This window comes from Carassius gibelio, chromosome A14 (assembly GCF_023724105.1).
Source record: "Carassius gibelio isolate Cgi1373 ecotype wild population from Czech Republic chromosome A14, carGib1.2-hapl.c, whole genome shotgun sequence".
NCBI classification, from domain to species: Eukaryota; Metazoa; Chordata; class Actinopteri; order Cypriniformes; family Cyprinidae; genus Carassius; species Carassius gibelio.
Window position 1 is genome coordinate 13961095 of NC_068384.1, and position 67510 is coordinate 14028604.

The 67510-nt window shown below is 36.5% G+C and overlaps 3 protein-coding genes across 3 annotated transcripts; 2 read left to right on the forward strand and 1 right to left on the reverse strand.

The window, feature by feature from the left end:
- Positions 1-255: 255 nt before the first annotated feature.
- LOC128027588 (synaptopodin) lies at positions 256-19522 on the forward strand. Its single transcript, XM_052615332.1, has 6 exons — positions 256-537; positions 956-1196; positions 2624-2761; positions 5557-6830; positions 12184-14105; positions 16580-19522. Exons 4-6 carry the CDS (start codon positions 6620-6622, stop codon positions 17315-17317), a joined length of 2871 nt encoding a protein of 956 aa, XP_052471292.1. The 5' UTR covers positions 256-537; positions 956-1196; positions 2624-2761; positions 5557-6619; the 3' UTR covers positions 17318-19522.
- Positions 19523-21140: 1618 nt separating this feature from the next.
- Positions 21141-36649, forward strand: LOC128027589 (tetraspanin-17). The gene is made up of 8 exons (XM_052615333.1): positions 21141-21603; positions 27866-27916; positions 28849-28995; positions 29232-29402; positions 29609-29734; positions 30837-30884; positions 31779-31895; positions 32888-36649. Exons 1-8 carry the CDS (start codon positions 21517-21519, stop codon positions 32951-32953), a joined length of 813 nt encoding a protein of 270 aa, XP_052471293.1. The 5' UTR covers positions 21141-21516; the 3' UTR covers positions 32954-36649.
- Positions 36650-53690: 17041 nt separating this feature from the next.
- LOC128027288 (melanin-concentrating hormone receptor 2-like) lies at positions 53691-59188 on the reverse strand. The gene is made up of 2 exons (XM_052614745.1): positions 58396-59188; positions 53691-55439 (listed from the first exon to the last, which is right to left on the reverse strand). The coding sequence occupies exons 1-2, from the start codon at positions 58794-58796 to the stop codon at positions 54812-54814; spliced, it is 1029 nt and encodes a 342-aa protein (XP_052470705.1). The 5' UTR covers positions 58797-59188; the 3' UTR covers positions 53691-54811.
- Positions 59189-67510: the final 8322 nt, after the last annotated feature.

Consider the following 67510-nt stretch of genomic DNA (forward strand, 5'->3'; position numbering starts at 1 on the left):
TGTTTGCGTTGGCCTGTGTAAAATCATATCTTGTGTGTTGACGGATTACACAGCGGAGCCAGTATGTGTCATATTATACAGTCTATCGAAACAGCACTAGGTAAGAAACCAAATAGCAGTGATCGTTTCCAAGTGTGTCTTATGATTAATTCAGACTTGTAATGCTGATTCATATCTTTTAGAAGTTTCTCTCACTTCTCTGGCAGATCCAATGCCAAGTGCTCTCACCTCCGGGTTTGTTTGCGGTCTGGATGGATACTCATCAGCGCAGGAGCCCTGTAGACTAAAGAGGGAATGGGCTTGATTTGTACTTCCCTCCTGACAAATGACATAAATACACATTAAGCAGTGAAAGCATTTGCTTTACGAACTCTTTAAAACACCTCCAGAGGCCAAGAAATGCTCCATAAAACAAAGACATTGCAGTGCTTCTTAAGATGGGATGGGGAGTGGGCTGCAGAGGCATGGTGTTGAGGTTTTGGATGGGAGTAGAGGAACTCTGGCCACATGAAGACACCCAGTTGCATGCTCTCAAAGGTTTTTACTCAACCTCAGATGTCATACACTTGGAGTTTGTTTGATAACCTTCTGATTATTTTTTTTTTGCTGTTGAGAATGAAAAATGACCATATTTCTCAATGTTATATTTTCACTTTTTTAGGTGTAATCTATATCAGAATCTTAAATGCCAAAAAACAAAAAAACAAAAAAAAAAACAATTGCATCATTAAGATGGTTTCTTCCTGTTTAAATTTGGCCATAACTTGGAATGTAGACTAGAACTTTTGCTGTTAAGTCACGTAGACTGGCTACGGGAGTCTAGGATATCTGGATAACATTGTTGTCATTGACCTCCTTGAAGTTTTGGACACCCATGGGGCTTTTGCAATTGCCAGTGGAGCATAATCAAACATTTTTTTTTTACTCAGTTGGATTCAGTTTCATCTCTCAACAGGGTTTTGGTGGTCTACAGGAAGAGGGGGACGGAAAGGTTCACTTACAGGCTATGTATGACTCCAATCAAATAACTACTCTGCTATGGCCTTCTCTCAGTGACAGACAACAGGCTCAAAAGAGGAGAATGTAAACCAGAACACTTAAGAAATTCTACACACTCTTCAGAAGAAAAGCCCAGATTTGGTGGAATGTGTTTCCTCCACTGGTCCAATCAGCCACACAAGGATACAGATGCTACAGTGAGACATGCATACACACTTCTAGACATACACAGACACAGCTGCCCTTTAAGAAAGTAACGCTAGACTGCTGAAAGAACAAATGTAATGACAGGCTGACTAGCTGTAAAGAGTGCAAAAAAAACCCTAATATGTTAGCAGTGGCAGGAGGGATAGAATGAAGGAGTCAAAGAGAGAGAAAAGAAGAGAAATGGCCTGGCATTCATACTGGTGTGCATAATTTGAAAATCACTGGCAAACTATTTTAATGAACTATGATTTTAGAAATATTGCAATGGTATGCAAATTTTCATTCTTCCTAGGATTTACAGGAAATAAAACACAGAATTAAAAAAAAAGATTACAATTAGCATTCCACTAGTTAAATAAGGTAGCACACTGACAAAATTATTCGTTTTCCCCCTATAAACAGTACAGCTTAATGGTTCACTTCAAAGGTCAACTAGTCATTTTAAAGATTTGTCAACTTTGAAACTTTGATGCTGCATGATTAATTGCACTGATTTTAATCATTTTAATAGTTTAAATATTTGTAATATTATTCATTTATTAATTGTTATTACTTAATTGCATTGTTTTTTGATACTTCTCATCATAGGTATGAACCAGTTTTTGCCGTCAAAGCCTTTATTTTGGGTACGATCGAGATGGTGGTCTGAATATGGCTGACGGCCCAAAATATCACCCAGATATTACATTTCAAAACAGAAGTAAATATTTGATGGGTTTGCATAGGAGCTCCATGTTTCAGACAAGAACGATTTCCTGTGAGTGTTATTTCAGTTGTGAGAAAGCACTTAGAGATGAAATAGATCAGAGCTCAGTTTACACAATTGCATACAACACTGACCTATCATAAATATCATTTTCCCTAAAATTACCTTTGAACACGCTCTGAAGTCTGTAATCTGGCCAAAGTATTTGTCCTGCCACAGATACCTTGTTTTCCATCTCGCATGTGTGTTCTCAGACAGACATCTCTGTCAGGAGATCAGTGGACTTCAGATCCCATTCCACTGAGACTTTAAGTTTCTTACTTTGCTTCATCATGCAGTTCAAGAATCATTGGGGGGGGGGGGGGGGGGGGGGGGGGGGGGGGGGGCTCTCCATGTCTGTGAAACCAATCTGCGAGGCCCTTTTGTGTTACACTTTACTCCTCTCAAGAGAAAACACTTTTTATAACTCATAGCAATCAGAAACATTCACATATTGGCAGTTTTATACCATGCGGGACAAAGAGGAATTGGAGCGGGACAAAGAGCAAAATGCACACCGATCACTAAACACCCCTACTTTAAATATGAAAATATATAATGCTATAATGTGTTTAGTATGCATGCTTAAAGGAAACCATATGAAGAAGGCAGACAAAGAACTCTCTGTGTTCCAACTCCTGCTCGTCCACACCCCCTTTTCCCTTCTTTCAGGCTGCTGGAGAGAAAGAGAAAGGGAGAGCGATAGCATAACTCCATGTGAGACAGGGGGAGGAGAACGCAAGGAGGACCTGAAAAGGGGCTGTACAAACTAGCCATAACATACACACACCGAAGCACTTTGGAGTACAGGTGAGTCTACCATCAGCTCCAGACTTTCACTGAGTTTCTCTCAGCGTTCTGTTATCATTGAACAGCTTTATCACCTGTTGAATCGCAAACTGCATCCTAGAAGAACCTACTGCATGAGGTAGCCAGCTGCAACCCGGAGGAATGTTTTTGAAGTTGATCTTTCTAAATATTTGGGTTGAATAATTGAGGATGTTAACTTCATTCTCCTCCCGGTGGAGGGATAATCTAACTGGTGATGGGCTTCATGTGTTCCCTGTTTGGCTCGCCTTTTATCTTGCCTGCGTGTGGTTCTTGTGATGATAAATTTGAGCTGCATGCAGTAACAGTAGAATGAATATCTGGTGCTGGAGTTTCTTAGCGACAGTAATGACTAATACATTAGGCAGGGGTTCTGTTTAGCAGAGACGTCATGCTGAGCATCTGTCACTGATCTTTGGTGGCATAATTTGCAGGACTTCTTAAGGCGCAGCATTTTAATGGTACTGAAGTTTTATCTGCTATTTGGATATGCTAGATAAGCTTTTAGTGTTGGAGTAATTGCTCTGTCAGAGTCCAAAAAGACTAGTTTTTCTATTTTATATGTGCTTATGGCTCTTTAATGAGCCATTTAAAATTAAAATAAACATTTACAGTATTTGCACTTTATCCCAAAGCACCTGGTTTTGTTATTTTTGTCTTCTCACTGATTCTCTGTAGACTTTGTCAAGTCACCGTTAATTAGCATTTTATTACAATACATAGACCTATATCAGAAAATAACAGAATCAGTGGACTTCAAATATTACACAAATTTTGCTGTAAAGAGTCCAACCTCCAAATAATTTTTAGGCCACTTACAGGTGCTTTATCAAGGATCTTGCAGGGCTGTAATGGGTCTGGAAGATTAGAGAGACCTGTAGGACCCTGGAGGTTTATCAAAATGCTGTGTCTGTTACGCGCACTATTACTGCTCATATTATGCACTGTAAAGGATACAGCCCAAAACACACACAAATACTATCTCCCAGTACCTGTATACGGTGCCTCGGGACTGATAACGTATGGAATGTGATCGGTAGAGCTCAGTCCAGCTCATTAGATTGGTGTATGAGCTCAAGAACGCTCTCATTGGATTGGAATGACTCATAAATCAAATAATGGCAAATCGTTAGTTATGTGAAAGAGCCATGAAGGTAGGCTGGAAAGTTAATGTTGTAATATAAATACCAGGAAAGTGAAATCAGATAAGATAAGCATACTTTGACACTTTAAGACTCATAAAGATTTATAATTATACAAACCCCCCCCCCCCCCCCCCCCCCCCCCAAGGAAATCCAAAAAATATGCCCTGTAGCTCAAAATGCTCTGTGATGCATGAGCTTTCAACCTTCTTTCAACCTTCAAGATGTTTTGGCGTGCCCAAGAATTAGTTGATTGCTATTTAGCTGGTAATTTTATAACAACATTCAAGAATGCATGTACAAAAAAAAAAAAAACTAACAAAAAAATGATAGTCTAAGCTTTCCTGATGTACGGTTGAGTGAGATGTGACATGCTTAATGTAAGAAACTAAATCGAAGATTCTTTACATGAAACAACTTACAAAAGTCTGAGGAACAAAATCTAAATATATCCAGAACAATGTATAAAATGATCTTTATTGCCTAGTATGAAATATTGAAATATTTAATATTTATCTGCCAGTGTTGCAAAAACGAAAATGTATTCGTGAGAGCATCATCAGAGGTCACATTACTCAAAAGCATTACAAAACAAAGCAACTTCTATTTATGTTTCGTCCAAAGCAGAGAAAGGCAGAGAGCTTGTGAGAGGCTTTTGTGGACAAGAGTGTTTGTTTTGTTGAGTTGATTGTCTTTATTTGTGGAGGAGGGCATGGAGGGCATGGACAGTGGGTGTTGTTTTTGTGGCCACTCTGAGTCAACTGTTGGAGTGGTCGGGACGTTAACTCCCAAACATAAACGCACAGGGGCAAACTTATCGCTGGAAAAGTGAAACAGGCCGCTCATTTGTCATAGGTGTTGTTAGTTAAAACAGTGTTTGAAAGTGGGTGATGAAGACTAATGGGGTCTTATTACCTCATGTGACCCGTGCCCTTGTTGTAGCCTAAAGGATGTGAGAGAGACGGCAGTCAGCTGACAGGGTGATTCAATGTTACTGAGACTAGACTATGCTATTTGTACAACTGCCAATTAACACACTGTCCTGTTTCAGCATGCAACTTCTTTACAAGTCATCCGTGAGCATGCATAAACTCACATTTGAGTCAAAGCCTTTCCTATAACAGAAGATTCCTTAATTGACGAGACTGACAGATATTTAGATATTACAGATATTTTACACACACACACACGCACGCACGTACACACACACACTTCCTACTTTGTTCTTTTGGCATATGCTTCACATGTTCTAACTTTGAAAAATATTGACCTTCCTTTTATAGTGCGTTTTATAAAATAAAAATTACTAATTGGGCGAAACCTGTTCCTTTCATTATCATGTCTCCTTGATATTAGGAGGAAAATGAGATATGCATTGTTTCAACTTCACATAGGAAATGCAGTTCATCATTGATTTGACTGATTTGACAATGGGTGGGGTGTCATTTTCACAAATGATATCAAGTGCACAGAGGAAATACCCCTCCTTCAAAACAGAGGAATATTTCCTTCATGTGGTTTCCCAATTCAATTAGTTCAGATTGAAAATGTTTTGTAGGATATTATTTATTTATTATAAGTGCATTTAAGTATATATTTTGAATGACAGTCTACTCTACACCTTATATGTTTCAGGAAGCAGCAGTTGAGAGGAAGACCACTGACTCATTGTACCCTGGCAGCAGTGGAGGTTCATCCAGTGTCCTTTCATTTCAACTACACAACTAGAGGTTAAGACATTACGCCTTGTCTGGATATGCCATATACTTGCCCGAGGAGTCTTTTTGGATCTAATCTGAAACAAGCAAATTAACTATGCCACTGTGATGGTGGGTTTGAGATCATTTCCCTGGGCTTAAGCCACCCAGAGACAGACTCGATCAGTAATACAGTGATAAAGAATGAAAACTATAGAAACTATTTGTTTAAAATCCAAACATATGTATCGAGCACAATAAAGCCTTGCTTGAAAGTTCAGTGATTACAATAGCCGCAGTCAGAACATTTGGACAACCTTTCAGCTGAATGTGTTTTTTCATGTGCTAATGAAACGACAGGAAAGCACCAAACACTCCCCTTCATGTTAACATTGTTGAAACATTTTAAGAGCAAGGCCCACGCGTGCCTTTAAAGAAACAGCCAGCCTCGGGGAGATTGCAATAAACTCGAGGGACATGTTTTGGTGGCTTTGACTCAAAAAAACAACAACAACAACAACAAAAAAGAATATCTGGATATGACATCGAAAACGGACACAAATAGAACCGAGGATAGACTTCCAGCCTTTGCCGCATTGCCAAGGAGTATATCCCAGTTGTTGGCACTTTTCCATGGGAAGTGATCCAGAGTGCATTGAGAAGTATCTCCAGGGAGGTCTTGTTAGAGTTTGAAAAATATTGTGTGGATTGAAAGCAAAAGTAAATTTTTCAGCTCATCCCTGGGCGGTAGCGTGTCTACTCCGAAGGATTACTGTGAAGAAAATGTCCAGCAAAATGTAGAGCTTTAGTTTAACTTTGATCCTGATTGTTTCTTCACAATTCGGGAAAAATAAAACAGTCAGTGGATCCTGAAACCACCTCTTACAAGCCAAACTTACAGCTCAGCTGAGAAAAAGAACGCTTTTGTCATACCCAGGCAAGCGTGCCGGCAAACAGGGTGCTCGGCGAAAGAAGAGCATATCTTAGGCAAGGACGAAGTGATGCAGGCTGGGATGGAGTGCAAGCATGAGCCTGCTAGAAGAAGAGGGGACTGCTGCGGTGGGCCTACCACTACAACACCCTCCACCCTCAACAAGACAGGAGCAAACACATCCCTACAGAGGCACAGTACTAACATCTTGGAGGAGGATGACCACTGCGGGGTCAAAGCAATGCCAGGCTTGACGTCCTGCCAGATGGAGCGGAAAACAAGTAAATATCTTCTTCCATATCTTGTTTAAAGCTTTGAATCTGAAGAACATGACATAGTATATTACAGGCTGCTTTATAATACAGAATGCTAAAATATTTTTGCTATTATATAAGGGTTTCCCATACTGGGGTTTGTGATTCGATTGAAAAGCTAATAATTAAAATATTTCATAATTGCACAAGTATATAATTTAAATGGATAAGTGAGTCAGTTCAAATTTCTAGTTTTTAAAAGTAAAGTTAAAGTTAAAAAGCTAATAATTAAACTTATAAAAATAACATTAAAGCAACTAAACTAAAACACTTGGAGTTGTATTAGTTTCCCTGGACATGATGTGATCATAAACCAACGTCAGAGAACTTGTTATTGTTGTTCAATTATTTGAATATTTATAAAGTAAATATTTTAGATCAAAGGGTTGGGATTGCCTGTATTATATTATTAAAAATAGAGAAGATAAGGTGCGATGACAGATGTGAAACTAGCAAACAATGTAGGAAATTGGTTGCAAATTGGGACCATGGTTAATTATACAGTTTAGTTTCATTATACAGTGTCTAATTACTGCCAAGATTGCAGAATGTTGTGATTGACCAATCAGAGTTAAGTATTCAGTAGTGTCATGTAACACATTAAATCGATACACGAGTCAAGACAAATGGATTCTTTAAAAGCTGAATGCTTTTACAGACAGAGAGACATAAGAACCATCAGATTGATAGACTGATGTAGCTGCTATACCCAGACATCAGTTCTTAATAAACCCTCAGTGACACATTTGTTTCCTCACAGACACCGATGAGCCGTACAGAAATAGCTCTTTAGTTCTTACCCACTGACCGTAATGCTCAAGTTGTGGGTAATGTTATCTGGAAAAAATGTATAATAAGGTTTGCAGATGACTAGGCACCCATTACAAGTGCAGTAAGTGACAGTTCACACCAGTGACTGTAAGACTGATAGGTTTTTAAGCCCTGCTGATGAGAATCCAGACCCATTTCAGATGGTCCAAAACTGCTTTTGCAGAATTTAAGAGGTTGCTGTGGTGTTCTTACATCTTTGGAGTGTGTAAAATGGGGAGAGAGGAGGATGTGGAAAGGCTGAGATGGAACAGCTAATTCAGTCATGGTTTCATACCGTTCCTAGGAAGAGATGCTGAATAAATGTCAGCATTTTCTCTCTTTTTTTCGTTCTCTCTCTCCTTGTATGGGATTGATGTCTCCACACAGCAGCATGATTTGAGGAGATGCAGAATGTTATCCTTTTCTTTCTTGCATTTCCAGATGCTGATAGCATGAAATTGGAAAATGATACAATGTGGTCCAAAAAGTCTGAGAGCAGTTTTTTCTTCTTCCAAGAATGTTTTATGATTAGTACAATTTAAAATAATAATAAAAGCAATAAGAAATGTTACAGTTTTTAGGTTGTTAATCAAATTTTGACATTTTTTTTTTTTTAGATTGTCAGCACCAGATTGCATTGTGGATCTTTTCAAATCATGCTGGACATCCTCAGGTTTTAGACATACTTGTAATGAGGTAGCAGAGTAAGAAGTGTCTCCTCGTACAGGTTTTGTGGACAGTGATGTGCACATTCATGGTTTGAAAGTTCTTAAAACCTCTCGGATCTCATCACTCCACACTTGCACCCATTTCCCAGAGGAAAACTGTCATTTTATCCCATCCTCCCAGTTAACCACAATATCCAACAGGGGAATCTTACCTTTGATATACAATCCTAGGCATGCTAGGAGTTTCCCTCATCTGTCCAAACTGAGAGCCTACATGTCTTACACAGCTCAGTGCCAAGAACATGGGAATGTTATTTATTTCCCTGAATTCCTTGGTTTGACAAAGTTCTCATCTTTCCCTTTATGTTGATGATAAGTTAAGCATGAGGGTTATGATTCAGGTAGGATGGATCAGCTAAGCAAGCAAACTCTGCGGTCTAAACTGAACTCCACCCTTGCGGCTCAGGTGTCCATCCAACCAAGTGAGCGTGTTCGCTGGACGACTCTCTCCCCTGACATCCAATCCTCTGAAAGAGCTGACACACTGATTCCATACATGACACTAATGAAATGTGGCCACTTAATTTGGTGTGAAACAGAATGTGCGAACTTACAGATTCTGTACGTGATTATTTAAGTTCATCCGAGGACGTAGAAGTCATACATTTGAATCGTTCCTAAATCCATGTTCTCTGGTAATAAAAACTAGTTACTACTTTATTGAAAAATGTTTCATTATTTGCTCACCCTCATGTAGTTTGAAACCCACGTGATTTTTTTCTTCTTCTGTAGAACACAAATAAAGATGTTTCTACTGCAGTGTTCCACATCAGAAAGAAAAGGGTTTCAGGATCATAAAGTTGTGGAACGTGAGGGTGATATATAATATAATATATAGCCTACTTAAGAGTGTTGAACTACAGCTTTAAAATAACACTGCTGGGGAAAATATTTATCAAATTTGACTTTTGGCTCAAAACATAGTTTCAGACTAGCCCTTGTGACAACCTCCCCGCGTGACAGCTATAACCCGCTCTCCAGATCTAATCTGTGTCCCAGTTCTTCGCTGTTGAATATGGAGTGTACCAAACGTCTGCCATGAACACTGTACAGCATAGCCATCCTTTAAAAAAAGCAAAAAGGAAGCGCAAACCTTGTCCAGTGCCCCAGCCTGCCCGCCTCATACTCGATGCGCATTTGGAGAGCGCGAGAGATCATCATTCGCAACGACACGAAATCCGATCCAGGCTCGCGCTGCTAAAGGGGGAGTGGAGCAAACACATGAAGTTAAATTAGAAAAGCTCGAGAAGCAGCAACAAAAGAGACTGTATGCAGAGTTAATTAAGGTAAGAGAAGTTTAATTTGACACGGTCCTTCTGAAACTAAAAAAAAACAAACAAAAAAAAAAACGCTTAGATTTGTGGAAAGCATGTGCTGAAGTCATGGTTAAGTTTCGAGGTTTGATGACATAGATCGTTTAAATTATATAATGTAATGTATCTTCTCTAAAGCGAGAAGAGAGCAATATTTTACAGTGAATGCATGCTGTTTTAAAAGTACCATACTGGTTGCCAGCCACTTGCCAGCCAGTTGTCTTTAGGCATAGACAGACAATAGGCAGAAAGTTTTTGAATGAAGGAATGAACTTTGTTTTGAAGTTCAAGTGACAAATTGCTCTTCGTGGATTTCAGAAAGGAAGTCATTTTTTAGTTTAAACTGTAAAAAAGTAAAATAAATAAATAAATAAATAAATAATAATAACTGTATAATCTAAAATGTGATAACATCTAAATTAGGCTAACTGGTTTCATTCTAGAAAAAATAAATATTTAATGTGACCAAATTAACATATTATAATTATATATATATATTTTTTTGCACATTACCACACTTTATAGTGTATTTATTTATTTAAAAAGTAGAGAGCAGTCAGTTAGTAGAGCCATAACTGTATTAAATTAACTTGCATTCAGGTCTGTCTCTGATATGACAGGGAAATTTATAAAAAACAATAAGGAAGAAATTAAAACTGCATCAGGTAAATTTGTAATGAATTAGTGTTTTTTTATTTACTTTTTTTATAAATTTTTGTATAAATCTTCTCGAAAGTACTTTGGTTGTTTGGAAAACATGCACATTAAATAAAATTAAAAAAGGGAAAAAATTAAAATTAAAAGACAAATTTAGAGAAAAGCTGCATGTATGTTTTTATAATTATCGGATTTTGCTCCCCAAACATTTTTTAAACACTGTAAAGGTGAATGTCTGTAAAGAAGGAAAATTTAAAGCTTTTTATCACAGTGCTAGAGGTTGTGTTGCATGGCCTGACTAAATAAAGAAGTGATTTTGCTGGTGGAATGAAAGGCAGATGCACATTATTCATGCTCCATTATAATTTTATGCCATGTGATATAAAAGCTCCTTTGAGTCTGGCAAACTTGCACATAAAACAAACGGGATGGATTTAGAACTCTTGTTTTTTTTTACTACCTTTTTTTAACCCCTCTGGCAAGACAAAGACCTACCTTGGAAAGAGAAAAAACACTCAACAAATTGTTTTCAGGTTTGCTGCCAAGTCTGAGTTTCAGGATAAAAGCTAAGAACTACCTCAGGGAAACTTGGAGTGGTTAATTATTCAAAGGTCTATTAGGGAAACACATTGTGTTTATGTTTGCACAGTTTAACCACACTTATATTAAGAGAGTCAAGCCGTTCAGCCAGTGATGTAATAGTTAACAGTCTGTTCTTCAGGTTGTAAGGTTCTGATATAAGATGCTTGAGGGTTTGTGTTTTAAAAGTTATGTTCCTTTCATTTTTTTGCAGGCAGAATTTTCAAACACACTTTGATGCCACAGTATATCACTGTAGGTCAAAGTTTAAGCATTTAAATGTAGACTTTGTCTCGTAAGTGATGATGGAAAGCCTAAACCTGTCAACATATAAACCAATGGCTCCTGTGCCTCAGAGAGATCTCTCAAGGCATGCTGCAGTCTCAAGCAGGGAATTTTCTTGGCTGTTGAGGAATGCTAAGGGAGGGACTAGAGCCCATGGTGAAGGAAATACTTTCTGCAGCTCGGAATGGAGCTTTTTAGCCCAGTCAATAAACCTTTGCCATTTTCAACAAAAACATGACTGTTTTAACATCCATCTTTGCCAAACTATGGGTAGAACTGCAAATATCAGCATTAAAATTTATTTACAGGAGGTTTTTAGGACTATAAATGTGTGAAAGCATTGTACGGTCTACAAAAGTTTGCCCGCAGGCTCTGTGAATCACAGCAAACTGGGAAAAGAATAATTCTGACCACAAATCCTTGAACTTTATATGTCGTCATTTCTTTTATAAGTCTGTGCACAAAAAAAAAAAAAAAATGAATATGATTCATCTTTTTAACAGGGTGACTCATGAAAGCTAGAATTACTTGAAAGACACATAATACTCTTGACTTTTAAAATAATTATACTCCGGTTTGAGCACATTGCTACTATATCTGAAACTTAAAAAGCAACCAAATGATTGTGACAGCAATGGTGAGATCATGGAATAAAATACAAAGCAGGCTAATATTCGCCTAAACCTGTACAATTATTCTGTCTAATAAAAAGGCATGTGATATTATATGCAGCACCCTTTGTTTGTTAGGCTGAACCAATAAAGTGCATTTAAAATAACCCTCCTAAGTCTTGTGAATACTTGGTGGGTTGTGCTATATTTTACAATTATAACCTGGGTCGAGCAATGCTATGTGAACTGAAAAGCACTGCAAATGGCATAGCTGTGAATGTGTTATATAATTAAAAATTTCTCTTGCGTTGATTGTTGTGTTTTTCTACCATTGCAGACCTCAGCAGAAGTACCAGTTTGTCAGAGAAGGAGCTGAAGGAGGCACGGACCAAGAGTCAGATCATTGCTGCTCAGCTCCAGGCCAATTCCAACTCTAAAGGCGTCCAACTTTTCAACCGGCGCAGACAGAGAGTAAATGCTTTCACACTCATAAGCGTCGGAGGAGGGGGAGTGGAGGCATCCAAGAATGTAATTGACTCATCTTTTGAAAGTCCACGGCCGTGGGACAAACATCACTCGACTGAGGACCAGGACAAAGAGTTGAATCGTAGAAACCTCACGTGGATGGCTGGCAGGATCTGCAGTACAGTAGATCTGAGTGACATGGAAGATGCTTGTGAGGTTACACGGGAGGATGTAGCAGAAGAAAGCCAAGACAGACACTTTCTCCCTGTGAATGAGAAGGATGAGGAGCTCTCAGAAGACCTCACAGAGCATGTGAAGGATGAGGTTAGTCTTAGAAGTGATAATACCCCTGCTGTTATGGACAGAACTGGTCAAGATGAAGCAGTAGACAAAGGAGCACACAATAAAGAAATCCCAAATGGATACAGTGTACAATGCAATGGAAAAGCAGATAAGACAGTGACTAAACAGCCCACCATCATGAACAGAACAGCTCGCCCATTTTTCTCCCCAACAGTAGGATCCTCTGAAGTTACAAGTCCAGTCATGAACATACCCCCAGCCCCAACTTATGGCTCTACAACACAATTTGAACCTTCAACTCACCCAGTGCACCCAAGACCTGTTTTCTCTCCACCTCCACCTCCACCTTCATATCCAACTCCTCCTCTCCCCAGCTACTCCATCCCTCCTCCACCTAACACAGCCCATGCTCCCTCTCCTCATCCTTCTTCTTACTACATCCGCCCATATGCCCCCAGGCCTACATTTGTCCCTAACCTCTTGAGTGAGAAGAGATCCGTCACTCCCATCAGATCGGGCATCCTTGAGGAGGGCCATGCTCGCCGAGCGACCCGCAAGTCGATGTTCACATTTCAGGAGAAGCCAAAAGTGGCTCCGAATCCCGAACTCCTGTCCATGGTGCAGTGTGCAGATGAAAAGAAGAAAAAACCCCAGCCAGATGCAGGGCAGGAAGAGGAGTTGCTGGCTCTCGGGGCTGAAGCCTCAAACTTCTTGGCCGAGGATGAGGATATTCACGAGGAAGCTGCAGTGCCGGAGTGGGCCTCGAGTTTGAAAAGCTCCAGAACACGTTCCAGGATAGAGCACAAGCCGGAGCAAGCCCTGACCGATGCTTCAGGAAAAGGAGCTGAACTGTTTGCCAAACGCCAGTCGAGGATGGAAAGGTATGTCCATGACAGCAAGGACTCGAGATCTCTCTCTCCTACCATGTCCTTGCCTCCTTCGTGGGTGTATCCATCCAACATGCCCGGTCGAGTGAAGGCCATAGTAAACTCCTCCAATATAAGTACACAAATTTCAAAAACACTTCAAGCTCAAAAGACAACTCAGAAAAAGTTTGTCCCTGCCAAAACGCCAGTACCTGTTCCGGCTCCACCTCCGGAAATACCCTTGGAGAATGGCTGCACTAAAATCGAGATGGAGCTGTCCAAACATCAGCCATACCAGCTCAACTCCTCCCTCTTCATCTTTAACCCAATGAAAGATCCCTACAGCACTCTTCCCAGAGCCGCCCCAGCTCCTAAATCTGTTGTGACCGCTCACTCCTTCTCCAGACAATCATCCCTTCCAACAAGCCCGTTGCCATCACCGTACAGCCCATCTGCCGCCTGTCGGTCAGCCCATTGCTTTTCGCCTCCTCTTAATCCCATCACAGCAGGCAGTGTCAGTTCCCCAGTGTCATCTTTAGCTCCGGAACGTGTGGCTTCACCTCGCTCTGGCGTCCAAGCTCCACGTCCTACGTTCTCCACCAAAAAAGCTGGTATCAGCCCACAGGTGTGGAAACCCTATTCATTTTTTTAAACCTTTCAATTTCTGCTCTTCTTTACTTTATGTACTCTTCAGACTAAAGTATAGTGGAAGTAAAGTAAAAGGGACACATATCAGATTGACTGTCCACTTAGAAGTAGCAAGAGAACAGTAAAGTACAAAAAGCTCTGCAGGAAACATGAAATTTAGCACTCTTGGTCACGTCTGTTTGTTTCTTCTTTATTGATTTTTTTTGTTTTTGTTTCACAAGTGGAAGCAATAAATGTCAGATCCACCATTTGTCTATAAAACTGACTTAAAATGTAATTCATGAACTGGCCATAAATCGAACCTTACTTATTTTTTAATGAAGACATTGTAATTTAATGCAGCTTTGAGTTTAGAACTACAGTTTATTCATTTTTGTGCTGATGCCAGATGTATTTTAGGTACAAAACCAGTGTGTCATTTTCCAACGCTTGCCTCCAAGTTTTCAGGTTGGAGTTGGTACAAGCTCATAAGGAGTTGAGCAGATGGTGTTTTGCATTTTATGATGTACCAAATGCAATTTAATATGAGTAGGATGATATGAGAGCCTCTTCCTATTATGACACATGTACTGTTTTTTATCTTAATTAGTTCTGTGTGCCTTTCTTTGATTTATAGTTACAGTTCACGACTTGTGTACTGCACAACAGTATGTTAATGTAGTTAATGTAGTGTGTGTACACTCCTGTATGAGCTACTACAGGCATCTGATTAAACAAAGCCATAATTTAGTTGAATCAAGTCATTCTAGCTTATTTTATCACCACATATCCTGCCTAATTTTATGCTGATTGTTTCCAAACCAATTGTTTCATTCTGGCTTCTTCTCTTTCAAATGCTTTTGTCTACTCTGTTTCATTAAAGCAATGAAACACACAGTCTTTTCTGTCTCTGGTTTTTCTACTTTATTATCTTCTGTTGACTAATTCTCTGAATTTCCTGTTTGCATTTCTTCTTCTATTTTCAGCATCTCCTCTAATCAGTTTCAGTTTTTGTTAGTGTCTTCAGCGATAAGAATCCCAGGCTGGCTTTTCCGTTTTTATACACGTTTTTATACATGTGTACTAACAAATCAAAGATATGCATATCAGAGCCGCCCGCTGCGTTGTGCTCTGACCCAAAATGAAATTACAAACTTTTTTTAACACTGACTGAATATGTATGTGCCCTGCACATTCCTGGCTTGCCCTCTGAAAACGCACATCTGAGCCAAAACAGGCCCCTATGAGCTTGAGCTTTAGGCTCTTGGCCTGACCTCTGGCCTCCTTTATGCTTGGAAAAACACATTTTCTGGAGGTGAAAACCTACCCAGCAGTCTCAGCAGTGCAAATCTATATCTCAGTAAAGGTTAGTGGTCTTGGCAGCATGTATGCAAGCGATCTGAAGATGGCATGATATCCTGGTGTGCTGGGAAACTACTTAGACATGGGACACGAATAAACAACTCTATGTAATCACAGGGTGTATGAGAAGGCCTGATATCGATAACATCACATCTGAAGTTGCACGCAGTGCTGCAGGAAATGTTTTAGATGTTTCAGTGGCATTTAAAGGCTAATCTTAACCAAACATGTGCACAGTACCTGGCATGAACTTGGAAAGCTTGCATTTTTGAATGCTTATTGAATCTTTGGAAGAGGATTGTTCTGTTACTCTTGTACCTTAAGTGTGATGATAAATGTGTCCCCGTGCATTTAATCAGATTTTTAGCATAGTCATGATTTCCAGCATTATCTGCCTAGTAGAAGTAAAAGTGACTCTCTTGTATAATAAAGTTTAGCTGTATATATAACTACCAAATTTAGTTTGTAAAAAAAATCTTGAAATTTGATCATTTGAATTCGACCTAAAAATCACCTTTTTTTTGTAAAGACTGTTTTACAAAACAGTCTTTACAGTCTTTTAGAGCAGCTTCAGTCTTTACAGTCTTTTAGAGCAGCTTCACAGTAATAAACAAGAACAGAATCAATGATGCAAACTTTAAATGTGGGACAAATAAAAATTCTGCTGTAAAACAGTTATATAATAATACATATTATAAAATATATAAATATATAATACATGTTAAAAAAATATATTATAAAATTAAATACTTAAAAAATATAAATCTAAATATTTCTATTAAATAAAAATATATATTTTAAATAAATATTAACTTATGTCATACATTTTTAATATGAACTTTTACATTATAAATGTAAATATAAAATTATAAAAATAATACAAACTGATGAATTACAATTTATTTTTGTTAAGGTCAGTAAGAATCTTCACAAAGCTTAACGAAATCTGAACTATGGCAAACAGAAAAGAAAAATCCTTACTGTTGAGCCCTGTTAATATTCAGTGTGTGCATTTGCGAGTGTATTTAGTGATTATAGAGACACTAAATTAAAGTGATGGATCATCTCTAAAAGTAATCTTTTCTTATCTTTTGTCTTATTAAAAATTAGGAGGAAACCCCGGCACCAATCAATAGCCCTGACTCCACCACCCCAACCTCCAGGACGACCAACTGCACTAGACGCATCACAAGCCCTGAGGTGCCGTCCAGCACTGTCTGGTCCCCCAGCAGCCCTCTAGTGACCTCTACATCATCCAGCCCAATCTACAAGCCCACACCCATCTCCCCCTCACCCCGACCCATCCACAAGCCCGTCACAACCTGCCCTTCCCCAAGCCCTCTCCGCAAGCCCATTGCAACCACTGCATCTTCGGGTACCATCTTCAAGCCGAGCGCCCCCTCTCCTGTGTCTCCACACTGGGAACCCAGGTGCCAGTCCCCAGCTGTCAGCCAGGACACCAAAGCCAACCACCGCATTTTGGCCAAAAACATCATCAATGCGGCCAAGCGGAAAAACAGCCCATCTCCCGGGGCACTGAGCAGCCGCAGTCTACCCATCTCCCCTGTGAGCGGCAGGATCGTGCCTTACGAACAAAAACCAGTCGGTCAATTTCAGCCACAGATGCTGGGGGCTCAATCGCCCACCCTTACCAGTCCCTCTCCCACCCGCATGATCCACTCTCCGGTGCAGTTGTACAACACCCGCTCGCTGACTGACTCTGATGTCTCTGTCGAGTCTGAGGATTCAGGTCTGCGCTCTCCTGGAGTGCGCAGCTACAATACCTGTCCCCGCGGCTGGACCGGCAGTCTGCAGGTGAAGAGGGGAGGCATGCCTGAAGATCTGTAGGAAGCACTTAGGGATGATTTATACTTCAGCCTGATTTCGTTGTAGACCAAAGTGTCCCTTAATTATTGAATGTAAAGCATTATGGATTTTTCAGTACATTGCATACAGTACATATGTCACTGTGTTGAGTGTGTGATGGAATCTGTTTGTGTTAAAGAAATACATTGTCGTTCAAATGTTTGGGTCAGTAAAAAATTTTTCTCAGCTAGGATGCATTAAAATGTTTAAAGTGATTAAATTCAAAATAAATGATATTATTTTTTATTTATCAAAGCATTTTTTTAATGTATCCTGGTTTCCACAAAAATGTAAAGCAGCATAATTGTTTTCAAAATTGAGAATAATAAGGAATGTTTCTTAAGCACCAAATCAGTGTCATGTGACACTGATGACTGAAGTAATAGCTGTTGAAAATTCAGCTTTGCTGTCTCAGGAATAAATTACATTTTAAAATATATGAAAATATAAACATTATTTACATTTGTAAATTGTTTAACGTATTTTTGATTAAATGCAGCTTTAGTGAGCTTCTTTCCAGAACATTAAAAATCTTACTAACCCTAAATTTTTTGAACGGTAATGTAGTTGAAAAAAAAGAAAAAGAAAATGCTCTCATCATTTACTCACCTCACATGTTTAATCAAACCAGTATGACTGACTTTCTGTCATGGAACACAAAATGAGGTGAATCTTCGCATTTTCTAACAAAAGTAAATGAGGCTGATGCTGAAATATAACTAATACGTGTCTATATGTTGTTGTTGCTGCATCTCTAAAGAAAGATTTTATCAAGGTCATATTATCTTGCAACAACATAAGGGTGACTAAATGAAGACTGCATTTTCATTTTAAAGTGAACTGTTCCTGTAAAGTTACATCTCGGTCTCATCTATGCAGATGTCTGTAATCTGCTGAAGAAGGCATTACATGGACTCTGAAAGTTTCCCAAAGAACTTTTATGTATTTTACCAAAGACAGAAAAAGTTATGTGCAAGACTTTTCAAAGAAGTATTAGTTATTAACCAATTTTTTTTTTTTTTTTATCTATGTAAATATAAAAGGGATTGTCCCTTTTACATTTTTTTTTTTTGTAAAGTATGTTCTGACAATGTGTTCGAGTATTGGAATGTCACAATATTCGTAGGTCCGACTTGAGTCAAACTTGGAAGGAACTGACTGTTTATTGCTGATTGTGAGCTCATTTAGATGTAAAGACAGAATGACACAGCAAGGTTTTATGGTATGAGAGAGAATGGTAGGAAATTCTCTACATTACATATGCTATAAATGGAAGCTGCTGGTGATTTGAAATCCAATATGGTTTCCATATTAGTTTAGTGCTGAAAAAACAAAGCATTAGGAGGTTTGTACAAGGTCATTTCACTTCAAATGTAGGAATGATTGAATTTCAGTATTCATTAATGCACCTTGCTTAGATGGCTATTAGTTATATTTCCAAAGAGGGCAAAAACAGGAGGAGAGAGACTTCTGGCTGAGCGTATATATAAGTTAAACTTCACATTGCATTTTAGCATATCACATAAAAGGGACTGAAGTAATTCTGGGTGAATAAGTTGACTGAGCTCTGCTGGTAGAGGAAGGTGAGACGTGTTGTTTGTTTTGTTTGGTTTTTTACACATTTCACACATAATTCTTGGGGCACTTGTACGTTTTATTTAAACATCACCTCTGACACTGTCAGACTGTCTACAGCATGCATTTACACTTGCCGGGGATATTTCTGACAGTACACTGTGGCAAATGGTAATTCACACTACTTAATACCGAATGTTTGTCTGTCGTAGTTCTGAAATTACATATTGAAATCTGTCTGAGCTGATCGCTAGCACTCATTTAAGGATCATGCATAGCAAGTGTACTCATGTTAGCCTGCGCTCAAATATTGGATCACCACACATGAGAAACTCATTCTCTGTGTTGGTGCATCAGCAGATTTTTGAGTATTTGCATTGGGGAATTTTGATCGACAGGGACATCAGCTGTAAAGTGACTCTGCACCTTTGGTGAGAATAATGTTATCATATTCACAGATGCTGTGCACTTGTGTGATCCTTCATTTACATTATGCATGATTCAACTTATACAAATTCTTTGACATCATGTCTGAATAACCAGCCTCAATGTTATCTCTGTCTGTTCAGATCTGTTTTAAATTAAGTGAATAAACACAAATAAACAATGGCATCTTCTTGGACAAAGGTATTCAATTCTTGATATATTTTCATGCTGAGAGCACAAAGTCTAATTGTATTAATTACAGATGTGCACAGTTTTACCTCCTTATAACTGATTTCCTCACTATTTTAGAAAAATGCACATAATTATAAACAGATACTTTAGTGTGATTATGGGAAAGGGGTGCAGTTTATATTCTGACCTCTTTTACTGATACTGTATGTATGGGAGAGATATTTTACATCAAAGAATGTAGGATATTATTATTGTTATTATTACTACTAGGCCTATTACTACTATTTTTCCCACAACTCAGAATTGAACAGTATAGACAATGTCTTCAAGTCTAGTCTGTGAATTGCATTCATACACTTTTGATTAAAATGTATGAAGAGTGTATGAATGCAATTCACAGACTAAATAGAATGATTTGAAGACATTGTCTATACTGTTCAATTCTGAGTTGTGGGGAAAATAGTATTAGTAATATTATTATTTTTTATTATTAAATAATTTGTACTTAATTTCTAAAGTTAATATTTCTTGAAGAGATGCAGGCAGCCAAGGGCAAAGATGCTTGGTCAATACCGCCACCTATAGGAACAAAATGGTAAACTGGTTTCATCACTAATGCATCGCTGCAGATGCAGGATAGTAGCTCAAAAGAATATGTCAAATATTAATTATACAAATATTAATTAGTTCGGGGGGTGGGGGGTGGTTGATTGGTCTTATCAATAACAACCACATGTGTGCAGAAAGTATACACTGTGTATTTTAGTATTCAAATTATGGAAACCTTTTTAAGGCTCTAAAGTAGTTAATTATTAGATTATTGATTTTTGATTATTTTATCAGTACAGCCAACATTGTCCCCGGTGATGTCAAGGAACATTTTGTTATTTCGGAAAAAAGCCTTTTCATGATAGAGAATAAAAATTATAAATAAAAAGGATTGTCCTTGAGCTACTATGAGCTCTCAGATGCATACTATACCGTTTAGAACAATGATTTATGTTAACTGGGTAACATGCTTCTCTTTCTCCAGAGAAACCATCAGTGCTGCATAGATGCTGCATAGAAAGAACAGCTCCACTCTGGTAACAACAAGCGACTATAAATAACAACAACCGGAAGTGACAAAATATGATTTAAAGGCATGTCCTGCATTTACCATAATGCCAAAGACCAAAGTATATACTATAAATAAAGACGATAAATGAAGACAATAAAGACGATGAAAATTATCGGCAAATTAAAAGGAAACTAAAAGTAAAAAAAAAAATGCTAAATGCAGTCTCTTGCAGGGTGCGAAAATTTTGGGGTGGAGTGGGGGGTGGTAATAATAACTAAATTTAATATTAATTATAAATAATTTGATTTTTTTTTTTTTTTTTTACAAATTTATTAGGAGTTGGTGTTTGGAAATCACTGTTTACTCAAGACGACCTTAATATATATCAAAAATACTTTAAAAGGGTGCAAATGTTGAACGTTGTATATTTGTGAAAGACACTGTTGGACTTGTTGGTGAAATAAATGATCAATTAATGGACACTGGCGCTGACAGGTCTTTTATTATGACAGCTCGTTCAGTTGACAGTGAGCTCGTGTCCTCTGATTGCAGTGTCACGCTTCTCAGTTCTTGCTGGATTGTTAGATTGCAGTGGATTGTTTTCCTCGGGACATTTACAACAAGGTTAAAATATCAAAAACATCTCATGACACCAATCCAAGCCGTTCGGGGTATATCAGGGGGGACCCGGAACATTCATTTCCCCACCCATATACATCCTCATCCGTTGTTTATATGTTTAAAACTGATGAATATATTCAGCTCAGTGGAAAAAGCGCTTGTTGGTGCATTGTTGTGGTTTGCGATGTGTAGCTGGTTCGCAGGCTCTTCGGCTAAAATATAGATACATGAATCGCTTCCAAGTCGTATTTTTGCAGATCGGTTTAGTTTTTGTATCAACACAACAGCGTTAGCTGGCCTGGACAAAATGAGCAGAAAACAGCATCATTTTAAAGGAGCAGAGGTCAGCTGCTGTGTTAAATACTTCTTGTTCGGATTCAACATCCTATTTTGGGTAAGTTTTGTGGATCTGCGGTTAATTTGCTTCTCAAACTTGTATTAATTGCCTTCATAATCTTTTTATTGTGGTGAAAATAATTGGGATTGCAAAACAAGTTCAGCAGGAAATACATTTACCTTATTTATTTCACAGCATGTGACATGAATGTATTTATGAGATATAACTTACCCTACCAGTGCTATGTATTTATTTATTTGTATGGTCTCTGATCTCTTTATTTGTATGGTTCATGATCTGATACATTCTCAAAAAGTTTATATTAAATTAATATAGTGTTTTTTTTTTTTTTTTTTTTTTTTTAATAAAGAATCTTCACTTAGATGCTTTCACATATTGACGGTCCATACTGACACAAGGCTGTCAATATTCCAGAAATCTGAAAAAGCACCATTATAGTAGTCCATAGCTTGTTACTATATAGCTATTTTATGGCTTAAGGAGACTTGGAATAGAGCAAATGAGCCATATGGCAACTGTTATTGTGCTTTTTATAGTCCTTTTCAGGGCTTTATTAGACATGTTCACTAATTGTATGGAAAATATCCAGTTCAGTTGCAGTGAATAACAACATATGGGTTCAGAACTATTTAAGAGAGTAAATTAAATAATAATAAAAATAATAATCATTTTGGTGTGAAGTCTGTCTTAAGTGACTCTTAAGCCTTAAATATAGACTTTTTTCCCCATTACATCATAATGAAGAACCAATCATGTTGCTCAATTCCACGATGGTTTTCATGTAAGAGAGTGATAAATTGTGAGATAAAAGGAAACTCTTCCATGAGTCATTTCTGGAGCGAACACATCGCCTGGAGCGTGATTCTGTGAAGTTTCTTGATGTCATAAATTCCAGCCTTCAGTGGTTAGTAGTTCTGAATGGGGTAGTGAAGATCCCTTCTGGAGGGCGTGGGGGTAATTGGTGCCCCCTCACGCTTTAATGCCGTCCTGTCTGAAATGGTAGCCTTGTATAATGGTCTGCTGTCCTCTGTAACAGCTAGCCCTCCTACTGCCATTGTTCCCACGTTATAGAGAGCCTGTTGTGTTATGTTGGAACTTAGACGCCTGTGTTTTCACCAAATCATGGCCTGAATGTCAGTCTATACTACTGGAAACTGAAATCAACCCTGTTGTAGCTAAATGAAACCCTTGACTTAATCTTTTCAAGAGCAATTCACCCAAAGTTAAATCTGATACTTAACATTCACCTATAATGAAAGTACTGTCATCATTTACTCACCCTTGTTTATGACTTCCTTCCTTCTGTGGAACGCAAAAGATATTTTGAGAAGTGTTTTTTGTACATGCAATGAGCGTCAGTGTTGTTTTTACTTTCTTTGTGTGGACAAATTTTTTTTAACTAGTAATACAATGAGTTGAAGTACCTAACATGACTTAAACTGAAATTCATAGAAATAGGAAATTTAAAATATAAAAGAAAAAGGAAATGCCGTAACTTTAAAAGTATAATAAATAATACTAAAATAACACTGCAGGTTGGAGTAAAACTTTATTTATTTTTTTACTTTACCCTTAAGAACAAAAATGGAAATAGACATTGGCTGACTTCATTTGGGAGAGAAATATTGACAGTGTCTTTGAACTTAATTTTGTACATTTTCTTAGTAAAATGTGACTGGTGTTTACTCATGCAAAAGTCACCACTTTTGTGGGTGGAGGTCAAGGTGAATGTTTTGTTGTTGTTGTTTTTTTTTTTTTTTTGGGTATTGTGGTTGCTAAGGTGGTCTGGGTGGTTGCTAAGTTGTTGCTTACTGCCAACTGCAGATATGTCTGAATTCCCTCAATCAATGTAAATCTAAGCAGTTTTTATTCTAAGCCATTTTATTCTCTGCCAGGAGAAAATTTGACATCTTACCACTTGGAAAAGTAATAGTAGACTTCTCCAGAATAATTGGCGTGATTGGAAATATCATTCATGTCCTTGAACCACTCAGGATACGATACGTACTTGTGTTATGGGTTCAAATCCCTTACCCTAATTATGAAAAATAGTATTAATAATTAAGTGTCTGATCGCTATACTTCTTCTTGTCATCTTATTGTCCCCTCGTCATGTCTGAAAGCCTTTTTTTGTCTCTCGACTCCTTTTGTCTTAGCAGACTGTTTGACCCCTGTGCGTCATACTAATGCCTGTCTGATGGGTTTAAAGTGGAGACAGTCTGATCGGACAGAAACCTACCTGATCCCTACAGGACACTCACTTTGCCAGCCTCAAACTGGGCTGAGCTGATGGCCTGTAATTACAGACGCTTCACTCTGTAAACACTGTCTGATATCTACCCAGGAAGCTTTTGAAGGAACATCTTAACATTCCCAATGTCAGACCCCCACCCCAGCCATCTTTAATTCCTCCTTTCCATTGGGGAGCCTCGCAACCCCTTTGTCTTGTATTCAAATGAAGGTGTTTGGGCGTGCGTGAGAGGGGCCCGAGTGCTAGCCACGGCCCTGTGTGTCTCAGGAACCCCATTCATCCTCTCGCTGTGGAGCTGATGGAGCCGTGCGTCTGTTATCACACACACTGCCCCTGATGCAACAAAAGCATTGACTGCTGTGTTTGTTTGCACACTGTGGCTTGTGTATTGTGTACCAGCAAGGCACATTTCTGATCCCCAAAGTGTTTATTGTGTGTTTTTGTCCTTGCTTGAGCTCTTGTGGGTTTTTCCTTTACGTATCCTCCAGGTTCATACAGCAGATGGGAACCACATGTCCGTACCCCCTTCTTCCTCTGTTGCTCTGCGAGGTAGTTTATTTCCATGCCATTTCCCAGCAGGCCCTACTCTGACTTGCACACATCGACTCATTCTCACTAAAACACAAATGAACAAAGCCAGAGTCACTCTCGCTCTTCCATCAATTATTAAAAATGACTTAAACGTGCTGATATTGAGCCACTGCTGACACACAGCAATTATGTTGAAATAACAAATGGCTGTTCTTTCTTGTTTTATGGTTTTTGTTGTTTTGAAATCGACTAAAGCTCATGTGAAGTGAGATTCGTCTCCTTGATGAGCTCTAGAAGTCACGTTTGTGTCCTTATGGAAACTTGAACTTGTATATGTTTCCATAAACTTGGCCAGAGAAATATATTTTCTAACCATTTAGAACCAAACACAGACTCCTGTTGTAAGTGTTCAACTTAAAGAAACTGAGGATGGTTTCTGAACACGGTTTCTGAAGTTTCCTAAAGAATATCTGAGTGGTGTTTGCCATTGCTAAACAATGTTGCTATGCAGCTTCTAAGGTTTTCTGAGTTTTTTTTTTTTTTTTTTTTGCTATGTGGTTGCTAGGTTTCTTAAAGGAATGGTGAAACCAAAAATGAACAATCTGTCATTAGCTGCTCCCCTTCTTGATGTTCCAAAACTGTATGACTTTATCTTTCAGTTTTCTTTGCCCATACAATGAAGGTTGTATTGGACATCCACTGCCTTTTCATAATATGGGCAAAAACAGTTCTTCAGAATATCTTTTTGTGTGTTCCACAGATGCAGTAAAGTCATACAGGTTTGAAACAATGTGAGAGTGAGAATTTTCACCCACCAGATATATTAAATATAAAAATCAAATAAAATCAAAAGTCAGATAGTTCAGAAAAATTTCAGTACACATATTTATAATAATATGGTAGACATTTGAAAAATGGTAAAAATGTCGAATAGTCATCTCTATCATGGTTATGTTTACAACACATTTTATTTATTTATTTTGAGTTTAAATAAGTTTATGAGCTTTTGTAATTATGTTTTTTTAACATTTAAATTAAGATTTAAATAAATTAATATTTCAGTTGTTTTAACAAATTTAGTACATCAAGTAGAACATCATTTTTTTTATTCTTAAATTTTTGTTGACGTATTTTCTTCTAATATTGATTTCTGAAAATAAATATATATATTTTTTATTTTATTTCAGCAATTACCAAAAACAGTTTTTAATAGTTTTAGTTGTTGAGAACAACAATAAGAACAGCACTGGGTATTGTGCATGCACGTATAATTACTAGTGTAGGATAAGGTTCAAGAGGGTTAGCAGTTTATCCAGATCCTTGAATACTGTGAGCAAAATGAATATTGATGCTTGCTTTAGCAAACAGCACTAATAAAGCCAGAAATACTACTTTACACTAAATCAGACTTTCCAAAATATAAAAAGTTGCTATTGCGATGCAGCAGTTCTTTAATCAAATAAAGATATCGGAAGATGGCTCAGGGAGAAGAAAAGCAAAAGCTGTTCATGTGGATGTAGCAGCTGGTGGAAAAAGTGGTTCTGTTCACTGTCACAGTGCTTCGAGTTTAAGCCAAGAGTTTATTTGGCTGCCGTTAGTGATGATACAGAGATACTGTAAATCTAATCATCCCACTGTGTGAGATAGCAGCTGTCCTCTGATTGGCCGGAATAACTAAATAAGTTGTTTAAGTGCTCTGTGATGCTCAAACGTTTCTAATCCCAATATCCACGTCACTGGCCTCCCTTGGATCTGGACTGAGAGGAGTGGAGGAGATAGGCTGATGTCTTCATTAGGGATGAATGGGAGTCAGTGGTATGTTTTGACAGAGAAAGTGTGTGCAGTGGATGACTGGCCCTTAGCTCTGTCCCAGCCATCCATTGGATTAGCCTAGACTGCTGGAAATGGGATTATGGGATTTGCGTCTACTGATACCCTGACTTCTAACTCTCACCTTCCCACTCATACGTTTCCCCTTACGCTGGTATTGCTTTAACCCGCCACCAAACACACACCGCTGAGAGCCCAGTGGGAGTTTGACAGGAAATCTGGAGATTTGAAAACACATTAGAGCGAGAAGGTCAGTCAGTAAATCAGACTCACCGAGAAACTTCTTTTGTTGCATGGTTTAGTCCAAGAGAAATTGGCTTCTAGTTGGTGCCATGGACTAGTTGTTGGTGCATGTGCTTAAGACATGATGGTGAGCTGTGGTGCTCTGGTTCAAATCCTCACCCCTCTCTCCCAAATGCTCATCACATCCCTCTCTCTCGAGTAATTTCCTGAACTGTCTCTTCTGTTTCTGTCTAATAAGAGTGATGGATGACTTTTTTTTTTAAGTGGGCCAAATGAAATATATGAATCACATTACAAGTTTTATGAAGCTGTACATTAACTTTGTGAAGCTGGTGTTGTTATTCATTGAGAATTGTCTTCTATTCCGTAGGTTTCAAATCACATTTGTGTTCATTCAGAAATCATTAGGACAGATCATTGTAGGCTTGATGACCAATGACATTAATGTGAAATCTGGTGGGATGTGTTTTTGTTCTATGATTTAGTAAGAGGCCTGCAGAAAAAATATGACTTTTTTTTAGAGGGAGCCATCAGGAGTTGGGCTGAAAAATCAATCCCGCGTAGACCTTTAGAAAGGAGTGAATACAAATTAGAGCAATGCAATGTTTACCAAAACATTTTTTTTTCATATATATTTTGTCAACAACATGATATTTTGCTGATTTAAAAAGGGTTTTGTGCTGGTACTTTGAGTGGTTTAGACCTGTTTTAAGCTCTTCGTATTCTTTGCTGTGTTTAGTTCACAGAAGAGACAGAAATTAACTTTTTTCATTAAGTGGTGAAATTTGCCAATTATATAAAAATGGGTGATTCATTCAGAATCGAAAGTCTTTATGAATGGGTTATTGAATCATTAAAATCATTCATTTAGTAATGAAACCCTGCTGTGTGTTTCTCGGAGACATGCAGGAGGTATGCACTGCTTTTTTACAACTATTTCTGTCGCCGTTCTAACTATATTCTAAAATCAATTCTACATCAAGCTGTGAATGCAAGGACACTCAAGATACATATTAAGATGATACATATTTCACATTCCTAATTCCTTTACAGCTTTGGTCCCTTTTCATTTGTTTTTCCGAAGAATGAAAGTCATAAAGGTTTGGAACAACATCAGGTTTTTTTGGTGCTTATTTATTAAAACTATTCCTGTAAGCAGTAGTATCCAAGTCATTGCTCTCATTCAGGTAAAAACAAGTCTTGGCTGCCTCTCAGGGAACCTTATTACAAAAATTGCAATGCATGCAGAGAAATCTCTGCTTTCCGGACCTTTGATAAAATCTCAGCCAAGACTGTTTTTTTTTTTATTCAGATGAGTTGCCTGTAGATAAAGAGAGCGGTGCTGTCTGCATATAGCACTAAACTCCTGCCATTGTGGGGCAGGAATGAATTGAGTAAGTGGCGTAAATGTGATGAATTCTGTTGTGTGCTTGTGTGTTGCAGTTGCTGGGAGCTGCATTCTTGGGTATTGGACTTTGGGCTTGGGCAGAAAAGGCAAGTTGGAAAAACAAATACAATACAATGTAATACAATGATCCGTGACATTCCTCAGATTCCTAATATATGGTTGCATTAGCAACATAATCATAGATGTAAACAGAAGACAACGGTGCACTTTAACAGCACTACCTACAAATATCATGCCCTCTCATTCCGTTTGTCAGTTAAAGTGCCCAAATTAATATTTACTTACTTTATTTTTTGTGCTCTTCTGTGAATCCCCCATGTTGCTTTTTCCTCTTTTGATGTCATGAAATTTGAGAGCATATTAAATTAAAATTTAATTAAACTAAAATTAAAGCATATGGGTGGCATCTTTTTCTTTTTTTTCATGGCATTCTGATTTCGCTCTTATATTGTAACCGTATCACACCGCTCAATAAAGCTTTGTATTTATTGTGACAATTCTCTCTCTGATTTTTCATCCCTCTCTGAAAAGGTCACCCTTGCTGTTATGTATTCATGCATGAAAGGTGAATGTAATTTCTTCACTCTAATTTGAGGCAACTTAATGAATGAAGTCAACTGGCTGATTAATAACCTGGAAATTGCTCCATTCAGCCGCTGATTGTTCTGCTAAAAGACACGTGTAGGCCATATGGCACTTTGTATTAATGTCAGCCAATTAAAGGAACTCGGATCTCGGTAACATGATGTAAATGATTAATAAGTGGTTCAGTTTAATTTGCAAAATGTTAATCACAGAAATAAAACATTAAGAATCGAACTAAGGCTGTTGAACACCGTGGTCAGAAACCTGCAGTTGGTTCTGGGGTTGAACTGAGCTTCCACCCTGATGTGGAAATCCAAACGTGGAAGGCATGAATCAATGCAATGGTTGCCCAAACACTGTCAGTTGTGGCGGCCTGGCAGGTGGTGGAGGATGTGAACTTACAGCAGCTCTGTCTGATATGTCTGGCCCACAGGGAGTGCTGTCAAACATTTCCTCCATCACAGATCTGGGCGGCTTCGACCCTGTCTGGCTCTTCATTGTTGTAGGAGGGGTGATGTTCATCCTGGGATTTGCCGGATGCATCGGTGCGCTCCGGGAGAACACATTCCTACTCAAATTTGTGAGTTCCACGCTTGCATCCGGCGTACAAGCCCTGCCTCCTGTTTTTCTCTCTTTGCTTATTTCAAGGGTCATTTGTTTCCAGATATGGTCGTTTAAATGAAATAAATTGGCCTTGACTCAAGAATACACCCAAAAAGAAGTGAACAAAATTGCAGTGTATTAGAATGTTTTTTTTTTTAAGAATGATTTGCCTTTAAAAATGTTGACTCCACTATTTATAATATTTTTTTCTAGTTTTCAGTGTTTTTGGGCCTCATCTTTTTCCTGGAGCTCACAGCTGGCATTTTAGCCTTTGTGTTTAAAGATTGGATCAAAGACCAGCTGAACTTCTTCATCAACAACAATGTTAAAGCATATCGGGATGACATTGACCTCCAGAACCTCATTGACTTTGCTCAAGAATACGTGAGTCAGCGCTTCTCCTCCCGTCTCGTTTTCTGTGTATTTTGAATGGGAAAGATATATAAGTCTGCACTTGAAAATATGAGACATCTGCTGAGTCGTTCAGCTTTCTTGAAGTGAAAAACGTCACTTTAAATTACAGCTGTGTGATGTAAAGGTGCTGGTGATAATGATAGTAATTCCTTCTCTGATGTCATATATCTCATCAGTGGTCGTGTTGTGGTGCTCATGGGCCGAATGACTGGAACCTGAACATCTATTTCAACTGCACCGACTCCAACCCCAGCCGGGAAAGGTGTGGCGTTCCCTTCTCCTGTTGTGTCAAAGACCCCGCTGTGAGTGCCAGAAACAATCATTTCATCTGTTTACCGCTTGCACTTCCCTGCTTCTGTTTCAAAAAGTCAATCGTGTTATTCCTCACAATCTGTGCAGTAGTCTTTGAGCTTTAAAGCTTGTTCATAGAGCTCATTCAAAAATCTAATGGAGGTTTAGTATAATTTGCTGGTCTGTTTTACGGGGATAACAAAAAGTGGTGCAGCACATGTGAGATTTGCTAATTTTTTTTGTGTAACTAAGGATGTGTCATGAGTCTACATTTTTTTTCCTTGTTTTTCCCCCTGTATATGTAAATGTATATGTATATGTATATATGTATATGTATATATATGTATATGTATATATATGTATATGTGTGCATATATATGTATGTATGTTTATATATATATATATATATATATATATATATATATATATATATATATATATATATATATATATATATATAGTTATATATATATAGTTATAGTTAGAAGTGGTGCTTTAATTAGCATGCTGACAATATTGTTGTTTTGATGTTAAAATGTTTGCATGATAAAACTGTCTCAGAAAAGTTAACTCTTTCTCTATTGTATTCTGTTCTGTTCTATTGTATTTTCTGTCCAAAGGATTGCATTCAATTCTCCTGAAATTATATTTTAAAATGACTATTAAATCCTGTTCTGTTATATTGTTTACAAAATCTATTGTGCCCCTAAGATTCTATTCTATTTTTAAAAATTGTTTTATTAAAAATCTTGAAGTCCTGAGTCTATCATTCTATCCTATTCTAATACTAACATTCTATTCTGCGCTAAAGCATGTTTTTTTCAATCCTAATGAAATTAAATTTTATCTTAAACATTACACCGTACTTTATCAGATAGTTTGTATTTTGTATTTTGAGGCCATGGTTTATTGGTGTGGGAATTCATATGAAACAAATGTTACTCAGAAATTGCTTGGAAATTTCACAAATTGAAAACATTAATTGAAACAACAATTTTGAAGTACTAAAATAGTGTTTTCTTGTAAGATGTAACCCAGTGATCTTTGTCTTAAATACAGCTTCATAGAAATGTTTTGAAATAAATTGAGAGTGCTATTTTGTTCTCTCTCTAGGAGGATGTCCTGAATACACAATGTGGCTATGATGTGCGGCTTCAAGGGGTGAGCGTTTTATTAATAGTTCGAAATGTTGCAGTTGTGCAGAGCCATAATGATGAAATCTGTGTCAGACCACCCTCTGAAAGGAGCACAGAAGGGTTAAACGCACAAGAGAATCTAAGAGCATTTGAGTTCCTCTTGTTCGCCTCCTTAATAACAGTTTAAACCTTAAAAGTGATAATTAGCTTCTAGTTTTAGGCACGGGAAATTGTGGAGCTCTGTAATTGGGATGACAGCTCATGCCAGCCCTGTGCCTTTCAGTTTGGGTGGAGTGAAACTGCACCCACAGTTCACCACGGTCTCTCCATGGTACAGAGTACTTGTGTACCCATGGTTACTCTTTCTCTCACAATCCACCTTTGGAAAGAATTACTCCGGTTTTATTTGCTTTTGTAGTGTTTTTTTTTATTGATTTGGTGTTGTGTGCAAGTATTGAACATATAATAAATGTTTGCTCAAAGAATCATGCTTTCAAATATTTTGCACTTCTTTGTTCAAGCTCTGGAGGAAGGCCTTGCAGAGAGAAAGAAAAAGAGAAATTGTTAACAAAGATCTGCAGTTAAAGAAGAGCCTGTATGGCTGTGCAATTCAAACTGGATCTTCCCTGTGCTAGGTTATATGTGGTGAGCTGGGTGACATTTCGTTTACTTAGTGTGGGAGTGAGTTCTTCCAGTTTTCCAGAGAGGATATTTGCTCTCAAATAGATTAAAGCGCAGGTCCACCCAGGTGAAGGCCTAATTGTTTATCCAGGACTTCAGTAAAGATTAAAGGTCAACTCGGAGGAGCGAAGACTAATATGCTACATGGTGCACTTGAATGAAGAGTTGGTTTTGGTTTCTTATTTAGATCTGACATTTCCCATTAAGTGCTGTTCTGTTTTGAATCTTTTTTTAACAGGAGTTGGATCAGCAGAAGTACATTTATACAAAGGGCTGTGTGGGGCAGTTTGAAAAGTGGCTTCAGGACAATCTGATCATCGTTGCTGGGATTTTTGTGGGGATTGCATTATTGCAGGTAAGGACACTGCTAATGCAAATGCTTTAAAGCATGCAAATATCCTTTAAAGACTGAACTGATTTGCTTGAATGAGGCCTGAATGGTAAAATGGTCCCACATGAATGGATATTATGCTGCCACCTTCTGGTTAAACCTCAAAATCTAGTTTTAAGTTCCACCATAATGGATGGCTAGGTGAATATTAAAATTTCCAGATCATAATTTACCCCAAAAAGGAAAAATCGATATCGAAGTTATTTTGCATTGTGTTATTTTCATACCCGTACTTTTTTGTTCCCAGTTTTATTATTGCTGCAAACAAATGTATACAATAATGAAAGCCACCCTGTTTTGTTTTTGAATGAAATAATGCATTTAATTTATGCTGATTTTATTTCTTATTCTGTACAAAAAATATATTACGATGTACACTAAAAAATTCAGGATAAAATTTAAATATGTCATTATTTGTCAGAAAGTGAATGAGATTGCAAAGGAAAATGTGATTAATTGTCATGAAAATGTTCTAAAAAGTCCTAAAGAAATCCTAATTATCCTGAATTCAGATTTAATTTTCTTTATTTCTTTGTCTTTATTTATTATGATTATTATTTATACATTTTTAGTTTATTTATATATATATATATATATATATATATATATATATATATATATATATATATGACCCCAATATTTATTGACTAGGGGTGCACGATAAATATCGGCTGATAATTAACGCGCATCTCATCAGATATTGATGATAATGAACGTGGATTTGCGCAGCTAGTCAGTTAACAACGGCTCTGTGTAGTAACAGCTAGAGAACCGTTTTTACTGACGAGATGCGCATTAATAATCGGCCGATATTTATCGTGCACCACTGTTATTGACTGTTTGTATTATACAACTGTAGGTTATAGGGAAATTTCAGCTTGTCAGGTAGTTTAACTAAAAGTGAAAGCATGTTGCATTTTCTCCACAATGAAGCTTTCTTTTTAAATATGTTTCAGATTTTTGGGATATGCCTGGCTCAAAACCTGGTGAGCGACATCAGAGCGGTCAAAGCCAACTGGTGACTTTTTGCATAGAGCGACAGGTGACAGTGACCTCTGATTATGGCAGAGAGCTTATTGCAAATAAACACTGTTTACACACCACTGAGCTGGTAAATTCCACCCTTTTAACCCTACAGACTTTGTATGTTCGCTGACTTTACAAAGTGGACTGTCCATCTAGGTTTTTTCTTTTTTTTTTGTGGTTCCTTATCTGAAAACAAGCTCTTAATGGAGACTATCCAGAAGGAGCTTAACACGAGATGTCACATCGATATCAAGCTATCTGCGATCTCGCAGCTGTCTCTTTATTGAATGCTATTTTCGTTTGCCCTTAATAAATGTTCACCAGACTCTCCTTCATGTTGGCGAATAAAGTGGAGGGTGTTTCCATTAACCTGTGGATGACTTTCTTATAGAAAAACACACAAATCAACCACTAGGACTTTAAACCGAGGAGCCATGAACTAAACAAAGCCTTACAGCAGTGCGTTTTACTATACACTTGATTGGATTCCGATTTTTACACAATAGTCTGTCTGTCAGTCATTTGAGCTGACTCTTACCTCTGATTGGCTCTCTGTTGCACAGGGTAGCCAATCAGAATGACATACTTGATAATGACATGTAATGCATTTATTTTTGTGAGTTCTACCACTACTGTTGGGGAGGTGGAGAATAGTCTGTTATTTGTCTGTATAGCTATGTTTTATTATTTTTCTCTTGTTTGTTTTGGTTGTCTCTGTGGCAAAGTGTATAAATCGACTTAACCGCGGTCCCAGACTTGCTTATGAATCTTTGTTTTCGCTAGTCTGCTAGATGTTGATATGCTATAGTGACATTAATAATGTATTATTATAAATAATGCTGCTTTAACTCATAGAAGATATACATCGCTATACTAACCAACTTAACTCTTTAATACATTCCTTCTGGGAAACACACTTCAGATCACGCAGAGTGTTTTGTGAATGAATCTAACGTTGAGTGCACATGAAGTGGACCGACTGAATTAGCCGTGCGTACGATCACATGCCTTATCGAGCCCTATAGAGATGGTAGCAGAAGCCAATGACAGTTACACAGCACGCGGACCTTTAGGAAGGCTTTTTTTAACTGTTCAGTCTCTCTTGCTCACGCCATATGCATGCAATCATCTATTTAAAAAATGCGTGGCAATGCAGACCTCTCTAAAAGCATGCACACATACATATGTGTGTGGATGTGTATCCATCCCATTGTGAATACCATACCAGTGCGTTTTCACCTAGCTACTCCCCTTGTGTTCAGAAGGAGTCTGCTTTGAGTCACGACTTTAACGCTGATAATGTGCAAATTAAGATAAATGATATATTGCTGACTGTGTATGTAAGAACGTGCCTGGATGGTTATAGCAGTGGAGTGTCACGTCAGCTAGACTGATCTGATACATCAAGCTTTGCTCTGTTTCAATGGTCTATATAACCTGTGTTATCAGAGTGAATAGTAAAATGTGAGATTTCTCTTCGGTGGTCTTTTTCGGTATCAGAGATTTTGGTATATTGTGTATATAAGAGGCCAATCTTTTATGCAGATATAACATTACGTGCTAAAGATGATGTTTAGTCCCCTTTTTGTGAACCCAAATTGATGACCCTCATGAAAGCTGTCAAGAACATGTCCAGGTTGTAAAAGAAAAGAGTGGGATAATATAGTTTGCTTAAAGAAAATAAAGTATATTTACTCCCAAATTCTCATTTACATTATAAAAAACAAAGCAAACAAACTATATATATATATATATATATATATATATATATATATATATATATATATATATATATATATATATATATATATATATATATAAAATTTAATTTAAGACATATTGTTTAATTTATTGATATTTATTGATGCGATATTTGGTTGTACTGCCATTGATTTTAATTTTAAAAATCTTTGTATTACTGTTATACAGGAAAAACTGTATTAAAGCAGCAAGAAATAAATGAATAAGTTTAATTAATTTAATTAATATATTATAATAAGAATTTACAATGAAAATGTGATGAAAATATTGCCACAATGCAAAAAAATAGAATAAAACAATCTATAAGCTTGATTTTCTTTATGCAGAAAAACATATTTTGGGGTGAACTGCGAACTGGGCATGTTTTTGTAAGATTTTGTTTTTGTAAGATCCAAAATTCAGAGTTTATTATATTTTTCCTCTCATTTTCTTCATCATGCAATGGCCTTTTCTGTATTTTCTCCTTAAAAATAAATAAATAAATAAAATAAATAAACAAAGAACGCTAAAATTTCCTTTTCAGGGAGCCTCTTGCATATAATGAATATAAAGATCATCTCTTACTAATGTTATGTCATATGCATCTAACCCTTCAAAAGTGCATTGCAGAAACGTGAATAAAACTAATGTTTGTCTGACTGTAGGCACACAACTGAAACGAATTGCAAATCTGTGTTCGTGTAGTGAATTAGACATTCCTTGTGCATGTGTTGGCCTAATTTTTTTCATGAAGTGCATTTTGCATTTCAGTGGTTTTTCTGTGCTGGTTCATCAGAAACGTGAATTTTGATAATTAGTATTAAAACCATTGAGCCTTTTTGCTGGCCTTTCTCTTTACCAGCTGTGATAGTTTGTACGTTACAGTCATTCAAAATGTTAGCAAATCTTTAAGCACAGTTTTATCGAGAACAGTTGTACAGAACAGTACTGCGTGGATGGAAAACATTTTGTGATTCTGATGAATGCATATCAGAATAGTTGTTCCATGATTTAAATATGTCTTGATCTTTTTTCCCAACATGAGTCTTGACATCACACTTGTCACTTTTATGTGCTTTGAAAAATGAATTAAGAAAGCCTTCAAGATTTTTTTGTTTTTGTTTTGTTTACATTCCCATACTCGTTTTCAAAGTGTCTTCATAGAAATGTTTGGATTCTACCTCATCATGGTGAAATTACTTTAAAGGTGGTTTTTTGGGGATTCATAACTCTAATTCAAGTTTAGTGAGCAGTTTTAGAAGAGTTGCAAAAAACGTTTTAAACCAAACTTTAAGAATCTTCGACACAAATAATGATAGCAGATCTTCTCTCACAGTCTCCGCTTTTCTTTAGATGCTTTTTAGGCAAATTATAATTTTGTTTATAAGTCATGGAATGCAAAGAATATAATGTGGATTAGTTATATGAATGGTGAAAGAGACACTTTTGATTTTTAAACCTATTGTTTCATACTTATCCAGTGCCATTATGTGCAGCACTATTTCAGGAGTCTGCAAACAAACAGTTCTCAGCTGTAATTAGATGTCCTTTAATTAGTTTATTGACTTAGTGTTCATTATCCGATAATGTCAAAATGCCCTTTTAAACTGGATAATGAATATTGCACTTGCGGACCTAAAGCATTTCCTGTGCCCCCATTATTTGAGTCAATGATTGTACTAACCTATAATAACACTCATACTTATGTGGCATTTTCACGTTCCTATAGAAATTTAGGATCGTACCAGTATTTGGAAACATATTGGCGATACCACTGTTTTGCAGAAGCTTTGTTTTATTTGATGTTATTTTATTTAAAATTCTTGTTCAAAGGTTCTTGTTCAAAGGTGATATCCATAAATTGACTTTTCTTGTGGGAGATGGTCTGTTACACTGTATACTATGATGTGAGATATGCATTTTCTTTTTTATAATAAAATGGATTTATGACAGTCTGAGCTCAATTTCTTTCATCTGCAAATTCTATCAAACTTTTGACTGACCTTTTATTTTGTCAGTATTACACCTAATTAAAATTAGTAGAACCAGTTACTTCACTCTCAAAGTGTCTAAATATTTAATGAAATGGTACATTATGCATGTTGATAAATGACAAATTATATGCATTATTTCAATGTGTAGTGTTTATTATAATATATATATATATAAATAACCCATATATATATATATATATATATATATATATATATATATATATATATATATATACCTGAGTATAAGTCGCATCAGTCCAAAAATACATCATGACAAGAAAAAAAACATATACAAGTCGCATTTATTTAGAACCAAGAACCAAGAGAAAACATTACCGTCTACAGCCGCGAGAGGGCGCTCCATGTCTTCAGTGTAGACTACAGGAACACTGAGCAGCATAGAGCGCCCTCTCGCGGCTGTAGACGGTAATGTTTTAACTTGATTAATTTCTCTTGGTTCATGTCAAATTAATTTTGATAAATAAGTCGCACCTGACTATAGTTCGCAGGACCAGCCAAAATATGAAAAAAAGTGTGACTTATAGTCTGGAAAATACGGTATGTATTTATGTGTGTGTGTGTGTGTATGTATACAGTTGCAATCAAAATTATTCAACCTTGACCTGCAAGACATTTTGCTGCGGAAAGCAACATTTGATGAAATTAATACAAAACAAAGGCATCAGTAAAGTATTAGAGAAAGTTTGTTAATACACTTTTGAGTGATTCTGAGAATGGAACATTGATGAATCATGATAAAATTCAAATTGGCTCTAAACATTCATGTTCAAATTTATTCAACCCCCTTTGTGCAGAATCTTTTATTCTTTAAAATCACCATTATACTGTCTATGTAGCTATGTAGCTGTCTGTAAGTGTTTAGAATCTTCTCTCTACTACAGTCTTGGCCCATTCCTCGGCTGAAAAAGCTTCCAGGTCACTGATAATCTTTGGTTTTCACATAGCCACTACTTTCTTCAAATTCAGCCAGATATTTGCAATGAGAATTAAGCCTGGAGACTGAACAGGTCACTCAAGTACATTCTATGACTGATCCCTGAAGCAACCAGAAGTAGATTTGGATGTGTACTTTGGGATGACTGGCCTGCAGGAAAGTCCATTGATCATCAGCTTCAGTTTTTGCACCAAAGGCATCACATATCTTGTCAAAATGGTCTGACACTTTAAAGAATCCATGATGTCCTTCATACAGTCATGATTTCCACTTAACCCCATAACAGGACTGATCCACCTCCAAGTTTGACGATGGAGATGGTGTTCTTCTGCTTATGAGCTTTGCCTGTTTTGCAGCAGACACACCGCTGATCCATGGGTCCAAAAAGTTCCAGTTTGGTCACATCACTCCATAAAACATTCCTCCAGAGCTCCACAGTTCTACACTAATGAATTTTATCAAGTATAAGTTGGCCTTTTGTCATTCTAGATCAAGAGTGGTATTCATTGAGATGTCTCAACATGAAGGCCATACTTGTCTAGTGTTCTTCTTATGGTTTTCCTCCTCTCATCGGGTCATCTTGCAAGTCTTTGGATGTACATTGCAGGTTTTTCTCCGTTGCTCTGATTAAACATTTTATTATTTTATTATTTTTCTTCAAAACCTTAAAGGTTTTCTGGTAAAACACAATTTAAGCTAAGGAATAAGTCTGAGAGCTGCGTCACTAGGAACTTCCAGTGTCTTGGAAATCTTCATATAGCCGTAGACTTTCTAAAGTTATACAATATTTATTCTCTTCAGATTTTATGAGATCTCTGTTGACATTTTTGCTACTCAACTTCAACACATGCATGGGCTAACTGTATGTGTAACAGCTCAAGCTAAAGTTTCTAAAGGCTTAATTGTGTTTTATTCCCCACCATACAAGTAAGTGATTTAAAAACAGCAATGCTGAATAGGGGTTGAATAATTATGTCATAGCAGTATTATAAAAAAATATTTCATTATATATTGACAATATCACTTTTAATATGCCAGTGAACTGTTATAGATGCAATTTTTATTTTATCCTGGATCTTCAGAAAAGCTTGTATTTGTAAAGTACTGCAGTCTCTGAGGGGTTGAGTAATTTTGATTGCAACTGTATATATATATACACACTAGTAAATTTTCAGCAAATATATTTTGAAACGACATATTTATTTGCACAAGCTATTTCTTTAATGTTTAAATATCTGGCATGGAAATATACATCTCACTGTTGTGACATTTTAGAAAAGAGTAGAAAATTGAAAAAGATGAAACAAATGTAAAAATGTATGTTAATACAAATGTAATAAATGTAAACTGTAATATATATATATATATATATATATATATATATATATATATATATATATATATATATATATATATATATATATATATATATATATATATATATATATATATATATATATAGCTGTTGTAAGGTAGGACGCGAAGCAGATCCACAAGTAATCCACTTGATTTCAGCTGTGTGCTTGTAAGAAAAAACTCCACCATTATCATTATTATGCATTATGAACTGATAATTTGGCCAAGGCGATGATTTAAAGTTTACAGGTTTTCACAATGGATTTGTTCCTACACTTCCAATTTTTTTCTTACTTGTGGATTATTGTGATGTTTTTATCAGCTGTTTGGACTCTTGTTCTGACGGCACCCATTCACTGCTGCAAGAGATGTAATGCTAAATTAATCCAAATCTGTTCAAAACTCATCCACATCTTGGATGGGCTGAATTGGAGGTAAGTTGTCAGCAAATTTTCATTTTTGCATCTGCAACTGCTGAATGACAACATCACAGGGTTTAAACTGACGTCATTTTCACTAGGACCACTAGATGGTGACAGATCTTCACAGTTTATAAAAGCAGCAAATCCTGTAAGTTCATGTAAAAGCGTTTTCTTCTTTATCATCTCATCTTTCTTTTGCACAATACTGTGTAAAGCTGACACAAGTAAACCAGAAACACTGCATGAGCGCCGTTTACCAGATGCTTTAATGTGCTTACATGCTCTTTGACACGGTCTCTCTGCACGTGCAGCATTAAATACGGTGGCCACCACATGCTGGGTTTCATTTAGCATATTTGTTTGTGGTTTCTTTGCTTAATTGCTACTCCTTCAATACTGAATGGTTTTCTGTAAAGAATATTTTAGTTGGGAAGCTTTCGGTAATTACTTGCTAACCCTCTTTAGAAGTGTTTTGAAGGTGCCGTCATGCTGTGATTGTCAATAAGCAGTATAGTGACATTATCAAGACCTCATCCTTAAAATGTCGCTTCCCGCAGAGAAACAGACTCAATTAGATTCCATACTGCTTTTCGAGCATGTTCCACCAATTGAAGTCAAATCAAATTATTATGAAATATAGAGCATATGACTGGAGGCCATTATTTCTGTCGATGTGCCCCTTTACAGTCCAAGGTCCTGCATTTGATATTTTCCAGAAAGCATGTTTCCGATATGTTCAGCAGATTGGAGATGCATCAAATCATTGCCTAAAGGCAGGGAGATTCTGTGGGTTTTTTTTTTTTTTTTTTCGGAAAACTTCTGATCTGTTTGTGCCCTTCAGTGTGCCCTGTGCCTTTTCAACTTATGGCTGAACCTAGACTGGATTACTCAAAACAGGAATGTTACATTTCAGTAGGACTTTAATGTCTTAGACTCAATCTATTTCTGTGGTCTAACCTTAAAGAAGCCTGGTTTGATGATAGATTACCTTCAGAAACAGGCCCGGCACCCCAGTTTCAGCATGCTACAACACTTTTTGACAGCAATTCATTTTTCATCTACTTTAATTCTCGAAGAATCACTGTATTATCAATTACTAGTTTCACTTACTGTATAGCTTTCTTAAATGTGCAGTATGTACAGTATTTACAAAAGCACAGGGAGAACAACATGAAACTGACAAAACACAAAAGATAGGAAGGGGAGCATAAGAGGCGCTGAATAAAACTCTTATGACTCTAAACAGTTAGAAGAGAGTGGCTGCAGAAATAAAAAAAAATGTGGACATGTGTGTGTAATTCAACAGAGCAGTGTTCTTTTCATTTGAAAGGAAAGAGCTATCCATTTCATCTTTGAAATGCTTTTACTTAAAGCTTGAACATTATTTCATCTATCCAATTTCCAAGCCAATAAAGGCTGCTGTATTAATACAATCCAAATCATCATGTGTTTGCCCCATTACCGCAGCTCATAAGCCGGTAAAGTGAGTCATGATGAGTTTCGATCTCAACCACGGAATCTACTGTTTATTAATGGGCTGTGTGAGCCGTGTTAGTTTGTCAGTTTCAAAGGCTTCCATTCAGCCAGTGATGCCGTCAAACCTGCGTCACTTGACTCGAACTAGGCGACCATCACATGACTCCTCTTAGCTGCTTGTCGTTTCATGTGGGTGCTATCTGAGAGACTCTTTCAGCTGCGTAACCGCCCAGAAGGGGAGATGTGCTTGGGTTTTCTCTGCTGCCCGGCAAGAGGGAATGAATGTGTCTTAAAACATAATGAGTTTTGTTTGGTGGCTTTCCTCTGCAAGCTAATAAAGAGAACAGGGTCAGCCATGTTCAGCACGCAATTGTGCAACAAAATTAAACTGTTTACTCTGATCTGGGTGAAACTTGAAGGGTTTTTGAGAGTGAGTGGATGTCCGAGGGCAAAAGGCCGTTTCATCGCTGCGTGACTCAGATAAAGCCTGACAGGGAAGGTCCCTCCTGTGGATAATTGGGAATTCTCCAAACGGTTTTTCACTTTCCCGTACCTGTGTGAAGTCCTGCAAATGACTCGAAGCTGATTCATATCTCCCACACTTTCCAAGCTATTCTGGCTTCTTACCAAATCATCCATTTGTCCATCATCTTGTCCCATGGCGAGTAGCTGTGAGATGCCTCCTTCAAGCAGAAAATTCATGTCATTTATTGCTCGTAATGGATTGATTGGGAGATTGTGTAATTGGATTGGATATCCTGTGGCTGTCAGGAAGCTTTAACCGATTGAATCGTAGAGCTGTTCAATAAATGGGAAGATTAGTTAATGCGAAAGAAAGGTTTACTGTTCTTAACGTATTCTTATTCCAGTAGGGGGATTATACTTCACGTTCAATGTACACAAGAGCCTGTTGATATTTAGGTATGTTGGCACTTCAATCCGACAACAAATTTAGGAGCTTCAAATTGTAGAAATGCCCATCTGATGTGTGCTTCTGTCCCTTTTTTGGTTTTAAATTATCTAAGAAATTGAGCATGATTATACAAAACCACATGCATAATATCTGAATTTGTAATCGGGTTGTGATTCAGTGCTCTAATAAACTTACATTAAATGTTCCCATTCGGTTAAGTGTTGCTCTCATAGCTCTAATTACCCCTCTTTTATCATGCGCTTTTATTACCTCTGAAATATTTTCACATGCAACGTTACACACATTGGCTCATTGTTCACAGTCTGCGCATTTAATGCAATGTCTGTTTTATATGGAGGCCCTAAGCATGCAATGTGATCTCACCCTCACCTATTATGTCTTTTTCTCTTTTTACAGGCTCCATGTTGAGCTTTGCTCTCTTTTTTTCTGAAAAACCTGTTTTTCATATGCTGTTCTGTTTTGTCATGCTAAATTACACACTTCTGCTTTCAATAGTTTTTGTAATCAATTAGGTACTGAGGTATTTTATGTAACATTTATGTTGTTTAATATTTATTGCATTATTTGAGTGGCATGTCACCCTGAAGGTGTTTTATCATTTTGTGGCGATAACATTATAATATTATTATAATAACATTATATTTAAAATATATATTTGTCTTAATTCTGTACGGCAGCTGGTTGGCTAATGCATTTCTGCTCTTTCCGTTTTTAAATTAGGCCCTGCACCATTCTTATGTGACAGAACCTTATGCCAAACCACTTCAATACCATGTAAAAACCTTTCTTTGTTCGTTTTAAATAAGGCAAATTGCTTTTTTCTGTGATGGAGTTGATCCATGATCTATGATTGGGGGAGAATAATGGAATACTTGGGTGGTGGGGAATACTGACTAAAACACTAAGTCGATTTTACACACAACTTGTCTTCAGAATACATTAAGCAATGTCATAATAAAGATAAATGGCATCTTGTGACAAAAATGCACACGTAAGCATGCAAATTAACTTTTATTAAAATCTGATTTACAGTTGACCCTGTAATAAAGTCATGCATCAGATTAGCACTTCAAGCTGGAAAAGAGTTTCTCCTTGACTACACAGATTTCAGCAGACCTCCATCAGCAGAGGATTCAGGCTTTCTTATCAGAAACATGCCAGAAGATGGTAAGCAAGGTTCGATTAGCTTCAGGAAGAGAGATGGGTCTTTGAACACATGATAGATTCAAGCTGTAGTGTGTTAATTCAAGATTCAGACCCATATTTAATCTGCCTTTCTCTCTGTTAGCTATTGATACACAGCGTGACTTGAATGTGGGTATTATCTGCTTGTACTTTCTGTGACAGTTTGAGTCTCTTTAAACATCCACACTCAACAGTTGTGTCAACAGAGTGCAACGATTAGCATATCAATAAATTGTTGAGACAGACATTTTTATATGGCCAGTCTAACTGATAGGCAAAAGCTTTCAGAAAGCATCTAAGTGCAGTTTAGTTTAACAAAAATTAACCAAATAGATACTAAACAAATACTTGGCTTGACTCACCAACAGCAGTTACAATGAGAACAATGAGAACGCAATGAGAACGCAGGACACATGACTAAAACAACTATTTACAACTTGACACATTAGGTGCGTTCGACCATTACCTGTAGAGCAGTGGTGGACAGGGCACACAGGGAGTTCGAGAACGGACAGGACAGGCAGAGAGTTCAGGGATGGACTTCTTGGCCATGATAGGATGTGAGCAGGCTCTGACTTGATAGATGGTGCAGGACTACATCTTCCATAATTCCCACAGTAAATGGTGATACACTCAGCATTACGGCATAGTCTATACATTCGGCAAGGGACCAGTGGTTTTTCCCCCCAGGAAGCTGGGAGCAAATGGGCTCATTAAGACCCACCTCAAATATGTAGTTTAACCCCACATCTTTAAAGTCCACCCTGTGAGAAAGGTTACAAAAATCCTCAACATAAGCTTCAGTGGCTCGGTTTCTTGTTGAAGGCGCAAGAGACAAATTGCTGGGTTCATGTTTGGTCTAGCCTTCTGTAATGAGTCCACTGAAGGTGAGCATAGAGAACCCAAGAGCAGTTTTATTTAACAAACTAAATAGATAATAGACAAATACTTGACTTTACATGGACATAAACTTACCAGCAACAGTCGCACAAACAAAGCTTGACAACAAACAACGAAACATAAGGGCTATATATGCCAAACAATAATGACTTAGCAAGACACACCTGGGAACAAGCAAGATGAAGACACAATACGTTTAGATGGATATCAGTAATCAAATTATTTACTTTATTCTAAATAAGCCAATATTATATTATATTAAGGTATTTACATGAGTTGCTTTTAGAATATTAATTTCATGTTCTCGTTTTACATGTTACAGTACATAGTTTGATTAATGGCACACATCATGTCCCATGTGACGCCATCCAGAATTTCATGTATAAACATATACTTTGTCTTTGTGATGATGCCATGTATTGTTTTGGGTGTTTCATTTTTAATTTTATGAAAGCTTCAAGTGCAGTTAATTATTTGTATGTGCATACATACGATGTCAGTGGCAAACTTTCCTTTTGGAATCTTCATTTTCAAGTCCCCATATTATTCAGTCCCAGAGATACAGGGACCTCAATGATGCTCCATATACAGATAGTTGAATATTACCTATTTTCAGAGGTCGAAAACCAATATAAAGCTGATACTTACTGTATTTAAAGTGGAATGTCTTTAGAATAAGTAATGTTGGAACTAGAAATGTATCTTGTTTCCCTCTATCAAAACAATTGTATTGGACATACCTGTTTGAATGTCATTTATCCTAATATGATTTTAGATTCTGGTTCCTAAGGAAGTTTTATTTCGGAATCCTCATTCTCTTTATGGTTTAGTCTCAGAAATATTGAGATCTTAGTGCAGCTCCATGTCCAAATTGTTGTATCCTACCCATTTTCAATGGTCAAAACCCAAAGTCATCACTGTTGACACTACAAATGCAAATAATAACAATAACTCGGGGGTTTAGGAATGTACAGTATGACACCAGGATTAATTGTTAACTATTTTAAAAAAAGGATTACACAGTATCCCATTTACCTAGCATTTAGAATTACCCAGTGTTAATTAAAATAAGTGTGAATGATCTTAAATGTTTGAGGTGCTATCAGTTATTCTGCCAAATATGTCCTTTAGCAGTAGATACTATGATCTGTGCTTCACATTTGCTTCACATCGTAATGTGCCTCAACTTGACCAATTCAGAGCATTTTTAGCACTATGCTGAAAATGTCATCAAAATCAAAATTTTGAACTGAGGACCTCTGGTTGAGTTGACACAGAATGACCCTGCTGGTATTTTTAACAGGGGTGATAAATTGGACTCAAAGAATGTCTTATGAAAGGTTGGGATATTCAAGTTCAGCAGCCTTTTATTAAAATGCTAAAGTTTGTATAAAATCATCTCACTTAAGAAGAGATATTACTCAGAAGGTTGTTGTGTCAAGCGAGGTGAGAACAGCGTCCATTATGAAGTGAAAGAAGGTATTATGTCCTAGTGCTTTGTTTGGTGCAGCAAGGCATCTTTCTAAGAGCTTTGGGTCCTTAAACTTTCTGCTCCAGATGCTTTTAATGAATCTTCTCTCTGACCATTCAATAGCTCACCTAAAAGAATTGCTGCCTTTAAGAAAACATTTTAAAGCAGCTTAGTACTGAAGGAAGAAACTTTTCTCAGGCACAGGTCGAAAGGGTCGTGTTCATTCATGTTTGACACCCCTCATCTCTGTGGGACTCTGGTTCTCAGCATGAATCTATCTTGTGAGAAAAAAAAGAAAAGAAAAGAAAAAACCCTTGAGCTTCAGTGCTCTTAGCTTGAAAGTGTTCCCTCGGACTAGAATTGAATTTTGAAGCAGTAACATTTTCTTTGAAGTGTTATATCACATTATGGCGGCTTCCTGTTGAGTGGTGTGGAGGGGTAGGGATTGACTTCATGTGAGGTCTGATCATCTCTGAGATTAGTCATTCTGAACTCCCTCAATTTAACACGTTGTCTACCAAAACACAGTATTAACAAGTTCCACAGAAAGGCCAGCATGCACACCTTTTACTCACTACTTAATTCTAATTCTGGTTTTCCTGATATTTCAGTCTCATTAAAAGACAGTTTCATGGGGAAAGTGTTGCTGTAGCAGCTGTTATCCAGTACCACAATCCAGCATTGGATAGTTGCTTAAAACCTGATGTTTTATGGTATTCATATTTAAAATACAGTGCTTAAGAGATATTTTTGAACCTCTGACTCCCTCAAACATTAATGTAAAGTCATTATAATTTAATGTAAAATAGCTGAAAAGCACATTAAAAGTGACCCATATGGCTCTAAGCCAGACGGTGGCAAATAGTCTGTTGATTTTGAATATAACACACAAGAAGACTGCACCACAATTATGATACTTTTATGGTCTTTTGTATTTTTCATTGTATAGTTTTCATTGAAAAAGAAAATCATACAGGTTTTGAACTACATGAGGTTCCGAAAATGATAATAGAGTTATCATTTAACCCTAGAAGTAGCTTTGGGTAAACTGACAGTGCTCTGAAACCAGTTGAAAATGCCGTCAAAGTGTCTATTTGGTGGTGCAGCATAAAATTCACTAAAGTGATGTTTCGAAATGAGGGTGTTTTGACCATTTCAAAGCATGTTGAATTTAAAAGGCATCACGAAATGTTTGTCTTTCTGTGGAAATGCTTTTTAGAATAATGAGGAGTATATATATATATATATATATATATATATATATATATATATTAGTGCTGTCAATCGATTAAAAAAAATTAACTAATTAATCGCACAATTTTTTTAAATTAATCGCGATTAATCGCAATTAAAAGACTGAAACTTTTTGGATATGTAAATGTAAAATGTAAATAATTAATGTAAACTCAAGACAAAGAAACTATTTAAATTCAAAATATGATTGTTTATTGGAATTTTTGTTTAACTTAACACAGATTTTCTCATGTAAACAACATACCTGCAATAAACCATCAATATTCTCCAAATTAACTGTTGGCTTGAAAGCCATATTTATTACAGAAATAAAAACACAGGCATGTAAGTACCATTTGAATTTCAAAACAATCAATGCCAATAAAAAACAAAAATGATTTCCATGTTGAATTCTAAGTGGACTGCAAAAAAATTCCAAAGTATAGTCATTGCCAGTGCTTTAAGTGGGCCGGTACGCACCAGTACTCAGTACCGCCACTTCCAAATATAGCTCTTGAGCGTACCGCCACCTCTCCGTGTGCCCAGAACGTGCTTGTAGCGTACCGGTGCGCTCATTTGGACATCTGTTTTAATAGAGGTTTTAATCTTTTACCTGCACTGCCGATTTTCAGAGCGCCCTTCACAATGCGAGCTTCCTAATTCATCTCACCGAGAGCAGAAACTACATTACCCATTCACCCTTAAGTTATACAAGTGAATAGCGCATGTGTCGCTTTCCCACTGTTAAGTGTCAACAACTCAACGTGGCCGGAGAAGGTGTGTGAAACTCGTTGTGAGTTATACTAAAGCAAAATCTTGAGTATTTATTGTCTGATAAACATTAAAAACTGCCTGCGGAGGTTGAGTCGTCCTGCAGCCCCCGCTGGCTGCTCATTGGCTGCAGCATCTTTTTTCTAAGTTCTAAAAAAATACCGTAGACGGCAAGGCACAAATTTAGATATTCATTTATCTAATTAATCTATAGCCTATGCACAAAGACAATATGATCTTTTTGTCCCCTTTTTGTTTTAAAGCTTGATGAAGAGAGAGAGCGCAAGTTTCTGCAGCTGGGGATGACAGTGCGCGCGTACAGGAGTGATTGACAGTTCGCGGCACTGTGTACAAAAAATACTCCGCTACACAATTATTTCGTTATTTCGTTTAAGCTTATTAACGTTAGCGTTACAGAAAGGTCTGATTTACGCACTGTTACAGTCATTGTTTTTTTTTTTAAACAATGACATTTGAGTTCATGATTTTAATGTTGCTGTTTCTTGTGGCAGACTGAATGAAGAGTAATGTTTCTTGTGGCAGACTGAAGAGTAATCCGGCAGAGTTTTATACTGAAACTTTCCGTCTAAAAGTCCTTCCTTGGTCTTATCCATATTTCTTTGCACGTTGAACACACAGGGGCGGATTTAGACATTTTGGGGCCCAAGGCAAACACAGACATGGGGCCCTCTACATCTATTGTTTAAATAGAAATAAAAAAAAAGAAGAAAAATAAAAAGGATAAATTCTATCCTTGCTCTGAACTGGGCCTCTCTGCACTATTAAGCAGCGTTCTTTGTCAGTGAGATGTTTTGGCCAGAGTGCTTGGTCATCTTCAAGTTCAAGTGTAACACATTGGTCAGAATAGCCGTGTTTCCACTACCAAGCTAGGACCGGGCGTGCTAGTGCGTGCCAGGGCCAGTTGCGTTTCCACTGTCACTTCCGGGGCTTGATCGTGCCTCGGGGCTTCCTCGGGGCCAACGGCCAGGGTTTTTTGGCCCGACGAAAACCTTGAGCCAAAGCGGGCCAGCTGGGGCTAGAGGAGGGGTTATGAACAAAGGCGGAGTTTCTCCGTGTCTAGAGAGCGTCAGCGTGGATCATTTCAGAAAGATAACAGCTTTAACAGCAGCATTAAAGACGTTTTAAAATAAGTTGAGCTCAAAACTCACTCTTAGTTAGCAGCAAGTGTTTGCTTGATCCGATGTGGATTATAATCACTAAACAAGGCAGAAATATTTATAAGCGATGTAAAAGACTATGCTCGATAAACATTAACGTTACACAGTAAACATGTTAAATATGACCGCTTGGAGAAATCAGACGTCAGCTTCTTATTCACAATTGTGTATTTATTAAGTAACATTTTATCTGTCGTCTCGTTTCAAGAGTTTAGCTCCACGTTGCATATCATCAAAATATAATAACGATTTTTGTTCGGGAGCTTTTATAAAAATAGAGAGTCTGCGCCGAGGATCATTTAAGAAAGATAACAGCTTTAACACCAGCATTAAACACTTTTTTTTTTTTAAATAAGTTGAGCTCAAAACTCTCTTTCAGTCAGCAGCGAGTGTTTGAAATAACTTGATCCAATGTGGACCATACAAGGCAGAAATATTTACAAGCGATGAAAAAGATATGCACGCTAAACATATTACCATAGTAAACATGGTAAAATATGACCGCTTGAAGAAATCAGACGTCAGCTTCTTATTCTCTATCACAATCGTGTATTAAGTAACTTATATTATCTTTCACAAGCCTCGTCTCGAGAGTTTATCTCACGTTGCCTATCATAAAAGAATATAGCCTAATAATGTTTTTTGTTCGGGAGCTTTTATAAAAATAGAGATATTATCATTAATTCTAAATATGACGGCTATACTGTGGCCAATAAACAGAAACAGACTCGACTGAATAAGCAGGCTATTTTCATAAGCGTTAATAATAAATAAATAAAATAGAAATAAGTGTATTTATGTGTGATTAATTTTGAGTCCTGATAAATTAAATAAATTCTATAGATAAAACATCGATGATTTTGAATTTGAATATATAACAAAGCATGCAAACAAACAAACTTTTAAGCCCTGGCTCGCACTGGGCCGACAGTGCAAATGCGGCTAGTGACTGCTAGTACTCATTACTCATCAATTTTCCTAAAAACTTTTTGCTTTCCTCCTGTTTCTTCCTTTTTTCAGCACCGCTTGGGTAGCTTCGCTTCATTTTTACTGTCAACACTCTCTCTCTGTACACTCTGTCTATCACTGTCAATCACTTCTTCTTCGTCAGTTTTTTGGCGCATTACAGCCTTGTCACTTTCGCAGATGCGCAGTAAGTGAAATAATGGAATAGTCCAATGTAGTGAGGTGGGGGGGGGGGCCTCCTGTCTGCGACACTAATGATTTGATGCCATTTTTCGCAAATGGAGTTTTAGAAATATATATTTTGCACGAAGTAAAAAAAAAATAAAAAATCTTTAAGCAAGTTAATGGGGCATTTTGGGGGCCCCTAGGTAGCTCGGGGCCCAAGGCAATTGCCGACCTTTGCCTAATGGTAAAGTCCGCCCCTGTGAACACACATAGGCCACAACTGGAAATAAAAAAAAAACTGCAACCGCGTTAATTGCGTTATTTTTTTTTAACGCGTTAAATATTTTAAATTAATCGAATGCGTTAACGCGCTAATTTTGACAGCACTAATATATATATATATATATGTATTTTCTGATTCCAAATAGTACCTGATTAAACTAGAGTTTCAAACTATTAGATCAAACTATTTTGATTTGATAATCTCTCTCTCTCTCTCTTTTTAAAATACATTGATTAACAGCATACAGAAATATATTTTTTTAGTTTATGTGCAAAAAAAAAAAAATTTAAAATATTTAAGAACACGGACCTTTGGCTGTGTGGCGTATTCATTTTTTATCAAATTTAGATGAAGTCCATTGCCCTGTGGGATCGGAAGCATCCAGCGTTATTTCTTTTAAAGCACATTAGCATCTAACATCACAAAAATCAATACTAGCCCTGGGCAAGTGAGTTTCGGTTAAGCAGGTGGTTAAATAAAGATTTACTGATGAATGATGAATGTGCCATGGATAGGCCCACACTCCCTCTCCCTCTGAGCGTGACAACATTGCATTGCATATGACCTTGAAGTAATTGGAGAGATGTGCACTGATGTGTTTTCTTTTTCTTTTGTTTTATATCTTTTATCCTTTTTTCAGTTCCTGCTGAGGGCTTCATGGTATTTCTTTATATTTATTTCTCTCTCTCTCTCTCTCTCTCTCTCTCTGTCTGTCTCTCTCGCACCTTTCATTACACCAAATTTCCAAGAAATCTTTCAATCATGTAATGCTTTTCTCAAACAGAGATCTCTAAATAATAGTCAGGGAAGGCATGAAGAATATCTTTCTTATTTGGTGATAATACCCTGTAGCTTTTTTCTGGATCGATTGTGCAAGGACAGAATGCAAAGGGATGCTTTGTGTACCATTTTTTAAAAAATCTTTCAGGGTTAGATATTTTAAACTGTTCAGTACAGACCATTATGTGTATACAAACCACTGTTTCTCTTAATAAGTTTTAGGCCCTCTGAAAAAGAGCCCTTCATTTGTTTTTTTTGCTTTGTGGAAACTGTTGTGGCTGTATGAAACTAATTAACTCAGCATGGTGTGTGTGTGTGTGTGTGTGTGTGTGTGTGTGTGTGTGTGTGTGTGTGTGTGTGTGTGGTCTGAGCAGATTTGCCTTAGTCATAGAAGGAAAAACAAGAGCACAGACAGGATAATTCAGGCCCTTTGAGATTTAGTCAAGTGATTTTCTTGCTGTGATTCTATGGAGGGCTGAAGCAGAACATGATTGAAGCACCACTTACATTTATAAAGACTCAATATCATCTCAATATCATCTTAATCTTATCAAAATCTCTGTGTCTGTCCTTAATTGAATTAGACCATAAAAGCACCAGAGGCTGTATTAAATGGATGGGGGCACAGCTTAGCCTTTTGTGATTTTAATGCAGCCACTACTACGATCATACACTTATAATCTTATATAAATGCAAGTAAGATGTCTGAAAGATTTCATTATGTGCAGTCTCTTCATATCTTGTTGTAATCTCTAATTGCATTAGCCGGCTTTATACTTTATTTTTTTATTTTTTAAGCTATCAGGTTTGGAAAGAAAAGCCTAGTTACAATGGCAGAATGATCAGAGCCATGTCCTAACAAATACCACATAGACTCTGGTAAATTAAAATATTCATTATATTTTTGTTTGAATGTGTTATCGAATGTTTTGTGTTATTATTTCATGTTATTTAATTTCAAGAAATGTAATTCGCATGGTTCTTAGACTTTTATACTTTTTTGGTGTGTTATATTGTGATGTTTTGATATTTCAAATTAATGTCAATAACAGCAGGCTGGCTCATGCCTTTAATATTCAGTTCTTGGAAGGTCACGCAAGTTAATAATGGACCACATTTACATTTATCCATTTAGCTAATGCTTTTATCTAAAGCTACTTACAAATGAGACGAAAAGCCTCTGGTTGTTTGAGGAATGAAAGAGGTGAAAATCTGCTTTCCATTCTGAGCTTCTGAACTTGCCTTACAGATTCACTTCAGTGATGTTTAAATATGCTCAACAGGGGAGTCGTTTGACTTTATCCTCATGTTTTTCAGCTCATCCACCCATCTTTATGAGGGGATTAATTTAGCAGAATAGGGAAACATCATGAGGGAAGAATGTTTACAACTTTAGCTACACCTGGTATGCCTGAAGTGGCATTTTACAGAGTAATTATAGGACATAATGTGCTTCATGAAATGGGCTTCCCATATCATTATGAATAAACCTCCTAACATGTGCAACAGTTGAACAGGCAATAGATGATGTGATTTATCTTTAGATATATGGACTATAAGAAGATTCATCATACTATATTACTCTTTTGTCTACTAAATTATAGCAAATGGTAATTACATAGCAGACCGAATAGATAAATTGCGGTTAAGAGTAGCATTTCTGTGCAATGAAAATACATAACATTTTTAGTATATTACATGTACCATGAAACAAATTAATTTTGACCATAATCCATTATAACATTCCTCCGTGGCAGAGAAAAATTCCATTCCCCTCTCACATAAAAAAACTACTGCGATGTTTGTTTAGATGTAGACTGATCTGTGTATATTCCTTATTAATTGTGCATTGTGTATTAATTTATTATTATTCAGATTAAGACGAGATGACTTCCCTGGTGTAAGCAGTATTAAAAGCATCTTAATCATGGATTCATTTCTTACAAAGACTCAGAATTTTACTTCACATTATGGTAATTGATGGCCTGGAGTTGGATTATTGTGATGTTTTACAAATGTCAGCTGTTTAGACTCTCCTTCTGACGGCACCCATTCACTGCAGAAGATCCAAATCTCTTCCGATGAAGAAACACACTCATCTACATTTTGGCATGAGGAGCAGTAGACAACATTTTCAGCAAATTTAGATTTTTCACTGAATTATTAATTATTCACAGTAATAGTGTGATTGTTTATTTACAAATACATACCATAAGTCGAGGTTTTTTAGAGTTTATTTTTTGTAAATGTAGAGCACATAAAATCAAAAGCCTTCGGGATGGACAGACAAAAAAGTATATGTTCCTGAACTGCAATTGACTTAAAAATTGTCATGTAATTGTCAATGCATGACAAAATATATAATAAATATTATACAGTTCTTTGTTTAGTTGCCAGGCATCATAATGCGTTGATTGAGAGTGGCAAGACTGAAATGTGACTAGTCACACATAGTTGAGGTGTCACACGTTAACAGTGAAAATGACTGTTCTCGCATGTGCCGCAGGGGATTCTTAGAAAAAATACAGGAAAACAGAACCACACGGGGGATTTCACACTGGATATCTTTGTGAATTCATGTAATAAAATGCTCAGAAGCATACAGTCACGGATATTATGTCTTGGACAATGTCCTAAGTGAAGATTAAACAGAATTGCATGACAACAAGACTACATGTGGTCAAAGGGTCCAGTAACATTTGGAGACACTTAAAACCAAAACATTTAAATGTTTGCTATATTTAGTAAAATACTTAAAAAAAAAATGTTAAGCCAATATTTAAATTTATGAGAACACAGAGGAATGTTATATTTATGATGAGTTAGACCTGTCTTAGATCAGCATATTTGCTTATTTTACTTACTATTGGAATTATTTAACACAATATGTATCCACCCCCCCCCCACACACACACACACGAAAGTACATATACTGTAGACATTTTATTTGACAACTGCAAAACAATTCTGGTTCTGACTCATTCTGACATCAATCCCTAGCAATGCAAACAAAAGCCAAATACCGTATTTCAAAAATCCTGACCATTTAATTGTCTTTAAAGATAATAAGCAATGTAAATGCTGTCATCATTTATTCACTCATGTGAGTAAATTATGCTCCCTGTTTGAAATTCTTTCATATCTGACACACAAAAGGCACTTTTTTTCAGAATTGTACTGATTTCTCTGCCATGCATTTTCAATGAACAAGGCAAGTAACAAAGCTTTTAAGCTTCAAAAAGAGCATAAAGCATCATAATATTATCATGAAATAGTCTATATGACTCATGCACTATATTCCAAACTTATGAAGCCATACTATAGCAAAATAAATCTTCATTCACTAAACCGAACTGAATAATTCATTTACAAACTGAACTAATCCAGGTCACTGATTAAATGATCTGCTTGTAAAACAGCTCATTGAAAGGAAAGATAATCAAAATTTCACTCATTAAAAGTTTGTCCCTCACACAAAGAATATTGCATGACTTCAAAAATTGGAATACACAACAACACAACACTTTTATTATACTTATAATAATATGTTTATATGTTTTTGTTTGTCTGTTTGAAGCTTGAATCCCTCAGTCTATTTTCACTATAGTTGCTTGAAAAAAAAAAAACATTTCTAACTGTGTTTTATGGCCAAAAATCACACAGCACAGCATGCCAGCTAATAAACGATGACCGAACTTTGTTTTTTTTTGGTGAACCATTTAAAAAACTGATACATTAACAGTATACAATGAACAACAGATAAATTAACAGTAAACACTGAGTAAAAGAACATCATAATCACTTTTCATCATAATCACACCATAATCACTTTTCCAGAGTCTGACACAAACCACAAACACAGTCGAGTGCTGATTCACTCCTTCATGCCTCCTGAAAGTTTACTGTGGCATTTCGTTTCACAGTTTTCCCCTTTGAGAAACAGTCTACCATGCGACTGACACTCATGCAGCACGTGTTGCAGTACAGGCCTCCACTTTTCTCTTTGTTTTCCTCAGTTAGCACGTCTAGCAGGGCTCGCCAGGTGTTAGATGACAGTACAGCGGTGGCTGGTGTCCGGGCTGACGCTAGACCCTCCGGTGGTCTTGGATGAGCTGATCTGGGAGCGCAGCTCTTTGTTATGGCAGAGGCGATCGCGGTAGTTTTGGGCGAACAACAGCAGCATTAGGGGGTTGATGCAGCTGTGAGAGTAGCTTAGGCAGATGCTGATGTTGTACGCGTACACAAAGGCGCTGGTCGGCTGCTGGATGCTGAGGTTGATCACCTGGATAACATGATAGGGGGACCAGCAGACCAGGAACAGGGCGATCACCATCACAACTGTCTTGGTGGCCCATTTGGCCCACACTGACTGCTTGCGTTTGACTCGCCGGATGGAGCGGAACACGTGGTATAGAGTCAGAGTGTAAAATGTAATTATTATAATGAGGGGGACGATGAAACCCAGTGTGGACTGGTAAAGCGTGTACCAGTACATATCCTGAGGCCCATCCAGGTTAATCATACAGATGTCCATGTCCTTTTTGGAGATGACTTTAGTGTATATCATGACTGGGATGCTCAGAAGGAAGCTGCCCACCCACACCATAATGTTAATGATGATGGTCCACTGAATGGTCCTCTTTTCCGATGTAGGATGTACAATTGCAACATACCTGAAAAACAAAAAAAAACAAACAATGAATCACGTTATTAATGCCACCCAAGAGGAAAATGGCTTGCTCTTTCATAGTTTTCAAGACATTTTTTAAGAGATTTTAATTTTGCTCCATCGATGTGTTTCTCACATAACTGCAAGGAGAAATTCAAATAGAAACAGTTCCTGATATACACTTTGACTATAGAGCTTTAATAAAAGCTCAGATAAATTGGCCTTTTATTTGTTTCATACTGAAATCTCATCTCTTTAGCAGACTTTGGTATCTGGGCAAATCTGAGCACAGTTTGTGAAATGATTAAGATGTCTTCTGATACAAAGTAGACTTGTGAGATTAATAGGGTCTTTTTCTCCAGAGAAACATATTGAGAATATAGAGACATAATCAAAAGTAATTGAATCAATTTTCTTGTTTTCTGGGAGAAAAATATCTTATTTTTAATATGAGATTTCAAGTAAATTTAAAATTATTCTTTCAGGATTAAACTTTATTAAATCCACTAATCCAGTGATATTATTACATTATTACATTCATGTAATAAAGAGAGACATTGAAACTTTACTGTAGCATAAATTATTTTTTATAAAATAGGATACAGATAATCTGAAGTAAAAATAATTTAAGGTTAAGGTTAAAGTTATATTTGGCCCAAATGGTCCAAAAAATTATTGCAAAATTAAAATTATTAATTATTAAAATTATTAAAAGTTTGGGTCCAGTTAAGATTTTTACTGAATGAAAGTATTAATTTATTTTTTTACTATATATATATATATATATATATATATATATATATATATATATATATATATATTACTGACTTAAACTTTTGAATGGTAGTGTACATTTAACTAAATTTGCATGACTCTCCTCGCTGAGTCTGGTTCTTTGTAATGTATCTTCCTTTCTCTTGCTCACTGGGGGTATTAAGGCTCTATTTTACGCAAAGCCGCTTTGGAGCAATATTGTGAAATGAGCTATACAAATAAAGCTGCCTTGTCTTGACTCTTGGAAAGCAAACAAGCTACTAGAGCTGCAAAACAGCAGAGCAAGTGTTAGCTTTCTAAGAAATGCATTTGCTGTGTTTTTATTCTTCTATCAAATAAAGGCCAAATAAAAGTGTATAAAATCAAAAGATATGTACTTTACCCGTGAACAGTCTAAACATCTCAACTTCATTTTTCAAATAATCAGAATACTTCAAGTATTACAGCTTTCATTTACTCTAGTCAGGCAACAATCTTTTTATTTATTTATTTATTTGCTATTTCTTATAAAGGAAAGACAAAGTGTCTGGCTTCATGTTTAATGTATTGCTCACAGTAGTAACAGTGAGGTTGCCTTTTAAATAGAATGTGGTTTTATGTTGCTTAGCAAAAGACAATGAAAATGTCCAGCTATGATGCTATATCTAAGTAACTCTAATCATGTGACCCAGTAAAAAAAAAAAAAAAAAAAAAAAAAAAAAATATATATATATATATATATATATATATATATATATATTTTTTTTTTTTTTTGGGAATATAGCAATGACACTATATGAAAAAGTGTTATAGTGGAGCTTTATCACCTAATCATATAGATGCCTTCTGGGGGACTCATATGTCTTTTCATTACCAACAACTAAGCAAAAACTCTCCTCTGCACTCTGTATTTTATGTGTATCCTTTGTATGTGGAGAGATATTGTGTGTTTTGTGTGCTATAAATATAAGTAAGATGGTTTTTCAAAGTCACACAATGTTGTTTCTGTAGTCCAGTCTTGCAGATAAAAAAATAAAATAAAGATACAAAAAAGTTTGATACAGCAGGCTTCATTTTTCAAGGTCATGCAGCATGGATCACATGGATGTGAGAATTGCATTGATTTCACGCTCTTCTTTTTTTTTCTTTGCATACATTCAGTGGAAGATCTAGGTTAGAGTTTGATTAACAGTGATGAGCAACTGGGCTGTAATTTCATAAATTTGCTGAAAATGCTATGTGCTTTAAATAAAGAATTCTATCCTTTTTGACCTCAAAGCTGATGCACTTCGTAAGCACATTTATTATCTTGACTGTATTAGTTAAATCTGAAAGAAAACTGTCAAGAATATGACACAGGTCAAAGAAAGAAATTCAATATTTGTATTACAATTCATATTTTGCAAAAAGGAAGCATATTTTAGTAAGTAATTGTTTCACATTAAATGCAAAATACAAAAAAAAGTCTAAATTCTTGATCAATATTTATACATATGTTTGGTTTAATTTGATGCCCATATTTATAAATATATAAAAACACATCTATGTTTTGCAGCCATTTCAAGATTTTTATCAGAAATGACTGATTACAATAATGTGCATCTATAATAAGAAATATTGCACACTGAAATCTTTTGATTATAGACTTTGGAATGGTTGCGAAACTCAGCATAAAGTTATTATCTCTTCTGAAACTGCAGATGAGACTCGGCCAACAAGAAACATTCTTAGAATTGTGGCAAGGTTCTCTCAAGTTATGAACAAACGTTCTTCCTGTAATGTTAACACAACATTCGTTCAGCGTTATCTGGTCTTTAATAATATTCTCAAAACGCTATGTATACATTGTTCATGGAACATTTTATTTCAGAAATGTTTGAACTGGAGTTGGACTTTTTTTTTTTTTTTTTTTTTTTTACAAAAATTTTGAATTTACAGAGCAGAACCTTTTTTATGATCAAATTATTATATCTGATGGGGAGGCGTGAGTTTATTTATATATGTATTTATTTTCCAATGTAGAAAGTTGAGAAGTGATGCAGTTTAGAATAAACTGATGAAATACCAATGAGATCTCATTTGTGCTTTTACTTTCCTATTGTTTAAGGCCTTCTTTGCAAGAGCGGAATATAGTAGGCTATGAACACAGCAACAGGCCACTACTGCATTAATGTCGTCCTGACTTCCCAAATGCATGCAACTCTCACCTGTCAATGCAGAGTACAGTCACTATGCCCACTGTAGTAAACTGGTTGCTGACGTCGACCACCACCACAGCTTTACACATGAAGTGGCCAAAGACCCACTGTCTGTCCCGGACCAGCTGATGGATGTTGAACGGCATCACCAACAGGAAAAGCAGGTCTGCGATGGCCAGATTCAGCACGTAAATATCAGAGACCATCTTCTTCTTGCATGATGCCACAGCATAGATCACCAAACCGTTGGCCAGGACTCCAACTGAACACAGAATGCCGTAGATAGTGGGGAAGATGTGCATGAAAGACGCGATGTCAATGATGCTGTACGACGGGGTGGTTCGGTTCACACACGAAAAGTTGGAGGAATTTGCAAATTCGGAAGCGCAAAGAATATCTGAGGTGTTCATCTTAATAAATAAATAAATAAATATGAAATGCTCTCGTCTTAGTCTGGTCTTCGCACGCTTCCGCAAGCTTTTACGCAGCGCTCTACTTCATATCCAACCCGTTTCAAGTTTTAAAAGCGTCCCTTGGGTGTCAGTTATCGCCCGGTTGTCATCTGCTTTGCTTTTCATTCAGTTTGCCGATGCTTCCTCGGTCTCTTGAGATACTGTTACATATAAATGCCCAAAGGCTGGAGCTTGTGTGCGTATTGTGCGCGTCTGTCTCCTTCAGCACGGCTGTTTGAAGAGATGCATATGTCTCCACCCTTTCAGAGTCCTCTCTCTAAACTCACCCATCACACTCAATATTTAAGAAAAAAAAAGTTTGATTATTCATTTGTGCAGTCCATCACAGCAAGAAGCTCCAAGCTCCAGTGTTAACAAATCATTTCTTTATCTGCTGTTGCTACCTGTTGCATGCAGATATTATTAGACCTGTTATAGTTTAATCATTTACATTCAAGCAATACTGGCAGATGCCTTTATCCAAAGTGAGTTCATACACTTTATAATTTAATGCATTCACTGGAAATTGAGTCCATTACCTAGGCGTTGTGAACACCATGTTATGCTGTTTAAGTTTATAGTCAGATTGGCTGTGCATTATGATGTATATTATGTTTTAAATTTGTATGGATTAACTGTTAAATTGATTTAGCTGCCCAAGCCTTTTATGGATTATGTTCTGTTATGTTCTAGATTATGTCATTTGTGCACACTTTAAAAATAAAAGTGTATACTCTCTGTACTTATCGATAAGTATCAGCACCAGTGCATTCCGTCATCTTGTCTAGATTTCAGGGAGCAGAGCACATCTTTAAAGATTGGAAACTTCATTTCAACAGATTAAAAAGGTAATATAAGGTGCTCATCTTCTCTACTGATGTCTGTAGACAGGACTGATGGCCCCTGGTGAGAAAAGATTACTCCAAAAAACTTTATAGCATGCATTTATGGATTTTGTTCGAACTGTCTCACAAATCATGCAAAAGAGCATTGCAGTAGTCCAGTACAGAGATGGCCTGATAGGAATTATTATTAATTATAAAATAATGTGTATGCATGTGTGCGTGTGTGAGCGAGTATGTTTATGGTTATGTCTCCATAAAATTAAACTGGCTGAAGAACACTTAATGGTTACTGTGGCTTAGCCTGAGGTTGATTGCATGTCTTGTGATTTGGATGGGCGACAAATGACCAAATGATCTTTAGTCATGGCCGTAGCCCTTGTAAAGAGAATCATACAGCTCATCATATATCATAATTACTATATGCTTATATTATATTATGTACGGCATATTATAATTTTTTATTATTTACGGTGGATATGTTAAGTATACACACTTTTGTCACACAACGCATTGCAAAATGTAATTTTTAATTTATTTAGAGTATGTACGAGTATAAGACTCTATATCATTAATGATTTGAGTAGCCTTGTGATGCTCCGTCTACCAAGGGGTCCTTGTCTTTTAGTTTTATAGACCCCTGTTATGACCTAAAGTATAACTTTGAATGTGACAAGGTCAGATGAAAAACAGAACTGACCTTGGCATTATTGTAATGTGCCCCGAAATGAATAATTCACTCAAATCAATGAGCTTCAAGGCGAAGGTGAAGGCTTTGTTCAAGGAGCAGCGTAATCATGGAAAACTCGTCAAAATCTCCAGCTCAACTGCCAATTTGGTGCGACTCATTACTTCACAGTTGGTTCATGCTTCTCTTTTCTAAGTCTGCTGATTATGGAAAGTAATTTGCAATTGTTGATACATGTGGATTCATTCATGTTAATAATGCATGTCCTCATTCATAGTAATCAGCCGAAAGAAGATTGGTTTATTCTGTGTTCCGGCAGAACTGCAAACTCCTTGTGTTCCTTTATATCGTTTTTGATAACCAAAGCAATTAAAACGGCGAATTTGCATTTCATTTCACAACCGTTTTTAAATTGCAATGCATAACCAATTTTTGACGACTGTCACAAAATGTAACATAAACTGCAAGATTCCTGGATGATAAGGACTATTCAGATATCACTCTCAAAGGACTGAGGAATGCATGCTTTCAGGCAAATATTTCTCATCACAAAAAAAAAAAACCTAAACAAAAAGATCACAGAGAAAATATGGACACGACACAAAGATGAATGACCCAAAGGGAAAGAATTAAATAGAGAGTATGGCTGTTTTTCTTTGTGGTCACATGCCTACAAAGATCATATGATGCCTTGTAGTACTGGAAGATGTTTGGCATGATAACAAGCTACAGATCGCGATCCCTAATCCCTCTATTTTTTTATTTGAACCCTCTGTTTTCTTGACGCCTATCATGTCCAAAATTGGCAAACAAATAAGGCAGCTAACTGGGTTTTAAAGCAAGGTCGTTACGAATGAAATCATTCAATATCCAGCAGAGGGCGCTGAAGTGCAGCAGACGCTACTGACATAAACTCATTTCACAGTGTAGAGTAAACAAAATTCACCTGCATTCTTGTCAGTTTTGATTAATAAGTTAAGCTGCCTCTGTTAAAATTGGCAGTGAACATCAACGTTTTAAACAGTTTCTTTAGCTTGACATGCTTCATTTTCCAGTTTCAATGAAAAACGTCTGTGGTGGTAAATGCTAGAAATATATAGGCTAATCATATCTTGTGTTTATTGGTATTAGGCTAAATATAAGAGCTATATTTGCATGTGATAAAAAGATTATAATAATTAATATAATATATAATATATTATAATAATTAAAAATAAAAAACGTTCACAAAAACACTTGGTAGTGAGCCTTTGAACCCCTGCTAGCATGCACTGCATGTAAATGTGTATGTAAACATACTCCCCATGAGTCATAAAATATGCTTTAATCATGAAATATGAAACCATTTATCTTTGTTTCATCATCCCTGGGAAATCAATGGAAACTGAGATGGGGATTTAAGATGAGCTGTCGGTGATGAATTTCACAATAAACCTCAACAATAATCTTGCTCTATGGTAAATGTCAATGATAAAGGACGAAGTGGAAAGTTTTTAAATGCAAACATAATTATAAAAAAGTCTATTGACTTTTAAGATATTCTGTAAAATTTATGGAAATTAGATTTTGATCATTCTGTCTGTCATTGGGCTTAAGATATCATCTTTATGCTGCTTTTCACTTGAAGGTGCTTTTTTAATCAAGAGAGGAAGGTGTCTGTACAACCACTAATCAACGGGATTCAGAAAATATAAAGCGAGTCTGGGCCGAAATTATTTAATTGTATCGATTAAAAATGCATGGTTTGTTGTTTCAAAGGATGCAGCCAAGTTTAATCAATCTAACCATGCTAGTACTGATGGAAAGCTGAATAATAATACGATCTGACAGGATTTGTGGTTTCACATTAAAGCATATGAGACGAACGCAGCAGAACAAAATCTTTAAACCTGTTCACTGTGCACACAAACATACACAGCCTTTCATTTGTCATCGAGGTGATGCTTTTTATTCACACTGAAGTACAAATGTACTAGGTTCTAGGAGATTTGTCGCATTTAATTTTCAAAAGAACAACTCATTTAACAATTGTCCCCATTCTATTCATCAAACAATGTTTCAACAACAAAGCATTTTAAAAGCAAAATCACATGAAACAATAGCTGCACAATAGAAACAAAAGTAAGTCAATGAATTTTGTATTAAAATATATTTGTATATATATATATATATATATATATATATACACACACACACACACACACACACACACACACACACACACACACACACACACACACACACACACACACACACATATATATATATATATATATATATATATATATATATATTCATTGCAATGCAATAAACTATATTGAATACCATAATATATACATAATTTCATATAAACCACACTGAAAAAAATAGTTGAATTACCACTGTGTATGAAATATGGTATATAAATGTGCTAGTTTGAGATATCATCTACAATGCTCATATGAGTGATGTATCTCTCTCTCTGGGACTATGAGTAGTGAAGTTAAATTAACACTGACTTGGGCTTCTACGGAGACCATTGGTTAACAACCTCAGAGCGCAGAGCTGGTCTGCCTTGAAAGGTTTATACATTATCACTAAAAATCAATTTCCATATTTTCACTTCCGAAACCCGACTGGGAAATGTATTATAGGGTTGAGCGCCTCACTTAAGGGCACATTGATTATAGTACATGGACTGAAGGGTCTGAACCTGAAATTTTTCAGTTGCAATCCTAGATTTTTAACCATTATGCACAATATAACAAAATGTATCATCAACTCACAAATTCTGAGCCACTTCAAACACAATCACACACACACACACACAAACATCTGAAGCTTTAAAAACAAACCCAAGTATAACTGAAATGCAGCGCTAACTATTTTTTTTTCACCGACTGATTGTTCATAATGATTTATTTGTTTGTGTGAAGTGCTTGCAGCGGCTATGATCTGCCCACTTAGCGCATGCAGTAAAATTTATTTCCGATTTTCATCCAAAACAAGGCATCCACACATAGCTGAGATGAGCGTGAGAGTGAACGCCACAGAACAGTCACTGTGCTGCAAACACAACCGTTGATTTATTTGTTTTTGATGTACCACTGAAAAATGGGCAGGACATTAAAAAAAAAAAATATTCAAGTCACATGAACCTAAACTTGAAATGAGGACACAACTGCGGTGTTTTCACGCTATACAGAATTTAAGCCTGACATTTATGGTTTGTGTTGATGTTTAGGGAGTTTTTCTTTCTTTCTAACTTCCAATAATTCTATGCAAATAATGAAGCAGCATCTTAGCACTTTGACCCTGGGTTGTAACCTTCTTATCACTGGCTCCCTCCAATGTCTGGACACCCGGTAATCTCAGTTATGAGATCTGGTTCTTGACTGGTCTTATAGCAGTTCACATACTCCCTGACAAACATTTACATCCTTATATACCTAAAATTAGACATTTAGATGGCTCTTAAGATATTTGTTGCCAACAGTGTGATAGTATCGCTGAAATTATATAGGCTACATGCACTTCGTGACATTCCTCTTCAAGAGAGCTATTTATGGAGTGAAAGCTCAGATTTATGGATGCATTCGGACATACCACCCGCAAGAAACTGCTTTTTTAACCTCTTGGTGTTCTTTGCATAAATCTTCTTTCATAGTTCTTGACGCATGCAGCAAGCCTTTAAGCTACATGTCAGTAAATTAAAGGGTCATGTAATTGCACATTAATGTTAATAAAAAAATGTCCAAAGGCAATGAAAAATAATAGCATACAATGATTAGGGTTTGAGCAGTCAATGAACCACTGGGCAGGCGGCTATTTTAGCTTGTGATAATTGAGAATAATGAGAAAACACTACAGGTTAACAAACAAAACTACAACGATGTTATCAGACATAGTCAGTATGAAACTAATTTTAAAAGTTCATGAAAAAACGTGATTTTTAAAACATTATACAAATTAGTTACATCAATTTATCCTGTTATGCAGAGCATGTCTAAATCATCATATAGAAAATCATGATATCATGTATTATCCAGTCCAAAATTTTCCAGTTAGCCCCTACTGTAACTGCAACATTGACTTAATTTACCTGCTGCTAATGTAATGTAGTAAAGTAATTAGTCACGCTCATAAAGCATAGGTGACTGACTTAAAATTCCTGGCAACAAAACTGTCAAGAGAGTTGTAATTTTTAATTCTGTGGACTAATTTATGACAACAAAATAAATCTGTATTCTTAATAACATCACCCTCCAGGAAGTGAGTCCTATTAGCTCATTCTCAGTTGTGCATTTTTACAGTGATTATGGAAGTAGGGAATTTTTGTGTAGTTATGGTGACCCGGAGAGTGTTTAATGATAGTTTTACACCCTCATCCAGCTCTGAATTCTGTGTGACTGCTGTGGCAATATAAGGCAACACATGCTATCATGTAACACAGGTTCAACACAATAATACTGGCACACTTGTGCACACAGGCGCAGTGCAAATACAGAACTAATTGTTAACACACCCACCCACTAACACACACTACCCTGCAACACTGCTGAAGGAGAATCATAAATGTGAAATGAAATGAGAAACTTCGAAGTTTCATGTATCGTATTGAACACACAGAGGCAATTAAATCTGCCATGAGTGGAATGGGATGTGGAGGTTGCATTCATTTTATATTGGATTTTAAATCAGGTTTGCACACAGCACAGGTGTTGAATCACGTGATTATTGTGACCCTGGCTCAGCTGGTTCCTTTGTGCCGGGGGACGAGGCATGTAATGCATGGGCAAAGTCATGCTAGACTGTGTCATTAATTTCTCGCTGTGCTCAGGATTTTAGCTGACCGAAAAATTGCAGATACAAGATATGTCTGTGGAGTTTGGGGACAAGATGAAAAGTGATGATGAATGTCTTCCTTGGTGGTTTGTGCACACAGAATTAGCTGCTTGAAATCTGCATGCATGTCTCAGGAGCTTTTCTACAGCAAATATAAAGCTTGTGTTTTGCAAAATGTAACGCTTAATTTAAGCTGCTGTACACTGAGTTTTGTAAGCATTAATTATCACCAACATATGGTGAGTTTTACACTTACTGCACTTGAGGGAGGCACATAAGAGACTTGTGCTTTTGTTAATAAGAGACTGTGCTGTTATTATATATATATATTTTTTCTGCCAGCATTTGTCACGCATGGTTGATGTATCTTTTAGTTTTAACTTTTAAATTAGCTTTATTCCATTAGACTATTTACATATTACCATCAAACATGTATACAGCTCAGTCAAGTCTTTCCAACAGATGTAGCCTACTGTGGCTTCACAGTCTTCACAGGAAATGGAATTTATTTGTTAAATCTGCTAGTTTGGCACAGCCAAGTATTTTGACGGTTGACCATTCAATGTCTCTTCAGACGCAGTTCGACATCCTGTTTTGGCAAAGGATGAAGTGAACAAGACTCATTTCCATGAAGAAGTTAAGCTGCAGGCAACTCATCCAGGCATTCAGTTTTGTCTCTTGGCAATATGTTGTATGACTTTCTGAAACTTTATTAGCAGAGACATAATCTAAAATGTATGAAGACAAGTGTGATAAGTCTTTTTAATTGGTTCCTGGGAGAGTGTTATGGTCACAGTGAATACTATAGACGGCAGTGACAATCTTTTATGCTATTGTTTAGAGGCTCCCAATTGAGTTTAAAGGTTCACAGAGCGAAGAAACTATTATTTTTAGGCAAGTTTTAGCCTGAAAACAGATATTTCCACTCAACCATGACAATACTGTGCCACCTATAGGATTTGCGGTGGTACTGCAACATTTCCAACAAGTGTAAAAAGGAAGAAGAAAACGTGAAATAAATAATTTAGCAGCTATTTCATCCTTAAAATTAAAACTTGCGCTTTCCTTTTAGATCCCATGGAATCTATTTGTGTGAAAGACATGCAATTAACCCATTGTCCTCTACACTCCTATTTGACCTGTTGTTCCTGTCATTCAAATCTCTGTGTGCCTGTTTAACCAAATGTAATGTGACATTTCTATTTCCCTCTTTGCACTTCATGCGTCGGTCTCTCTGTATATTTACACAAGCTATCAGAGAATGGCGGGCCGGAGGTTCATTTTCTCTTCTCAAATAGCAAGCTGTTATTTTGCAGTGTTTTGAGGGAAAGGGCTGCACATGAGATGAAGAGGTTTCTCGTGTGTGGCATGGAACAAAGCGCTGTCATATCTGCAATATAAATTAAATATATATAAGTGTGTGACCTGCTGCACTGCTAAGATTTTATCTTCAACTAAAAGATATATATAGATTTTTTATATTAATTTATATATTTTACAGTTCACAATTAACTGTGTAAATGTATTGTGAAAACTTTCCTATCTGTTCTCAAATATAATTCATGCAAATGTAATATGTGCATATTCTTACTGCAATGTGATTGGTTAGTCGTCACACAAGAACCAATGAGCAGACAAAAAATAGTTTCTTTTCTCAGTTATTTTTTTGTACATTCAGCTGAAGTCAATGGAAACCGAAAATATTCAAATACCAACATTCTTCAAAATATCTTCTCTTTTATTCCACAGTAGAAAGAAAGTCATACAGGTTTAGAATGACATGAAAGTGAGTAAATTACAGAATTTTCATATTTGGGTGAAGAACTATCCCCAATTTAAGTTTTTCTATAGTTCTTTTTATTAGAAAATAAATAAATAAAAATAAATAAATAAATAAATTATATATATATATATATATATATATATATATATATATATATATATATATATATATATATATATATATATATATTAAGCCATATAGCCCATTGTTACCATTATCTTTCATTGTATGAAAAAATGCAGTCACAAAAACATTTTCATAATACATACTTTTTGCACTTTTTAATAAAAAAAAATTCAATGGCAAGTAACACATTCAACAAGAAATCTCTAAGTAGTATTTTCTTGTAAAACATACTCCAGTATTCTTATTTTTTTTACAGTGTAGTCTACTTTTTTCTTAAATTTTCTTTTAAATGAAAATGACTATTTTAAAGCATTCGCAGCAACAGGAGGCCCCTCTTGTGGTATGTAAGAACACTGCAGAAGAACACATTTGTTCACACAGTCCATGACCACCACACTTTGTTAAGTTT

Excerpts from the sequence above, each read along its gene's own strand:
- LOC128027588 (XM_052615332.1), top strand. The coding sequence starts at position 6,620 with ATGCAGGCTGGGATGGAGTGCAAGCATGAGCCTGCTAGAAGAAGAGGG. Across the intron at positions 6,831-12,183 it reads CCAGATGGAGCGGAAAACAA|ACCTCAGCAGAAGTACCAGT; the intron begins GTAAATATCTTC and ends CTACCATTGCAG. Across the intron at positions 14,106-16,579 it reads AAGCTGGTATCAGCCCACAG|GAGGAAACCCCGGCACCAAT; the intron begins GTGTGGAAACCC and ends ATTAAAAATTAG.
- LOC128027589 (XM_052615333.1), top strand. The coding sequence starts at position 21,517 with ATGAGCAGAAAACAGCATCATTTTAAAGGAGCAGAGGTCAGCTGCTGT. Across the intron at positions 30,885-31,778 it reads ATGATGTGCGGCTTCAAGGG|GAGTTGGATCAGCAGAAGTA; the intron begins GTGAGCGTTTTA and ends TTTTTTTAACAG. Across the intron at positions 31,896-32,887 it reads TGGGGATTGCATTATTGCAG|ATTTTTGGGATATGCCTGGC; the intron begins GTAAGGACACTG and ends AATATGTTTCAG.
- LOC128027288 (XM_052614745.1), bottom strand. The coding sequence starts at position 58,796 with ATGAACACCTCAGATATTCTTTGCGCTTCCGAATTTGCAAATTCCTCC. Across the intron at positions 55,440-58,395 it reads ACTGTACTCTGCATTGACAG|GTATGTTGCAATTGTACATC; the intron begins GTGAGAGTTGCA and ends TTTGTTTTTCAG.